The sequence below is a fragment of the Equus caballus genome, chromosome X (genome assembly GCF_041296265.1).
Source record: "Equus caballus isolate H_3958 breed thoroughbred chromosome X, TB-T2T, whole genome shotgun sequence".
Classification (NCBI taxonomy): domain Eukaryota; kingdom Metazoa; phylum Chordata; class Mammalia; order Perissodactyla; family Equidae; genus Equus; species Equus caballus.
In genome coordinates, this window is record NC_091715.1 from 128833365 (window position 1) to 128905453 (window position 72089).

General features: G+C 38.9%; 1 protein-coding gene and 1 pseudogene across 1 annotated transcript; one reads left to right on the plus strand and one right to left on the minus strand.

Annotated features, from left to right (window-relative positions):
- Positions 1-2731: 2731 nt before the first annotated feature.
- LOC111771453 (intraflagellar transport protein 20 homolog pseudogene) lies at positions 2732-3438 on the minus strand (annotated as a pseudogene).
- An 11041-nt stretch (positions 3439-14479) lies between these two features.
- CT55 (cancer/testis antigen 55) lies at positions 14480-40685 on the plus strand. The gene is made up of 5 exons (XM_023633688.2): positions 14480-14788; positions 17213-17397; positions 30228-30372; positions 39394-39506; positions 40282-40685. The coding sequence occupies exons 1-5, from the start codon at positions 14698-14700 to the stop codon at positions 40471-40473; spliced, it is 726 nt and encodes a 241-aa protein (XP_023489456.2). The 5' UTR covers positions 14480-14697; the 3' UTR covers positions 40474-40685.
- Positions 40686-72089: the final 31404 nt, after the last annotated feature.

The following is a 72089-nucleotide window of genomic DNA, read 5'->3' on the forward strand; positions in this document are numbered from 1 at the left end:
AAATTCATCCTTTTAAAATGTGAAATTCAATAATGTGTGGTATATTCACAAAGTTGTGCAACCATTACCCCTGTCTAATTGTAGAACATTTTCCTCATCCCAGAAAGAAAACCCATACCTCTTAGTAGTCAAACTCCATTCCTCTCTTCTCTCAGTCCCAGGCAACCACTAATGTACTTTCCATCTCTGTGGATTTGCTTATGTTGGACATTTCATGTAAACAGAACATAAATTATGTGGTTGTTTGTAACTGGCTTCTTTCACTTAGCATAAAGTTTTCAAGATTCATCATGTTGTAGCCTATATCAATATTTCATTTTTTATGGCAGAATAATATTCCATTGTATGAATAAAACAAATTTTGTTTATCTACTCATCCATTGATGGACATTTGAGTTGTTTCCTCTTTTTGGCTATTATGAGTAGTACTGGTATTCATGTACAAATTTTTGTGGTGGACATACATTTTTATTTCTCTAGGGTATATACCTAGCTGTGGAATTGTCAGGCCATATGGTAACTCTATGTTTAACTTTCTGAGGAACAGCCAGAGGGTTTGTCAAAGTGGCTGCACCATTTAACAATCCCACCAGCAATGTATGAGGGTTATAATTTCCCCACGTCCTAGCCAACACTTGCTATTGCCTGTATTTTTTATTATAAATATTCCAGTGGGTGTGAAGTGGCATCTCATTGTAGTATTGATTTTTATTTTTCTAATGACTAATGATGTTGAGCATGTTGTCATGTGCTTATTGGCCATCTTTGGAGAAATATCTATTCATATCCTTTGCTGACTTTTTAAAAATTATAGTAAAATAGATGTAACAGATGTGACATAATAAGAAATGTATATTTGGTCTTTGACTCTGGTTCCTGACATAGAGCTCCTAAAACCCTTGTAATGTCCTGGATGATAGGGGTGCCAAAATTATCTTATACAGAGCTCCTAAATCCCTTTCTGGGGGTGATCTGAGTGTCTTTTGTTCTAATGCAGTGACTCTTGATGAGTTCCTGTATAGCTTCAGGATGGGGGCTGGTCACCAGAAAGATCAAGTGATGATTACAGGCTTGGTGCTTTCAGCCACACTCCCCATCCCCCAGGGAGAAGAGAGGTGCTAGACATTGAGTTAATAGTTAGTCATGCCTAAGTAATAAAGCCTCCATAAAAATCCTTAAACTAAGGGGTGTGTAGAGCTCCCAGTTTGGTGAATGCATCCATGTGCTGAGAGGATGGTATACCCTAAATTCCATGGGGACAGAAACTCCTGTGCTCAGGACCCTTCCAGAGCTCTCCCTAAGTACCTCTTCATCTGGCCATTCATTTGTATCCTTTATAATTTCCTTTATCATAAACTGGTAAATGTAAGTAAGATGTTTCCCTGAGTTCTCTGAGCCCTTATAGCAAAGTACTGAATCTGAGAAGGGGGTCATGGGAACCCCTGATTTGTAGCCAAGCTGAAAAGAAGTGTGGGTAACCTAGGAATTCACTACTTGTGATTGGCATCTGAAGCGGGGGGCAGACTTGTGGGACTGATCCCTTAATCTGTGGGGTTTGTGCTAATTCTGGGTAGTGTCAGCATTGAATTAAATTGTAGGACACCAAGTTGGTATTCACAGAGAATTGGAGAATTGCTTGGTGTATAAAACTCACACATTTGGTGTCAGGATTGTTGAGAACGGGGAATGTTTTCCTTTACATAAAATTTGCCATTTTAAAGTGTACAATTCAATGGCCTTAGGTACATACACAAACTTGGGCAACCATCACCACTATCTAGTTCCAGAACTTTTTCTCACCCTAAATAAACACCCCATACCCATTAAGCAGTCACAACTCATCCCCACTCCCCCCTGACATTCCATGGCAACTGCTAATCTGCTTTCTGTCTCTATGGATTTGCCTATTCTGGACATTTCATATAAATGGAGTCATACAGTATGTGGCCTTTGTGACTGGCTTCTTTCACTTAGCATAATGTTTTCAAAATTCATCCATGTTGTAGAAGTATGAGTGCTTCATTTCTCTTTTTTATTGTGGTAAAATTGGTATACAACATTATATGTATATTTCAGGTGTATTTTATAATTCGATATTTGTATACACTACATAGTGTTCACTGCTGTAAGTCTAGTTAACATCCATCCCCATACAATTGATCCCCTTCACTCATTTCACCCTCCCCACATCTCTTTCCCCTCTGGTAACTGCTGATCTGTTCTCTGGGTCTATGAGTTTGTTTTTGTTATGTTTGTTCATTTGTTTTGTTTTTTAGTTTCCGCATATGAGTGAAATCATACATTATTTGTCTTTCTCTGTCTGACTTATTTCACTTAGCAGAATACCCTCAAGGTCCATCCATGTTGTCTCAAATGGCAAGATTTCCTTCTTTTTATGGCTGAGTAGTATTCCTTTGTGTATATATGTCACATTTTCTTTTTTTTCTTTTTTTCTTTTTTTTTTTGAAAACAATAATTTATTGCTTTTCCTTCCAAAGCTTTGTGAATTTACCAAAAAAGGATCAAAGTATACAGACTGCTCAGTTCAGACTGAGAATGCAAGAGGTGAGAACCCGGGCCACCATGGCCACTGGGTGTTCACCAGCAGGTACGCACTAATATCTGAAACACGCCCCCCCAGGTTGGTTTTGTTGCCTTCAGAGATGCTGCATTCCTTACACACCATCTCACACGACAACTTGGGTCATTAGTCAACTCACTGGAATGGTACAGAGGTTTTGTGGTGTTTTGGGGTTGTTTTTTTTTTTTTTGCCCTTCTGCTATAAAATGAAATTTTCATTTCTGAAAAATAAATTGGTCAATAAATTCATTTTGTTCTGCTTCTACTTTACACAAAGCTTCATATTCAACCCGATACCTTTCGAGCTGCATTTTCTTTTCTGCTATTAGTGCTTGGAGTTGCTGCTGTTGGGCTTCTCTCTGCTTTGCTATAGATTTGAGCAAGTTCCGAGCACCAATGGCCTTCATCTTGTCATTTTCTGCTTCTTTTGCAAGTTGGTCAACAAGCTCAATTAAACCACCAACTATTTTCTGAAACTGGCCAATTTTGTCCACAAAGTCCTTGCACTCTTCTTTGAGCTCTACGGTCTGTTGGGTAACCTCTGGGTCCAACACCCTCAGCTTGTTCGGCTCATCAAAGTGCAGCCCTGCTTCGCCCAGGATGTCCTTGGCCATAGCTGTTTCCCTTCTGGCTTCTCTAGGGAAGTTCTGCTCTGAAGGGTGATAGTGGCAGCCAGGAGGAGATGTGTCATAGGAGCAAGGGTCAGGAAAGAATAAAGTCCGGTTGCTTGTCACAGGCATTGCTCATTCAACACACATTTCTTGAGTGCCTATGACATGCCAACACCACTAGATGCTGGGGGTACAAAGATGAGTGCAACATGGTGCCTGCCCTGGAGGACCACACAGTGTAGCTGCCCCCCCCCCCCCCCCGGTATGGCAGCATGCTGCAGCCCAGGCTGACGGCGGCGGGCAGCTCCCCTCTCCGGTCAGCGGCAGCCAGTCCCTCGCCCACCCGCCTCAGCTGCTCCACATTTTCTTTATCCTTTAATCCATCCATGGACACTTAGGTTGTTTCCATATCTCGGCTATTGTAAATAATGCTGCAATGAACATAGGGGTACCTATATCAAATGTTCCAAGTGCCCTTAAGAAGAATGTGTATTCTGCTGCTTTTGGATGAAATATTCTCTACATATTATTAAGTCCATGTGGTCTAATGTGTTATTTAAGGCTGATCTTCCCTTATTGATTTTCTGTCTAGATGATCTATCCATTGATATAAATTGAGTATTAAACTCTCCTATTATTATTGTATTGTTGTTGATTTCCCCCTTTAGGTCTGTCAATATTTGCTTTATATATTTAAGTGCGCCTATGTTGGGTGCAAATATATTTTTTAAAGTTATTTCTTCTTGTTGGATTGACTCCTTTATCTATGTAATGTCTATCTTTGTCTTTTATTATATTCTTTGTTTTAAAGTCTACTTTGTCTGATATAATAGCTCCAGATTTCTTTTGGTTTCCATTTGCACAAAACATCTTTTTCCATCCCTTCACTTTCAGTCTGTGTGTGTCCTTACATCTGAAGTAAGTCTCTTGTAGCTGGCATATTAAGGTCTTGTTTTTCTATCCATTCAGCCGCTCTATGTCTTTAGATTGAAGAATTTAGTCCATTACATTAAAGTAATTATAGATAGATATGTACTTATTGCCATTTTCTAGCTGTTTCGTAGTTCCTGTCTGTTCCTTTCTTCTTCTCTTGTTCTCTTTCCTTGTGATTTGATCACTTTCATTAGTGTTATGTTTAGATTCCACTCTCATTTTTTGTGTCTCTACTGTAGGTTTTTGCTTTGTTGTTACCATGAGCTCGCATGTCAGTCTGTATATATTCCAGGCAATTTTAAGTTGATAGCAAGTTAAGTTTGAATGCATTCTAGGACTCTACATTTTTACTCCCCCTTTCCCACACTTTATATTTTTTGATGTCATATTTTATATCTTTGTATTTCATGTGTCCCTTTATTAATTGATGTGGTTATAGTTATTTTTACTACTTTTATCTTTTAACATTCATATTGGCTTTAAAATTAATTAGTCTGCTACCTTTACTGTATATTTACCTTTACCAGTGAGATTTTTACTTCCTAATGTTTTCTTGTTACTAATTAATACCCTTTCTTTTCAACTTAAAGAAGTCCCTTTAACATTTCTTGTAAGGCCAGTTTAGTGGTGGTGAACTCCCTGAGTTTTTGCTTATCTGGAAAAGTCTTTATCTCTCCTTTGATTCTTACTGACAACCTTGCCAGGTAGAGTAGAATATTCTTGGTTGGAAACTTTTTGCTTTCAGCTCTTTTTTTTTTTTTCTAGAGGAAGATTAGCCCTGAGCTTACATCTGTGGCAATTTTCCTCCACATTATATGTGAGTCACCACCACAGCATGGCTGATGAGTGGTGTAGGACCACACCCAGGATCTGACCCCACAAACCCAGGCCACTGAAGTGGAGCACACTGAACTTAACCACTACACCATGGGGCTGGCCCTACTTCCAGCTCTTTGAATATATCATGCCACTCCCTTCTGGCCCACAAGGTTTCTGCTGAAAAATCTTCTGGTAGTCTTATGGGGGTTCTCTTGTAAGTAAAATGGGTTTTTTTCCTCTTGCTGATTTTAAGATTCTTTCATTATCTTTAACTTTTGACATTTTTCTTTTTTAGGAAGATTAGCCCTAAGCTAACATCTGCTGCCAGTGCTCCTTTTTTTGCTCAGGAATACTGGCCCTGAGCTAACATCTGAGCCCATTTTCCTCTACTTTATATGTGGGATGCCTGCCACAGCATGGCTTGCCAAGTGGTGCCATCTGCACCCTGGATCCGAACTGGCAAACCCAGGCCACTGAAGCAGAACATGCGAACTTAACTGCTGCGCCACCGGGCCGGCCCCTTGACATTTTGTTTATAATGTACCTTGGTGTGGATCTCTTTGGGTTCATCTTATTTGGAACTCTAGAGTCTCCCTTGATCTGGATGTCTGTTTCCTATCCCAGATTACTGAAATTTTCAGCCACTATTTCTTCAAATAAGTTTTCTGTTCCTTTCTCTCTCTCTTCTCCTTCTGGGACCCCCATAATGTGAATGTTGTTCTGCTTGATGTTGTCCCCATAGGTCTCTTAAGCTATCTTCACTTTTTAAAATTCTTTTTTCTCTTTGCTGCTCTATTTGGGCGAGTTTCATTGCCCTGTCTTCCAGATCACTGATTCTTTCTTCTGCTTTATCTAGTCTGCTGTTGAACCCCTCTAGTGTATTTTTCAATTCAGTTATTGTATTCTTCAGCTTTGTGACTTCTTTTTGGTACTTTTAATATTTTTTTACCTCTTTATTGAAGTTCTCTATGTGTTCATTCATTCTTCTCTTGAGGTTGCTGAGCATCTTTATGACCATTATTTTGAACTCTTTATCAGGTATATTACTTGTCTCCATTTCATTAGGGTTTTTTCTAGTGTTTTATCTTGAACTTTCTTTGGGAACATCTCCCTTTGTTTCCTCATTTTGCTTGACTTTTTGTGTTTGTTTCTATGTATTAGGTGAAGCAGCTGTCTCTCCTAGTCTTGAAGGAGTGGTCTCTGGAAGACTGGGAATGTGTTTCAATCTGTTGTCTGTGCAGTGTCCTGGGGGTTATAGCCTGCCAAGAACTCTCCAATTGTTTCAGTCCTGTAGGGCCCAGAAATGCAAGGCCCCCTGGCCACTAGCACCAACTATTCAAGGAGTGTATCCTGTGTGGAGTGTGTGCACTCTCTGGTTCTGGTGAGGTGAGAGCCACTTTGGAGGGGCACTGGGCTTGGCAGAGCCCACTCATGAGGTCTGCCATTGAGAGAGCTGCTTTGGAGGGGCACCAAACCAAGCAGAGCCTGCTTTCTGGGTGTGGTGTGGCAGGAGTCATTTTGGAGGAGTGCTGGACCAGTTGCCATGGTGGAGGAGCACCAGGCTGGGGTGGATGGGGCCCCACTGGAACACAGGGATGGGGTGCCAGTGCTAGCAAGTTAGATAGAGAGTGTCAAAAATGGTAACTTCCAGTGCTGGGCTAGCCAAGTAGAAGGAGATTTTTAAAAATGGCGCCCAACAGTGCTTCTGTTCCCTGGGAAAGTTCCAATAGATCACTGCCTCTTCAGCACACACTCTAAGATTAGTCAATGAATCTCCTTCACTTATGGCCCAGGAACTTTTCAAACTGCTGCCTCTGTGCTAGATCTTGGAGTGAGTGAGTCTGTGTGCAAGCCCTTTAAGAGCAAAGTCTCAGTTTCCTACAACCATTTGGTTTATGGTTACCATTTGGTAATGCTTACCATTTGGTAAGCCCCACTGGTTTTCAAAGCCAGACATTATGGTGGCTCATTTTCCTGGTGCAGGCCTCAAGTGCTGGGGTGCCTGATGTGGGGCTCAAACTCCTCACTCCTCAGGGAGGGGCTCTGCATTTGTGATATCCCTCCTGCTTTTGGGTTGCTATGTCAGGGATGTGGATCCTGACAAGACCACATTTCTGCCCCTCCTACCTGTCTCAATGTGTATTTTTCTTTTTATTCTTAGTTGTGGAAAAGCTGTTCTGTTAGTCTTTAGGTCATTTTCAGAGAGAGTTGTTCTATACATAGTTGTAGTTTTGATGTGTTCATGGGAGAAGGTGAGCACCAGCTCTTCCTACACTGCCATCTTGAAGCCTCTGAAAATCACTACTTTATTTCTTTTTATGGCTGAATAATATTCCGCTGTATGGATAGATCACATTTTGTTTATCCATTCATCTGTTGCAGGACATTTGAATTGTTTCAACCATTTGTGTGTTGTGAATAGTGCAGCTATGAACATTGTGTACATGTATTTGTTTGAACATCTGTTTTCAATACTTTTGGGTATATACCGTGGAGAGGAATATGGTAATTCTAGGTTTAACTTTTTGAGGGACTGCCAAATTCTTGTCCACCATGACTGCACCTTATCTTCCCCCCGCCCCCTCCTTCACACCTTAGCCTCTGGAAGGTCTCATGCAACAAGGGACTTTCTCTTACATGCAAACCTGTCACAGCATTGCCCAAATGAAACTTGTTGTGTACTACTTCCTCGTAGTCATATTTTCCTCTTGATCAGCCCTATAATCCCTCAAACTCACTACATTGTCCCAGTCCAGATTTGTTTTAGGGAAACTTTAGTGAAATGGGATCCCTGGCTGGAGTAAATGCACCCCAACATGGCCCTGCCCCCAAAAAGTGCAACCCAGTCCTCCTAGTCTCTTGCCTCCTTTACAGCACTGAATGGCCTCTAGCAACGGAGCATTGCAGCTGGAGGAAGGAAAATGCCGTCGCTTCAGAAGCAACTGAGTATCAACTCTTCATAAATCAGCCTGGACTCCCAGCAACTGTGCTGGGGGCACTCAGCACTCAGGCTCTGCCTGCTTGGAACCCCCTCCTATCCCCTGTATGAGGGGTACTCTGTACCCTGGACAGGGTGATGTTTTGTTGGTGCCTTTTGGAATGCAACAGCTAGTGCAGTTTCTTCTGTGCAGCCACAGGCAAATGGAGCCTTGTAACTTTCTGGTGACAGCTGAGATTTAGAGGAAGCATCACCTCCTGCCTCCCCTCCTCACTTTCCTTTCCCTCTATTTACAGTATCCATTCTCAAATGCCAGAATTCTAGCAGAATCTGTTGAACATTCATTTCCATCCCAGAACTAATGGCTTTTGTTTTTCCATCCCAAGAGAACTTTGGCCTCAGGAAGGTGGTTCTGCAATCCATTGAGAGGATTATGTAAGTCATCTTATGTGTCTTTTTCAATTATTTTGTTTCAGATAAGAGAAGTGCCCTCCTCTTTTATGAGTTTTTAAAAATATTTTTGTAAGTGTATTAAAAAATTGTTGCCTACCAGCTGTTGAAACTCCAAATCCTGCAGGGTTTTCACACACCCAATTCCCATTGTCTGTAACCAACTCTATGAGCAACTTGGCTGTGGGAATAATTTAGAATTGGGTCCAAAGAAATTGTGTTAGCTTCATTTGTCTTCTCCAGGTACCGTGCTGGCTGGCACACAAGGGGAGGCATGGTGGTAGCATCAGGTTTCTACAAAGTCATAAAATATTTCCATTTAAAGAATCTGATCATCGTATTCATGCCTAGTAGTATATTAGTATACTAGTAGTACTAGTCTTGTAGTATATTTTAAATTTTCAGCAGCCATTATGAAGGGTAATCATCATCTAAAATCCAGTAGTTTGGAAGGGAGGGAACTAAGGAGTTGTGACTGGTCCATGTTGCCTGGACTTGCAGTAGAGGGAGCTTAAAAGGAGGTGGAAAGTGGGGCTCTGGAGCAGGATAGGTGGGGGTCTGTGAACCCAATTAATCCAAATTCACAATCAGCATTATTATTTAATGGATAACTGCAATTCACATATGGGACCCTTAGCCAAAGAAAAAGATGTTTGAATAAAGGATTATTAACCATTATGATTGCATAAAAATGAGAAATATTCTACTGTCAGAAAACAGCCAAAGTCAAAGGGCATACATCATACTGGTGAAAATACTCACAGCGAATACAACAGACAGAAGGCTGACATCTTTCTTGTATAAGGAACTCCTAGGAACTGATTGGATAAACAAAGGAAAGAAACACACAATTTACAACATGAGAACTACAACTAGTTTACAGATGTGGAAAAATGTTCAGTCTCTCTGGTACAAAAGAAATGCAAATTCAAACGATAATGAGATACTCTCTTTATCTATTATGTTAACATGATTAAAAAATATATACTGCCATCACCAAACAAAAAAGGATAGTACCCAGTGCTGGTAAGAATGTGGTAAATACCATAATTCTCATACATTGTTGGTGGGAATGATCTTTTTGGGAATAAACTGGGTAATATAAAGAGAACCTTAAAAATATTTATATTAATTTATTATATTTATATCTAGCAACCTCTCTTCATTTCTCCATATTTCTTAGCATAGTGCCTTGGACTCTGGTGTAAGACCTTACCAATTTTTATTGACTGACTGACAAACTGACTGATGGACCCTTTAACTGCCTATTCCCTTGGCTATATCCCCCTTTTTAGAAGATCAGTGAAGGCAGGACCTTGCATCTGCCTTGCTCCCTGGATTAGTCAAGAACAGTCAGTTAAAGAGAAAACACTACAGACATTTCAAAAAGAAAGGAATCTAATGCTGGAGTTAGATATTGACTAATCTGTTTAATGTCTAGAGGAGCAAAGGCCAAGGGCCATGGGTACCACCAAGGAATCAAGACAGTGCAGGAAGCTGTGCCAAAGCCAGAGCTTCCCTGATGCCTCAGAGCTGGAGACTGAAAGGAAAATGTGGAGTCCAAGAAAGCTGCAGGAACCCTCACCCCTTAAGCCTGCACTAGCCTGCCAGCACCAGTGCCAGAGAAAGAATGCATCCCTTCTGGCCTCCACATATTGCAGGTGTGCCTTTCAGAGTAGTCTCTGACTAGAACTCTGCCTGCAAGGGGTTATGGACATGAGATTGGGACCAAATGAAAACAAAACCCAGAAGTAATTACTTGTTGCTTGGGTGAAGTGTGTGTGTGGTCATGTGGGCATGCAACATCTTAGGGATGGCCAATACCTGTCTTTTATACTCTGAATCCCTTTATGGGGCCCAATGGTAATTTATCATGGAATTCTTTCTTAATCACTACTACCATTTATTGAGTGCTTACCTCATTACCAGCCAGTTACTTTTCCAAATACTTTCCATTTATTCACTCATTTAATTAATATTTGTTGAGTGCTGACTATAAGCCAGATACTCTTCTGAGCACTTGGAATAAATCGGTGAACAAAGAGACAAAAACCTTGGTCCTTGTATAACTAATAGTCTCATGGGTTGAGGGAAGGATAGATGATAAAAACAGTGAATAAGTAAAACATATGGTATGTTGGAAAGTAATAAGTGCTACGTAAAAAATATAGCAGAGCAAGGAAGTTCTGGAGTGCTGGGGAGGGGTGGCGAGTTGTATTTTAGAGTAAGGTGGTGAAGGTAAACTTCATTAAAAAAAATAATAGTTGAGCAAGGACTTGAAGGAGTTAGAGAGTTAATGAGGTAGATACCTGGAGTAAGAACTATCCAGTGTGAAACTTTGAAAGCATCCCCTTTAAGATCACGATAAAGACAAAGGAAGCTCCTGAGACTGAAGGTCTCAACCAGGCTTGTAATGCAGCAAAAATCAATATTAGGGTAGGAAAGGAAGATACGAAGCTGTTGTTCTTTACAGATGATAGGATTTTCTACTGAGAAAGCACAAAGAATCAGATATTAATCATTGGAATGAATAACAGAGAGACATCAAACAAATGAGGAATGAATAAACAATTCAAGGCAATGTGTGTTTATAGGAGACTTTCAGAGTGCTGGTGTCTCTGAGCTCCTAAAGTATGCCTGGGCACCTTGGCAGCTGACCCAGTGTAAAGGGCCCAAAATGAAGGCCACCAACCCCAGGGCCCACCGGGGTCCTGAGCCTTATTATGAGAGCAACTAAGAGTATTAGGGGAGAATCACTTCAGAAATTGCAGAGTAAGAACAAAGAAAGATATCAGATCAATAACTTAACCTTCCACCATAAGAAACTAGAAAAAGAAGAGTGACCTGAATTCAAGGCAAACAGAAGGAAAGAAATTATAAAGATCAAAGCAGAAATAAATGAAATAGAGAATAGAAAAACAATGGAGAAAATCAATAAAACCAAAAGTTGGTTCTTTGAAATGATCAAGAAAATTGATAAACGTTTAGGTAGACTGACCAAGGAAAAAGAGAGACGACACAAATTACTAAAACCAGGAATGAAAGTGAGGACATGCCTATCTATAAAAAGACTGTAAGAGAATTCTATGAACAATTGTATGCCAAAAGTTAGATGACTGAGATAAAATGAATAAACTCCTAGAATGACACAAATTATCAAACTAACTGAATAAGAAATAGACATTGAATTGTGGGTACTATGGTATATGAATTATATCTCAATGAAGTTGTTATAAAAAATTAAAAATAAAACCCAAAATCCTTATAAAAAAGAAATAGAAAATCTGAATAGACCTATAACAAGTAAAGAGATTGACTTAGTAAGTAAAACACTTCTAACACTCACACACACAAAATAAGCCCAGGTCTAGATTGATTTACTGGTGAATTCTACTAATCACTTCAAGAATGAATACCAATACTTCTCAAACTCTTCCAAAGAAACAGAAGACGAGGGAACACTTCCCAACTCATTCTATGGGAGTAGCATTACCCTGATACAAAAACTAAACAGAAACATCACAAGAAAAAAAAATAATTACAGACCAATGTCCCTTATGAAAATAGAAGCAAAATTCCTCAAACGATCCAGGAACATATAAAAGGATTGTACACAATGACTGTACTACTTGGCCAGGACTGCCATAACAAAGTATCACAGGCTTGGTGGCTTAAGCAAGAGAAATTTATTTTCTCACAGTTCTAAAGGCTAGAAGTCCAAGATCAAGCTGTCAGTGAGGCTGATTTTTTCTGAGGCCTCTCTCCTTGGCCTATAGATGGTGATTTTCTCTCTGTGTCTTCACATGGTCTTCCCTCTATCTATATCTGTGTCAAAATTTCACCTTATAAGGACACTGGGATCAGGGCCCATCCTAATCACCTCATTTTAACTTAATTACCTGTTTACAGACCCTATCTCCAAATATAGTCACATTCTGAGGTACTGGGGGTTAGGACTTCAGCATATGAATTTAGAGGGACACAATTCAGCTCATAAAAATAGCCAAGTGGAATTTATCCCAGGAACATAAGGTTGGTTAAACATGAAAATCAGTCAATATTCTATACCATATTAATAGGATAAAGGCCAAAAACAGATGATCATCTCAACAGAAAAAGCATTTGACATAATCCAACATCCTTTCATGACAAAGTCACTCAAAAAACTGAGAGTAGAAGGGAAAATCCTTAACCTGATAAATGGAGAGGGAACAGCTAGGCCCACTAGATGCCCTAGATGTTAAGCTGCCCAGTGTCCAGGGCCAGTGGAATATGGAGATAGTGTGTACTGCCCCATGCTCAGGAATCTGGGGCTATTTCTGGGGCCTGTCAGAACCAGGTGGAGACAGGTCCAGCCTGCAGCAGCTTTAACAATATTGGCAAAAATAGCAGATGTGATTTTTTCTGAGCTGAAGAGGGTGGGCTATTAAGGGATTTAGTGGTGGAGGAGGCATTAGACGGTCCCCAGAGAGCAGGCTGATGAGGATTCTGAGTGATGTATCTGAGAAGCACAAGGGGCAGTGGGCAGTGAGAGTGGTCCAGAGGAGGGTACTGGAGGTGAGGAACTCTGGCAACCTATGGCCCAGGAGAACTGAGAAGTTGGCATCTCCTGAGGTTGAGAAGACATCTATGACAGGAGGGTTGGTGAGGTGGGGAGTGAGGCTGTAGGGCCTGGGTTTCAGAAAGCGCCATCACAGATGGGTAAATGCTTCTACTCTCCTTCCACCACAGGATACTTCCTAGGGTCCAGAGCACTTGGCTGGCCAGGGCTTCCTGGAGAGAGGGTGGGTATGTGGGGGCAATGCAGGGTACTGAGGGTAGGGGCTCGAGGTGCAGAAGGCAAGCCCTGGTCCTAGGAAGTAGCCTGGAATGCAGGATGGATACTGGTAAGAAAATGGGACAGGGAGGCTGATTCAGGTCTCTGTCTTAGATCCCAAGACCCTGAGGAGCCCTTGACTGGCCATGATGTTGAAAGAATAGTACCCACCAAATTATATGCTGGTGGGCTTTGGGAAGTAGATACTCTGCCTCTACAAGTTTTTCACAGTTTTGAGGGCACATTGGAGACATCTGAGTCTTGTTCCAGACATTCTCATGTAAATGGCCTCCACTATGACCTAGAAATGGGAATTCTTAAAGCTACACAAATGGTTTAGAAACAGATTTTTGGTAAGTGGTACATTGAAGACAACCCAAATCCTCATTTAATTTTTTTTTTTTTCTGATGAAGATTCTCCCTGAGGTAATATATGCCGCCAATCTTCCTCTTTTTGCTTGAGGAAGATTCGCCCTGAGCTAAGTGTTGCCAATCTTCCTCTATTTTGTATGTGGGTCACCTCCACAGCACCGCCGTGGACCAGTGATGTAGGTCCGTGCCTGGGAACCGAACCTGGGCTGCCAAAGGGGAGCATGTGGAACTTAACCACTAGGCCACAGGCTGGCCCCCTCATTTAATATTCTTAATGTGACCATGTCTGCATGGTTCCCAAGAGAAAATAGTAGTGATATAATCCAAACTCCCCGCATGGCGCTACATCACCTGACCCTCCTCACCTAGCCATCCTCATCTCCAGATCACACTTAAATGTGTCTCTCAGGACCATAATGAGTGCTTTGCTATAAAGCCGCAGTTGGCCCCAGCTTCCAAGCAGAGCGGGTCACAGCCTATGTTTTGAGGCCTAAGTAGATGTGAAAGTTTGGCTTTTTCACAACATTATTATATCACTTAACATTGAACAGAAAGCCATTGCTTAGAGCTGACCAGTGAACTCTCTGTGGAGTGGATGTAGGGGTGAGGAGGTAGGGCTGTTGTGGGCAGGGTGAGTAGAGGGCGCCAAGAAGCAAAGGAAGAGAAAAGAACTAAGGTAGTGAGGAGTCGGGGCTCGACACCTGGGAGCCAGAACCTGGAGCCTGCCTCCATCCTCGGAGTGAGCTGCTGTAGCACCTTCCAAGACAGGCATCAGGCCCTCTCTGCAGAAGCCGGCAGACAAGACCCTCTACCCTGAGACATGCAAAAAGGGGTCGGACTGGAAGAGCTTTCCGGTGGGCCACCATATTTCCACCCTCACCAGTGGTGGGAGGAGCTACGAAGTCCCGCCCACCAGCCCCCTGCATCTCAGTGGCCTCCACCAAGCGCACTACGCCCCCATTGGCTGGATGGTGGGCGCTGGAAAACTAAAGTACCTCAAGTGGCAGCTGCAGTCAAGGCTTGTGTGAGCCCCTCTGGCTAGAGGTTGGGCGGTACGAGGAGCTGGCACGACCTCTGAGCAACTGCCGTGACCAGAGTGAAGCTGCGGGGCAGAGACTTAGAAGCAAACCTCGCGCCCATTGTCACACGGGGCCCAAGCTGCCCTGTCGACGGGACCATGTTCCGGTTTATTTCCAGGGCTCTTGCCTTCTGGAGGAGAATGCACTCGTCGGAGTCACAGAGAGCTCAGTATCTGAGGCTCTTGGAAGGTACTGAACTCACCCCCTCCCTCTCCAGGGACCTGCACTTAGGCGTGCGCCCGACTCCTAGTTCTGGGCCTCAAGGGCTCAGGAGGGCGCTGCATGCCTGAGGCGGCGCCACCTTGTGGGTAGGGCGTCCCTGGTCCCTGAGCACACCCCGCACTCTCCTGTCTGAAGCGGCGATGGTGTAGACAGAGAAGGCCCCTGGGGAGATGTGCCCCATCCTTGCATTTCCCCAGATACTTTTGGAACTTACATTGTGCATATGTTATGCAAATATGCAACAGATTCCTCCTCATATTTCCAGTAGAGTGCATCTCCGTGATTTGAGGGTACATTTGATTTTGTTTCCCAAATGGGCATAGGTTTTGAAGCCAAGTGGACAGTCATATAGCTCGTCGGTAAGAGTGCAGAGATGTGTTTAACTTGCTCACCTGTGTATCCTAAAAACCTGCCCCAGAATTGGCACTGAGTGGATGACTGGGGACACTTTGAAGGCGTCGTTTTGTGGGTGGGGATCCGTTAAAGCTGAGGTTTGCTGGGGTGATGGCATCCCTGCTCTGAATCGCATCAGTTCCAATGTGTGTCGAGTCCTTGTCTGCGCCAAGCACTGGGCCCGAGGCCTCAAGGGCATTCGTGTCATTTAATCCTCAAAACACTCCCAGGAGAGCAGCCAGAGTCTTGTCAAGTCCGTTTCACAGCCGAGTCAGGGAGTCACAAGCAGGAAGGAGAGGACACGGGGCCAGTCTCCCCCAGACCCTGAGGCCCAGCAGCCGTTTCCTGCCCTGGGCAATCCCCGCCCCAGAGGCCCTTCCTCCTGCAGGAGTCACTGCCCAGTGTGCTCAGGATGGGCCTCTGGAAGAGACGCCTCTTTGGTGAGCATTATTCTCTCAGCAGAAACCCGGCATTCCTGCTGCCAGACTCTCCCTAAATAAATCAAGATAAAGCACAGATGCTGACAGACACAGTGCAAAGCTATGGCAGCTTGGTGCTGAGATACTGAGTATAGTTCCCCAGGGAGGAGTTTGGCGGCGCCCCTCTTGCTGCCCGGGATGTGCGCTGGCTCTATAATGGCTCACTGCAAAACAAACGCAAAACACTATTTTCCATTTTTGCCTTTTTTCATAAAAGGTAAAATCCTCTTCGGTTTGCCTTCAGTTAGCGAAAGCAGGTACTCCTGCAGGTCTTTCGTAAAAGCAATGTGGCGTAAAGCGAACTTTCAGATAAGACGGGGGTGCAGGGGCAGGGGACGGGGGCAGGTACCTGTACAGTATTTTCATGTGCCTAAGTGACAGTTGTCACCGTTGTTCCTTCCACTTTTTTGCATTTTATGATTTCACCTGACAAATTTGATCTATTTTTTCCAAATTTTCAGGATTTTCTTGGCGTCTGATTCCATAATCTATTATAATCAAGATTTTCCCCAGCCATCCTGTCAATTCCCCCAAGTCTTTGGGGAAGTACCTAAGGCATTGTGGTTCATAGTGTGGGCTCTGCAGGCTGACTCTCTAGGTTCAGATCCCAAGTTATGGCTTACTAGCTGAGTTTGTTCAGAAAAAACTAAACCCAAGTGATTCAGATGCTTATTTGGGCTAGATTTAAATCTCCAGATTTCTTTGTATGCTTTGTCTGGTGAGATGTTTAAGAATCTCCAGATACTGCTGCTGATGCCATTGTTGATAATGGTGAAATTATATAACAACCATGCATGCTTAAAGACTGTCTAGATGCAGATACCATGACAACAACTAACATATAAGCGCTACCCTGTGGGAGACATTCACAATTCCAAGCAGTTGATGTGTATGTGTCAGTTAATATTTATAGCAACCCTTTTTTCCCCAGCTTTATTGAGATATAATTGACATATAGCATTGTGTAAGCTTAAGGTGTACAATGTGATGATTTGATATTTGTCTATATTGTGAAATGATTACACCATAAGGCTAGTTAATACTTCCATCACCTCACATAATTATCTTATTTTCTGTGGTGAGAACATTTAAGATCTACTCTCTTAGGCAGATATTGTTGTTGTCCTGGTGTTACAGATAAAGACAGGCTCAGAGAGGTTAAGAAATGTGCCCAGGGTTACAGAGATGGTAAGTGGAAGAGCTGTGGTTCCGAACCAGGCAGTCTGGCTCCAGACTTAGTGCTCTTAACAATGACACTGCACCGCCTTGGACATGGAGCCGCTCTGCTATCCAGAGAAATGGTGGAATCAGAATTTAAATCTGAACATTCTGCCTCTAGAATCCTGCACACTTACCCACTATGCTCTACTGTCAGTGTCACCTGTGTCTCACGTCCAGCCCAGTTTATTTCTAGATTTAGATCATTGTCTACCATATCTTTTTCTGGTAGGACTTATTTGTAATGTGTATTTGCTTTTGAGATTAATTAATGAAAAACTTTTGTTTACTCATCTTTTAGATGACACCAGGTTTAAAACTGTGCAGGGAGTTGTGACAAAGTTATGTGATGATTATGGCTTGATTGATGAGTTGATCTACTTCAGCAGTGATGTTGTAACTGGCAGTGTGCCTCTGAAGGTTGGACAAAAAGTTACTGCAGTTGTGGAAGAAGATGAAACATCTCATGGATTGAAAGCGATCAAAGTAAGATTAGTATGAGTTTGGGGACTGTCTTTATTCCTGGGGAGTTTTCAACCTTGCTACTATTTATTCAGCCTATCTGAAGTACCCTGGTATAGTGGAGCCAGAGTGGAATTTGAAGTCCCATTTACCGTATTGTGTGGGAATTTGTTCTTATCTTTGTAGTGGTTTCTGTTTGTAAAAGTATAAATTGTACATCTACTCTTCAGCATTTACAAATGTGCTTACCAATGATAATTATTAGAGTCTATACTATCCTGAAACTTACTTTTTTCACCCAAGTAAAGGAATTTTTCATTTGTTGAAATGTAATTGCTAGGTGAACAGACATATCTTTTAATCTCTTTTTAAAAACAGCTTTAGTGAGGTACAATTTATATACCATAAGATTCTCTGGTTTTAAGGGTGTAATTCAATAACAGTTTTAGTAAATTTACAGAGTCATGCAACCATTACCTCAGTGCAGATATTTACCATTTTAATAGGTGTAGTCAGATTATGCTTCAGCTTTATTGTACTAATTGACAGTTTGCAGCAGGATGTGAAGCTGCCTGTTTGCCAGTATTGACAAGAATGAAAATATTATCAATCTTCGAAATCTTTGCCAATCTGAAAAGTGAAAAGCAGTCTCATAATTTTGTTTTGCATTTCTTTAAGTGTTGGTGAGAGTAGAGAAACTTTCCTTTTCTTAGAGCTATTTATGTATTAGGAACATCAGAGCTATTTATTAGAGCTTTGTTAGGAAATTTTTCATGTAAACGTTTTGTAAAATACTTCCACCAAGACTGTCTTTTAACTTTTGTGGAGTTTAATTTTTATATACTATAAATGTGTCCATCTTGTCCACGTGGCTTTTCTGTTCCAAAAATATCCTTACGAAGGCTTATTCCACTTCATAATTTACACAAATATTCACTTACGTTTTCTTCTGAAAGTTATTTATTTATTTACATCCAGATATTCAGTCTGATTGGAGTTAATTTGGGTATAGTGATTAAGAGAAGGATCCAGATTTTATTTTGTTATTGGCTACCCTGTTGTCCCTGTACCTTTAATGGAATAATCCACTTTTTCCCTACTGAGTTAAAGTGCCACTTCTATCATGCGCTGCATTCTTATAGACGTTTGCATCTGTGGGGACATCCTATTGTGTTTATTTGATTGTATTATGCACTGCATTCTTATAGACGTTTGCATCTGTGGGGACATCCTATTGTGTTTATTTGATTGTATTATCTTGCCCTGGAGGTATGATCAAACGGTTTGAATTACTGAAGCATTATAACATATTTCAATGTTTGGGAGCCTGGTTTCCCTGTCAAAACTTTTGCTTAAGTTTTTGGAATTTTCCTGACCATTCTTGTATGTTAGTTTTTCTGTATCAGTTCAGAAACATTGTGTTTAGTTACCCTACTCCTAACCACAACAACCACAACAACACCTGTGGGAGTTTTAAATTGGGATGACTGAGTTTATAGATTTAATTGAGGGAGCGCTGACATAACAATAATAGTCTTTTCCTCCAAAAAGCATGTCTCTCCTTTTATATGCTTCTGAATTGTTTTATACTTTTCTTCAAATGGGTTCTATATATTTCCTGCCAATTTTGTTTCTCAAATTTTTAATATTTTTGTTCCATTATCAATATACATTTCAATTTAAATCATTTATGTAACGTTTAAGAATAAAATTTTAACTTAAGAATAATTTAAATCACTATTAGTATATTTATGTATTATATGTTCAAACCAATTTTGTCTACTATTATATAGTATTGATTTTTGTTATACAATTTGGTAGATGGCAAACTTACTGAACTCTTCTTTGTGTCTTTCTTCAATGGTTGAGATGTACTTTATCATTATTATTGCTATTATATAGCAACTGTCAGCTGAATGCTTAATATAAACTTTCTCTACATTTGAAAAGTTTTATATATATGTAAAAATCATACATAAATAATTCAAACCCTAGAAGGATATAAAATGAAAAGTAAAAATCACCCTTCACATCCTCCTGGGCAACTTTTATTCCTCAGACATGGTGCTTTTTGTGGTTTTCACTTTTAGAAATAGAAGCCCTCTTGTCATGGGCACCTGGATAACACGCATAATATTCTTACACCTTTTCTTGATTTAGCAAGATTAGCCAATATTTGCTGACTTTGCATCATGAAAGATGTGGAATTTGGCTAAATTGCATTGTCCATTTTTCTGTTCCTTTTATCAGTATTAATTTATACAAACACACGTGTGCACATTCTTTTTAGTTTTTTTGTAGATTACGATTGTTAACTTCAAAATCAACAAAGAGTTTTTTGACATGTATAATGCAAAATAGTATGGTTCAGGATCTTAAAAGGGGATCTTAACATCTAGAAAGTACAGTATTTATGCTTATTCAACACTGATTGGCCTTTTCAAACAGAATCTCATTAGTTTTTAAGACCTCTGTGAATTTTAGGGCACACCAATAATTTAATAATGGAAATTTAGAGTATACATTAATTGTGGTTGCTCTCTTGGTTTCAGAAATGTTAAAATGTGAAAAAAGGATCCTCTTGAAATACAAGAAAGACTAGTTATAGCCTTATCTGGTTTCCATTTTATTGGAATGCATGATACTAACAGATGTTTTGAAATATCTTAGGTATGTTAAAGAAGTGTCCTCTGTATTACATTTGTAGATCTTTTTGAAAATTAAGGATGATGAATTTTCCAAATGTTTTTCAGTACCCTGAAGATCTTCATCTAGTTTTTCTTTCCTTTGAGCTATTGATATGGAGGAAAATATGAATCATTGTCCTAATATTGAGCCATTCTTATTTTATGTGAATGATCCTCATTTGGTTATGATGTATAATTCTTATAATGTCCTGCTAGATTTGCTTGCTTATTCTATTTAGATGTTTGGATTTCCATATTGATCTAAAGCTGTCTCTTTTATACTATGGTTATCAGTTTTTGCAGTCACTGTTATATTAGATTTATAAAAGGAATTGTGAACTTTCCTTCATTTTTTATATTTCTGCACAATTTAATATCAAAATTTTATATTCCATGAAGATTACAAGGAAGTCATCTGTCAAGCCACCTTAGGACTGGCAGTCCACGGGGTATAGGGTTGGGTAGCTTTTCATTTCCTTCCAAAGCTGGTCTGTCTTTGTTGTTTGTTTTAACAAACAACATAAATCTACCCATGTCTTCACTTATCCCTTCCTCCTCCTTCTGTCCTGCTAAAACAGAAAAGGTGTCTTTCCTTCTGAGCCAACTCTCCATACCTGTATTTTGGATCCCATTCTCTTTGCTTTCGTGGAACCCTTTCTCGCATATTGAGTATCTCTTCACTTCCTGTCTTTTTACGTTCTCCCTCTTTTAAAGACCAGTATCCATCAGCATTTAAACACGCTCAAATCTTAGCTCACAAAATACAAGTCCTGGCCCCTCAGATTGCTTTTTCTTTTAGCTTTCTCTCTTCCCTTTGCAGGCAAGGCAACTCGACAGAATTATCTGTCTCTGTTGCCATCTCTTCCTGTCATGTGTCAATCCACTTAAATCTGACTTCCTCTTCCACCTACCCGCCATGAACCCAAAACTATCCTTGCTCAGGTATACAGAAATCACTTAGCAGAAAATGTGGGAGAGATGGGCGGAGCAAAATGGCAGGGTGAGCTGACCCGGGATTCTCTCCCCTCCAAAATACAGCAAAAGATTGGAAGAACTGAATTTCAGAGAATAAACATAATGCCAGCTCATTAGAGACCTACAATACCAAGAAGGCGGAGATCATAAACCTAGCTTTACCCCTTCGGAGGCGCTGGAACGGTAGGAGAGAACATCGCTCCCTCCCCTAGAGTCTGCGATCGCTGCCTCGGGGGTCGGGAAGGAGTGAGGGAGGGGCCGCGTGACCAGGGGGTCATCCAGGACTCCTGCCGCTGATTCAGTGGAGACCCGCTGATGGGGGAAAGCTTCCGTCCGTGGGGACCCTATAAATCAAGGGCCTTGGGAGACCAGAGAACAGAACTGATCTGAACCCAGACCGGCGCGTGTGAGTAACAGCCCCTCCCCCCCAGCAAAGCCAGGGGGCGCAGCCATCTTGCTCCAAGGCGGAGAGCTAACACGCCACTCTCGACCCCCACCTAGTGGCGACAGGCTGTAACTGCAACTGAATTCTACCACCATGAGAAGAAACCGCTCCTCTACCATCCAGCAATTTATAAAAGCCCCAGACCAGAAGGAAAACAATAAAAACACAGAATTAAGTCCTGAGGACTTGGAATTAGGTAAACTAAGTGATAATGAATTCAGAGCAGCTATAATCAAAAAACTCAATGAGGTAGAGAGAAAGATAGAGAAACAAACTGAGTTCTGGAGTTACTTCACAAAAGACATTGAAATCATAAAGAAGAATCAAACAGAATTACTTGAGATGAAAAACACAATGGACCAGATAAAACAGAATACGGATTCCCTGAATGCCCGTGTAGACAACCTAGAGGAGCAAATCAGCATAATCGAGGACAGACAGGCTGAATGGCGCCAGACAGAGGAAGAAAGAGAACTAAGAATTAAAAAAAAATGAGGAAAATCTCCGAGAGATAATGGATTCAATGAGGAGTAAGAACATAAGGATCATAGGAATTCCCAAGAATATGGAAAAGGAAAATGGAGCAGAAAGTGTGCTTAACGAAATTATTGAAGAGAACTTCCCAAATCTAGGGATCAACGGAGAAATGTGTGTAGAGGAGGGTTTTAGATCTCCTAGATTTGTCAATGTAAAAAGACCCACCACAAGGCACATAATAGTAAAGTTGGCAAATAGGAATGATAAGGAAAGAATACTCAGGGAAGTAAGAAAAAAAAAGAGAATAACCTATAAAGGAGCCCCTATCAGACTGTCAGCGGATTTCTCTACAGAAACCCTACAAGCTAGGAGAGAATGGAGTGATATATTCAAAGCTTTAAAGGATAAAAACCTTCAGCCAAGAATACTCTATCCAGCAAGAATTTCCTTCAGATATGAGGGAGAAATTAAATCTTTTCCAGACAAACAAAAGTTAAGGGAATTTGTAACTAAAAGCCCTCCATTACAAAAAATCCTCAAGAAGGCTCTCATACTTGAAAAAAGAAAAAAGGGAGAAAGGGGACACAATCCACAGACTAGGGAGACCAATGGATAGAACCAGAACAGGATAGCAAATATTCAACTATAGCATTAGGGTAAAAATAAGGAAACTACCAAAACAAGGACGATCTTAGCACTCTAACTACAAACTAATAAGATGAGTTGGAATAAAAAATGAAAATAGCTATTTAGGAGGGGAAGAGCAAAGGGTCTAAATCAGTATTGGTCAAGTAAGTAAGAGACCACCAGAGAATAGACTATATTATACAGGAGATTCTAAATACAAACTTCAAGGTAGACACTAAAATAAAGTACAGAACAGAGTCACAAATCATAGATAAGGAAAAATCTAAGAAACCCAGCATAAGAAATTGCAGTATTAAATGGATAGTCTAAAGCACACAGGAAAAGAAACACGGGAAAACAAGATAATGAGCGACAGATTGACAGCATTAAGTCCACATGCATCAGTAATCACTCTCAATGTGAATGGGTTGAACTCTCCAATAAAAAGACACAGAGTGGCAAAATGGATTAAAGAACAAGATCCAACAATTTGTCACCTCCAGGAAACACACCTCAGCCCCAAGGACAAACAGAGACTCAGGGTGAAGGGGTGGAGGACAATACTTCAAGCAAATAGCAAGGAAAAAAAGGCAGGTGTTGCAATTCTCATATCAGACCAAGTGGATTTCAAAATAAGACAGGTAAAGAGAGACACAGAGGGACAATATATAATGATCAAAGGGATACTTCATCAAGAAGAAATAATGCTTATAAATATCTATGCACCCAACACAGGAGCACCAAGATTCATAAAGCAACTATTAACAGACCTAAAGGAAGATGTTAAAAACAGCACAATAATAGTAGGGGACCTCAACACCCCACTCACATCAATGGACAGATCATCCAGACAGAAAATCAACAAGGAAATAGTGGAGCTGAATGAAAAACTAAAACAATTGGACTTAATAGACATATATAGATCACTCCACCCTGAAGGAGCTGAATACACATTCTTCTCATGTGCACATGGAACATTCTCTAGGATAGACCATATGTTGGGAAACAAGGCAAGCCTCTACAAATTTAAAAAAATTGAAATAATAACAAGCATCTTCTCAGATCATAGTGCTATAAGGCTAGAAATTAATTACAAGAAAAAAGCTGAGAAAGGCACAAAGATGTGGAGACTAAACAACACACTCCTGAACAAGCAATGGATCATTGAAGAAATTAAAGAAGAAATAAAAAAATACCTGGAAACAAATGAAAATGATAGCATGCCATACCAACTCATATGGGATACAGCAAAAGCTGTATTAAGAGGAAAATTCATTGCAATACAGGCACATCTTAACAAACAAGAAAAATCCCAAATAAGCAACCTTAAAGCACACCTAACTGAACTAGAGAAAAAAGAACAAATGAAGCCCAAAGTCAGCAGAAGGAGAGAAATAATAAAAATCAGAGCAGAAATAAATACTATTGAAACGAAAAAAGGCAGTAGAAAGGATCAATGAGACAAAGAGCTGGTTTTTTGAGAAGATAAATAAAATTGACAAACCACTAGCCAGACTTACAAAGAAAAAAAGGGAGAAAGCTCAAATAAACAAAATCAGAAATGAGCGAGGAGAAATAACAACAGACTCTGCAGAAATACAACAGATTATAAGAGAATACTACAAAAAACTATATGCCAACAGAATGGATAACCTAGAGGAAATGGATAAATTCTTGGACTCCTACAATCTCCCAAAGCTCACTCAAGAAGAGGCAGACAATTTGAACAGACCAATCACAAGGAAAGAGATTGAAACAGCAATGAAAAACATCCCAAAGAATAAAACCCCAGGACCAGATGGCTTTCCTAGGGAATTCTACCAAACTTTCAGAGAGGATTTAATACCTATCCTTTTCAAGCTATTCCAAAAAATTAGGGAAGATGGAACACTTCCTAACACATTCTATGAGGCCAACATCACGCTGATAGCAAAACCTGACAAGAACTACAGGCCAATATCACTGATGAACATAGATGTAAAAATTCTAAACAAAATTTTGGCAACCAGAATTCAGCAATTCATCAAAAGAATCATACATCAGGATCAGGTGGGATTCATACCAGGGACACAGGGATGGTTCAACATCCGCAAATCAATCAACGTGATACACCACATCAACAAACTGAGGAATAAAAACCACATGATCATCTCAATAGATGCAGAGAAGGCATTTGACAAGATCCAACAGCCATTTATGATAAAAACTCTGAACAAAATGGGCATAGAAGGAAACTACCTCAACATAATAAAGGCCATATACGACAAACCCATAGCCAACATCATACTCAATGGGCAAAAACTGAACCCCATCCCCCTGAAAACAGGAACGAGACAAGGATGCCCTCTGTCACCACTCTTATTTAACATAGTACTGGAGGTCCTGGCCAGAGCAATCAGGCAAGAAAAAGGAATAAAAGGAATCCAAATAGGGAGGGAAGAAGTGAAACTCTCACTGTTTGCAGACGACATGATCTTATATAGAGAAAACCCCAAAGAATCCATTGGAAAACTGTTAGAAGTAATCAACAACTACAGCAAAGTTGCAGGGTATAAAATCAATTTGCATAAATCAGTAGCATTTCTATACTCCAGTAACGAACCAACAGAAAAAGAACTCAAGAATACAATACCATTCACAATCGCAACAAAAAGAATAAAATACCTTGGGGTAAATTTAACTAAGGAAGTGAAGGACCTATATAATGAAAATTACAAGGCCTTTCTGAGAGAATTGGATGACGACATAAGGAGATGGAAAGACATTCCATGTACATGGATTGGAAGAATAAACATAGTTAAAATGTCCATTCTACCTAAAGCAATCTACAGATTCAACACCATCCCAATCCAAATCTCAATGACATTCTTTACAGAATTAGAACAAAGAATCCTAAAATTCATATGGGGCAACAAAAGACCCTGAATTGCTAAAGCAATCCTGAGAAAAAAGAACAAAACGGGAGGCATCACAATCCCTGACTTCAAAACATACTACAAAGCTACAGTAATCAAAACAGCATGGTACTGGTACAAAAACAGGTGCACAGATCAATGGAACAGAATTGAAAGCCCAGAAATAAAACCACACATCTATGGACAGCTTATCTTTGACAAAGGAGCTGAGGGCATACAATGGAGAAAAGAAAGTCTTTTCAAGAAATGGTGCTGGGAAAACTGGAAAGCCACATGTAAAAGAATGAAAATTGACCATTCTTTTTCACCATTCACCAAAATAAACTCAAAATGGATTAAAGACCTAAAGGTGAGACCTGAAACCATAAGGCTTCTGGAAGAAAACGTAGGCAGTACACTCTTTGACATCAGTATTAAAAGGATCTTTTCGGACACCATGCCTTCTCAGAGAAGGGAAACAATAGAAAGAATAAACAAATGGGACTTCATCAGATTAAAGAGCTTCTTCAAGGCAAATGAAAACAGGATTGAAACAAAAAAACAACCCACTAACTGGGAAAAAATATTTGCAAGTCATATATCTGACAAAGGCTTAATATCCTTACTATATAAAGAACTCTCGCAACTCAACCACAAAACATCAAACAACCCAATCAAAAAATGGGCTGGAGACATGAACAGACATTTCTCCAAAGAAGATATACTGATGGCCAATAGGCACATGAAAAGATGCTCATCATCGCTGATCATCAGGGAAATGCAAATCAAAACTACACTAAGATATCACCTTACACCCGTTAGAATGACAAAAATATCTAAAACTAATAGCAACAAATGTTGGAGAGGTTGCGGAGAAAAAGGAGCCCTCATACACTGCTGGTGGGAATGCAAACTGGTGCAGCCACTATGGAAAACAGTATGGAGATTCCTCAAAAAACTAAAAATAGAACTACCATACGATCCAGCCATCCCACTACTGGGTATTTATCCAAAGAGCCTGAAGTCAGCAATCCCAAAAGTCCTATGCACCCCAATGTTTATTGCAGCACTGTTTACAATAGCCAAGACGTGGAAGCAACCTAAGTGCCCATCAACAGATGAATGGATAAAGAAGTTGTGGTATATATATACAATGGAATAGTACTCAGCTGCAAAACAGAACAAAATCATTCCATTTGCAATAACATGGATAGACCTTGAGAGAATTATGTTAAGTGAAATAAGCCAGTGAGAGAAAGATAATCTGTGTATGAGTCACTCATATGAGGAATTTAAAACTATGGACCAAGAACAGTTTAGTGGATACCAGGGGAAAGGTGGGGTGGGGGGTGGGCACAAAGGGTGAAGTGGTGCACCTACAACATGACTGACAAACATTAATGTACAATTGAAATTTCGCAAGATTGTAACCTATCAATAACTCAATAAAAAAATAATAATAAAAAAAGAAAAGAAAATGTGAAAGTTGAGCTCAAGGTGGTGCCTATTTTTATCCCACTGCCGCTCCCTCCCCAAAAGAGTGCTCCATCTACTGCTCCTCAGTCCACTTGGATGACTTGCTCTCTTATGTCTGAGTGTGTCAATTCAAGCCTCTTGTTCACTAATGATGTGATTTTTAAAAAATTTGATTTAGATTTTAGGCAGTCCAAAAGGGGATGTGTGTTTGAGAAACAGAAAGATGGTCCAAGATGCTGGAGCCTGGTGAGGGACAGTGAGAGTAGTAGATGATGAGAGCGAAGAGGAAGAGATCCCGTAGGATCTTCTAGATTGGGGTAAGCAGTTTGGACTTTACCTGAAGTGTAGCAGAAATCCATTAGAAGATTAAAACAGAGAAAAGACAGATTTCATGCTTCATTAAAAATAAACATTGGCTGCTGTGTGGAGAATGGATGGTAGTGAGTGAATAGGGAAGCAGAGGGGTGAGGTCGAAAGCTTTTGCAATGTTGTAGGTGTAAAATGCTAGTGGCACGGACTGGAGTGGTAGGAACAGAGTAGTGGGAAGTGATCGGACCACAGATATATTTTGAAAGTATTGATAGGATTTGCTAATGGATTGAATGGGGGTGTGAAAGAAAGTGAAGGAGTTAAAGGTTACACCAGGGGTTTTGTGTTAAGCCTATATGAGCTGAATTGTCATTTCCTGAGATGGAGAAGATGGAGGGAGTACAGTTTTTTTGTGTGTGGGAAGTTTCTGACATGTTAAATTTGTATGTGCTAAGCTTGAGATACCTATGGGACATCCATGTCTGTAATTTAGCCTTCTAAGTCAGGGATAGGAAACAGGAGAAAGATCTAACAAAGGAGGCTGAACTGGACCCTCTCCAGGAGAGGGTGGTCACACAAAAGCCAGGCAAAATATTTCAAGAAGTAGGGAGTGATCAACTGGATCAAATGCTAAGAGGTTTAGTGATGAGAGCACAGAAAATTGACCATCGAATTTGGCAACCTGCAGGTTGCTGGTGAACTTAAGAGCAGTTTCAGAAGCATATTGGGGATAAAAGCCTGACTGAAGAGGAATGAGGAGGGAATGGGAGATGAAGAAGTGAGTACAGATGATTCTTTAAATACCTTTTGCTTGGAGGAGGAGCAAAGAAATGAGACTGAAGGGGAAATAAAGCCAAAGGAGGTTTATTTATCTCTTTTTTTTTTTGAGATAGGAGAGTCTAGAGTATGTTTGTATGTTGATTCATTAGAAAAAGAAAAATTGTTGATGTAGGAGGAAGAGAAACAATAACTGTAGGAGCAAAGTCCTCATGGAGGCAAGAGGGAATGGTACCATGTGCAAAGTGGAGGAGTCAGCCTTAGGTAAGGGCTTGGACATCCCTCCAGTGTTATAGGAGGGAAGGCAGAGAAAGCCAGGACAGGTGCCAGGAGGTTGATACAGGAGCTCCTATCCAATGGCCTTTATTTTCTCAGAGAAAATATCTGTATTTACTAATTTTACATCAACGAACATAAAATATTTGTGTAGTTAAAAAAAATAAAATAGTGATGTTACAGTTTTGAGGTGTAGATAGTTTTAGATTGTGGGCAGGCATATTTTACCAGGTATGACAGAGTTAGTGTGGAGTCAGGGAACAGAGAAGTCAGGGAATCTCGTGGATCATCTACTGGGATATTGACAGAAGTGTTGGTGGGTAAACAGTTGGAAGCCTGGTGCTTCATTCCTCAACGAAAGTGAATGAGGGGGAAATAACCATGAGATTGGCATTGGCAGCTGGAAAGACATGGATAGAGAATTGGGAATAGACCGTGAATTAGGCTATTCAAAAAATAAGTGTGAAAACAAATTTATACCTCCATGGATCAAATTTCCATTAGTAATTTTTGAAAAAGAAATTCCACTCCTAGGAGTTCATTCTACAGAAAAAATCAGGCAAGTAGGCAGTGTGTTTGGATATAAGCCAAATGTTCAACTATGGAATTGAGTCAACAAATTATGGCACTTCAGTGGGATGCCATATTATCTTTTAAAGTAATGTTTCAACAATCTGTTGCCATATTTGTGATCATTTGGTGATACATTATAATCATATAATGTTAAATTTTCCCTTAAAATAGTGCATAGATATATATGCATAGTAAAAGCATGTGGAGCAGGGTAAGTACCAGAATGTGGTCAGTGGTTCTCTTTAGATAGGTAGTAGATTTATAGATTATGTGTAATTGTTTTTTGCTTTTTTCTTTTCTGTGTCTTTTATATTTTTTGTATAATGAAACATGTTCTATTTGTATAATTAGAAAAGCAAAATATAAAATAAAGGCTATTACACTTCCAATAATAAAAGTTTTGAATGCCTCCCTATTGTACATAAATTAAGCCCTAATTTGACTTGTCTTTTTTAAAGCCTCCCCCTGCCCAGTTATTCTCCCAATTTTGTCTCATGCTCTGTCCCCACAGGTGCCCTGATCTGGAATCTTATGTTTTTCTTTCTTGTTCCTCTAGCTTGACATGTGTTTTCTCTCCTCCTTGCTGTCACCCTACCCCTGTCCTCAACCCTACCCCCATTTGCCAGGTAAAAATCATTCTCTTCTTGCACAGACCAGGTCAAATCCCACTTTCTCCAAGAAATTTTCCTATATTCTCTCACTTTGAAATTCTTTCCCTACTGGGAATTTCCAGAAGCCAATTTTTGCACTTGTTTTCACAGTTTGTCACAACTTACTTTGAATTAGTTACTTTTGTCTTTTATTCCCCTTTGATTGTGAATTCCTGGAAGGCAGAAACAGTATACGTCTTATCTTTGAATCTAACACTATCAGTGCATTAAACCTGGCTGGTGCACAAATAATGTTTTTAGGCATGCTTTCAAAATATGTATGACAGTACAATACAGAGAGTGAACCCTCATTTAAACTATGGACTTTAGTTAAATATAATGTATCAATATTGGCTCATCAATTGAACAAATGTACCATTTGGACAAATTTATCAATTGAACAAATGCAAGATACTAGTAGTAGGGGAAACTGAGGGTGGAGAGGACTATATGGGAAGTTTCTGTTCAATTTTCCTAAACCACTCTAACAAATAAAGTAAAAAAGATATGAAGCTCGGGTATTATGTTATCCTCATCTCATCTCTGTGATATGTTTGTCAGGTGAAATGTACTCACCACTGTTTATTATAGTTGTTTAAACCATTTCTTGAACAACAGTGATTTAAGCATATGTTTCTGATTTTTAAACTTTTGTTGTGTTTGGAGTAACTGTTTCTTTATCTCACAGGTGGATGCTTTCTATGATGATTGCCATGGTGATGGGCTGTCAGACTCCTATTCTAGAGTTTCATTTGCCTGTATTACCTCTCCAATGGAAAGTGCTGACTACCTTAATCATACAACTTACTTTTCTCTAGACGTTGTTTGTAAAGGTACAATTTGCATTTTTTAAAAGTTAAAATTAGTTTTTATCTATGTTTTAGTTTTATAGATTGGATTTGGAGATGATTACAGGGATCATTTCCAGGGTCAAATTTGGAACGTGCTTATTTAAAGAGGATTTTAGTATTAGAAGTACTTCTCCAGAGTCTTTGGCTCCAGTCGGAGGCTCTTTCATACTTAAGGCGGATCTTTGGAGTTTAAAATAATACATAGCAAGGGATGGATATATAATGTTTTTGAAAACTCATGCCATCATTTATTGCATTTTCATTTATTGGTGTAGTTATTAGTATTTGTGTAATTTTTCCATTCATATAGGCGTTGAATCTAACTGAAAAATATTACAAGTATACAGGGATACTATTTTTTTTAAATACTTCCAAGCTTTAAAATAAGGTTTAGAAATAGCCTTGTACCTTTCACAAGCTGGTTGACAAACTGGCCCCCATACACCGAGGGCAAGGAGAGACTGAAGAAAGAGGCAGAACCCTCCAGACTGATAGGTCGCAAGTTTGATAAGCAAGGAAACTTACATACGAGGCTTGTTTGGGCAGCCGCAAGATGAGTAGATCTTCACACCTGCCCACCAGAATCTTAAAAGTTTATATAGAGGCCTTAACTGGGTTCAGTCACATATACAGTCCAGATGGTCTCAGCAATACCTTACTCTCTCAAGGCTGCGTCACTGAAACAGCTCCGGCTATGGGAACAGTGGGCAGAACGTACATTCCAAGGATAGGAGACGGGGTGAGGACCCTTCAATTGTCCAGGTCTAGCTTGTGGGTCAGCCAGCGGTCGTGTCCTCTTGATGACCTCCTCAAACACTTTCTGTGTGTGTGTGTGTGTGTGTGTGTGTGTGTGTGTGTGTGTGTGTATCTATTGTTGAATTCTATTTGTAATTATCGGGTGTAACATTTTGTTGTTTTATGCCTAAAGCAATAATTTGTTAATTTGTTTATGCTATTTGAGTTTAATTCAGCTCAAGATAGAGTGCTAAATATTGGCAAGACCAAGATAAATAAGACTTTCTTAAACCCTGCCGCCCACAAAGAGCTCATAGTCTAATTGAGAGAGACAAACATGTGAATACACTAAAAGAACGTGATGAATGCAACATTACTGAGCAGAGGAGAGAGAATGATTGACTGTTATGGGGAGAACTGAGGAAGGCTACCTGGTGAGGTGCTCTGTGAATTGGACTCCATACTCCTGCAACCTTTTGCCAGGCTGGATTTTGAAAGATGAATAGACGTAAAACTTTTGTACCTGTTTAAGCCTAATCAGTTGCCATTTAGCTTGGGAAAAAAGGGGACGATAGTTCAGCCACACCAGGCAGCTTTCCATTTGACTTTTCGTGGATGTAAAGGCCAGGACCTGACCTTAGTTGTTAATTCTGGAAGTCTCCAAAGATGATTGTCTGGTGGCAGCTACTATTTTAAGACCTGTTTAGTCAGAAATACCCAATTTTAGGAGAAAAGGCCCCTGTGATTGCTTAGCTCCAAAGGCAATTTCTTGGTCCCTATAACCACACCAACAGGAATTGTAGCCCTTGCTATGAGAATTCTTTTCAAGATAAAAACACTTGAACATGTTTGTATCGCCAAAGGGATTGATTGAAGGTGCAGAAGAGATCAGGAAGGACTGATGGAAGAAGGTCCCTGGGAGTAAAGAGAGGGTGGGACCCAAAGCATAGGTGGAGGGATTTACTGCTACAAAATAAATTGAGTGAATCAGAGTAATAGACCTCTCTAGGATGAAAGAGAAAGTAGGTGAAAAAGATCTGAGCACCTAATCAGTCATACTTAGAATTGGCAGAATCCCTACTATTAATCTTATTATGAAACCCAATGAAAATGGCACACAAAATATTCCAATTTATAACATAATGGGAATCTGAAAGAAGGAAAAATTGTGTTAAACTTTTTGACCTACATAATGGGGAGTCAGTACATGTTCTTTTCTTGTTGATGATCATTCAACAGGTATTTGAGTGCCTTACTCTGTTCCAGGTATTATTTTCATATTTGCATTCTAATGAGGTAGACCTCAGACAATCAGCAAGTAAGCCAAAAAAAAAAAAAAAAAACCCAAGAAACCAGAGAGAGTTATAGATTGTTTTCTTCTCTCCAGGATTTGAACAAGATACTGTGATAGTAAAACTTCGAGTAGGGTGGGTTGGGGTTTACTGTAGATAGCAGATTAGGGAAGGCCTCTCTGAAGAGGTGACACTTGAACTGAGACCTGATGGATAAGAAGGAGCCAGCTGGGGAAAATATTCCAAACCAGGGAAGACTCATTGTAAAAGTCCTGAAGTGGAAACATTTCGGCGTGTCCTAGGAACTGAAGGGAGGACAGGAGAGCTGGAATGTGTTGAGTATGTGGTATGACTTGAATGAGGAATGGTATGAAATGAGATTGTAAATGCCAGTAGGATCCAGGTGGTGTAGAATCTGGTACTGTGTTAGGTACACAATTTATACTATCAGATTTAATCCTATCAGGAACCTTCTGAGGCAACCTTGGTGTGGTCAGTTCTAATAGGATGGTGTAGATGAAAAAACAATTGTTTAAGTAGGTTGAGGAATGAATGAGAGGTGAATATACGTAGACCGAGTGTGGTGAGTGTGTGAGAGGGAGGAATTGAGTGTGTGTGTTCTTCTCTGCACACCATGAATGTTTTTATATGTCAGTGGGAGGTGGTCTAATTGGTGCTTTAGGGCCCAAGATCCCATTTGCTTTTATCTGTCTCATAGGATGGTAGTGATCAGCCCTGTTTTGCAGACAGGATTTGACCGTTTAGGCCCATGAATGTTGCTCATGGAAATGGTTAACATCAGTAATGGGTCTCAGGTTATTTTTTTTTTATGTGCGTAGACAATAAATGTGAATAACCATTTTGGTGAAGAATACTAAAATGGAAGTGAGTATTCAGCCTCAGGGTGGGGGGTGAGGTGGTCTACCAAGAGCACAAGTTGCTATTTCTTTCCCCCTTATTTTTCGAACTGTGCACTAATACCGTCCCCTAATGTCCTACATGTCCTCATGTAACCGGTGAAACTTGAATTAGAGGCCTGGGGTCACAAGTAAGGTTATTTCTTCATTTTTCAGAATATAGCAGCTTGAGTACCCACTTAAAAGATTAAAAAGAAGTTCCATGTAGCCTTCTTCTATTTTTTGGACTTTCCCTTACGCCTTGAACTGCCCAATAGTCCAGTGTCTTGCTCAGTCCAGAGATAACTTCCCTGTTTCAATATGCCTCTGTAGTGACCAAAGAAGTCACTAAAGGACCCTGTTCTTTACCTGATGACATTTTTATGATTGGATTTAGCCAATGGGAAGCACAAGAGGAGACTGGAGTAAGCACAGAGATGTTGGACTATTTATTCCCCTAGCTACCTCATTGCTAGGCTGCACATTGGCAATGATTTTATCCTTCTATCAAAGGTCATAACTTCTGTAGGGCAACCCTGTCTTACAGCTATAGCTGTCAGGGGTGACCATATCTTCTATTGTCCAAGCTGAGTCATTTTTGAGACTAAAATGGTGTGACAATTGATTAAAATTAAATTGGCTATTTTTAAAAAAGATTTTATTTTTCCTTTTTCTCCCCAAAGCCCCCCAGTACATAGTTGTATATTTTAGTTGTGGGTCCTTCTAGTTGTGGCCTGTGGGACGCTGCCTCAGCTTGGCCTGACGAGCGGTGCCATGTCCACGCCCAGGATCCGAACCAGCAAAACCCTGGGCCGCCGAAGCAGAGTGCACGAACTTAACCACTCGACCAAGGGGCCGGCCCCCTAAATTGGCTTTTGAAGTATTTATATATGACTAAGAGATTGGTTTTATGTTTCAATCTTTAAAATAGTATTATTCATAAATTTTTCAAATGTAAAATTATTTCTAAAAAAAGAATATCTGTGTACATTAATGGAAACTTTGTTTCATCAAATTGCAATCTAGTGGCAAATTTGTAAGTTTTCTTAATTTCCTTCCATTCTATTATAGAATATAAATGTCTGCAATACAAAATAAGAGCTATATTCAAACATTCTTACCACACACTGAAATATTCCCAAGTACAATCATGTGATTTCAAATTTGTACACCACGTGAGCTCCGATGGTTCAACTTGTTCCCTTCCTCAATTTTTTAGGGAAAAATTTCAATGTCTCTCTCTTTGCAAACTTCATATCAATAATGTAATTCGCCAAAAGTTTCAAAACGTGAATTTTGGTACTATGTTTGTTGAATGTTTTGATTAAAGATTTCCAACTGATTTTTAAAAGACTGTAACCAAAATTGAAAAGACTCATTTCCAAAAAAAATTCCTACTGGGATAAAACACTTGGGCTGATTCATACAGTCCTTCAAAGGCTCAAGCATGCCTGAAATCCGATTGATGAGTGCAGCAAAAAGAGAAAACAAGTGAGAAAAAAAGAGAAAGATAACCATGCTGAGTCATTATCCTTTTGTATTCAGTATTAACTTTGTCCCAGAAGCTTTATAGTTCAGTTATTTTGAATATATAAATACACAACATACACACACACATAGACACACACACACTTAACTTCTAAATTTTGGTTACTATGACTTCGGTTTCAGCTGGTTGAATATCATACTATGTATGAACTATGAGTGGTTATGAATTACACTTGCACCACAACCAATTACATTTCTGTTACATCAGTTTTTTTTAATTTCTAGGAATCTTATGTTTACTATGATGCTTTGTTCCAAATTTGTATTTGTATTAGCACTGCAAAAACAAATAATTTTATCCCCTGTGTAGGACTTTTAAACTGAATTTATAATAGCATTTATGCTAATATTAGATCTTTCACGTTTGCCAGAGAGAACGTTCATAACTTTGTCAGTGCTTTTCAGCCAAAGGCCAAGTTAGGTTTATTACTTGTTTCAGAAAGGGACAGCAGACACCATGGTGGAACCATGGCATCTCTCAGTAAGAGAGTATAGAAAGAACCTATTAAAGGATTTGAGATTTAGTTGGGTGACTTGGGGAGGGTCTAAGGAAGCAAGGGTTAGTCCTGGATTGGATGCTGTCAGAAAGCAGGGGTGATTCTATGATTGGGTATTTTGTGGATGGCACAGTGGCCTTGTTTTTTTCTGTGCTTGGATAAAATTATGAACTGGCCTTATTTAGTTTCATTTTGTTGTGGTCTCAGGGTGACTTTATCTGAGGTTGTATATTATGAGATTGTTTATGTCTAACAGGAAAACAAAATGGCCTGGCTGTGAGTGTCAAACCAGCTAGTTATAATATCGAGGTCTAGCTGTGAGCAGTTTTAGATATCAGGGGCTAGTGTTTTTCTTTCTCACTTTGATTCCGTGATTTGGATGGAAGGAATCAAACCATTATGGGAATTCCGTCAACTCTTTTCTTCTTTAAAGCATCTGGCATCATTTATCTGTTTGTGAAGTTCTTTTCGGAATGGAGCTAGCATAGTAACAGCTGTTATTTCACTTTTCCAATGTACCTGAGAAATATTGGAATAAAACATTGTTGAAATTATGTTAGAACAGTTATTTGATAAAAGAAAAGTCATGCATCATAGAATTATATGTATATGTACTGTTTGTAGCTTCCCCTGTTTACTTGGGATCTTTGGGCATTGTTTCTTAAAATATCTAGTAATTTATAAAGTAAATGCTTTAGTAGATTTGGGTCTTCTATTTTCCTTGTGGTTACTCATATCACTATGGCCCCCATGGTGGAGAGTAAATATTTGACAGACTAAGTGTTGTTTTAGTCTACTCGGGCTGCCCATAATGAAATAGCATAGACTGGGTGTCTTAAACAACAGAAATTTATTTTCTCACAGTTCTGAATGCTAGGTGTCCAAGATTGAGGTTTCAGCCAACTTGGTTTCGTTTTTTTCCCCCCTTTTTCTCCCCAAAGCACCCCCGGTACATAATAGTTGTATATTTTAGTTGTGGATCCTTCTAGTTGTGGCATGTAGGACATCACCTCAGTATGGCTTGACAAGTGGTGCCATGTCCGCGCCCAGGATCCGAACTGGCGAAAATGCAAACATTTACATAGCATCTCCTGAATACTTCAACGTGGATAATCAGCAACTCAGGTTCAATATTTGTTTATAGTTGTTTTCTGAGTTTCTTTGGTTTTAACAAATGGGTGTACCTAAACGTTACCCTCATCAATCCCTGTCCCCATCCCCCAGGCAACCACTTTTCTGGGTTTTTTTTCCCCCACCATAGATTTAATTTGCCTTTCTAGAATTTTATATAATGGAGTCAGACATACATACTCTTTTTTTACTCAGAAGAATATTTTTATATTCATCTCTGTTGTTGCATGTGTCTGTAGTTCATTCCGTTATATTGAATATATCACAGTTTCTCCATTTTCCCATTGAAGTTCATGTTGGCTGTTATCAGCTTTTGGCTATTACGAATAAAACTGCTAAAAAATATTTTCGTACAAGTCTTTTTGTCAACCTATGATTTTCCTTGTCAAAGCTAAGTGCATGGGACTAGGACTGAAACTACTTAGTCACAGTTTAAGGGGAAAAAATCTAGGGAGCCATGGGTTGAAATTTTAGAGTGTTCAGGGAAGGTTTTAAAGAAAAAGTAAAGTTTCAGTAAAGACATGAATGGGGAGAGTAAGAAGGTGAGCCATACAGGGATTTAGAGGTCATTGTAAGGATTTGGCTTTGGGCGGGGGGAGGTTAAGCAATAATGTGATATGAAGTGAATAATATTTTTTTTAAGATTGGCACCTGAGCTAACATCTGTTGCCAATATTTTTTTTTCCTTCTTCTCCTCAAAGCCCCCCAGTACATAGTTGTATATTGTAGTTGTATGTCCTTCTAGTTGTGGCATGTGGGACGCCACCTCAGCATGGCCTGATGAGCGGTGCCATGTCCACGCCCAGGATCTGAACCAGTGAAACCCTGGGCTGCAGAAGTAGAGTGCTCAAACTTAACCACTCGGCCACAGGGCCAGCCCCTTGAGTTATGTTTTACGATGTTCACTCTGCTGTCATGTTGAGAACAGGCTATATGGGACAAGAATGGAATTGGGAAGACAAGTTAAAAATCTGTTGTAATAGTCCTGGTGAGCAATGATGGAGACTTGGCTAAGGCTAGTAGAAGTGGAGGATATAAGGATTGATTTGTTTCTAGAATATTTTGAAGGTAGAAGGGAAAGTATTGGCTGATGGATTGGACATTTGATGTGAAGGAAGCGGGAGTCAAGGATTACCCCTAAGTTTTTGTTTGAGCAATGGTAAGGGTAGAGTTTCCATTTTTGAAATGTGGAAAGACCAAGGAGCAAAATTGAGTGCATGAGAAGAATAGTAAGAGCTCAGCTTTAGACATAATAATTTGAATAAGCGCTTGGATATGTGAGTCCGAAGTTGATTAGAGCTGCAGTCATATACATTTTGGAGTTATCAGCCTATGGATTATTAAATAAAGCCATACAAAAGAAATGTGTATAGAAAAGAGAGAGAGGAGCAAGGAAAGAACTATGAAGGAACTAGGAAATGCTGAGTCATTGGATACAGAAATGTTTAACTTTAGTAGGTATTACCAGCTTTCTGAAGTGGTTGTACCAGTTTTCACTTCCAGTAGGAGTATTTGAGAATTCCATTTGCTTCAAATCCTCCTTGGTACCTTTGTATCCTGTGACTTGCTTTTAACTTATTGTGAAAATGTGTAAATATTTGTTTGTGACTGTAAAATAAAGACGTATAGAGTTCATCATCTATCCAAACACCTGAGAAAATTGTTTCTTCCTGTAACAATATGTCCCGCTGCTGCTGCTACCACTAATAGTGTTACTGGACCAAACGTGGGCCCCTTTTGGCGAGTTAAATCAAATTGCACCAGAAGTAGTCGTCTGACAAAGCAAAAGTTTTATTTGCAGCATACAGCAAAGAAAATGGAGACCATAGGGAATAATTTCACAAAGCTATTACTCCCTGAGCACAGGGAGGTGGGTACCTTTATTTGGGATAGGAAATGAATATTCAAAGGGGAAGTTTCATCATCATATGTAGAGGTGGGCATAAGCTTGCACATGCGTAGTTTGAAATCATGCTTTGACATATATCACTTGACCTAAAAACGGCTTCTTTGCCCCTCCCAGAGGAGGAGAATTTACGATGTTAATGGAGGACAGATTACTTTAGCACAACTTTCTACCTATCTGTGCAGGTGTCCATCTTGCGGTTGTGGTCTGGGCCGGTTCAGTGTTCCTTGGTCCAGGGTGGTTGATGCTTAGAGCTTCTTCCTGGAGCATAGCTGAAACCGCATAAGCTCAAGACTCCAAATTCATTAGTGAAAGGAACATCTGCACCTTTCCAGAAGACAAGAGAATTAGGTCAAACACAAAAAGGTTGGAGTTTAGGTAAGACAAGAGAAGTGGCTTAGAGTCCATGGCTGGTGACAATAGCAATTAATATTTATTTGGTGCTGATTATGTGCCAGACACTATTCTATGAGTTCTATATTTATTGATTAATTGTCCCTCCAACTCTATGTGGTAAGTACTGCTATTATGCTTCTCATTTCATAGATGAAGAAATCAAGGCACAGAGACCTAGATTGCAAACTGAGCAAGTGAAAGTATAAAGATTTGAACACAGGCAGCCAGATTCATACTTGTGCTCTTACTTACCTATTTTCCTGCCTCTCCAAAAGGAATTGTGAATGTGACCAATGGTTTAATAAATCCCATGCTACTCTCAAAAAGATTCTCTTGTGATGTACAGTTGATGCTTTTCCCTAACTGACTTTGTTAGATCAGTAGAGAGAATCTAAAGGATTATAGAGAGAGAGACTAAAGGATTATAAACTCCTTTTCTGACAGGAAGACTTACAGATTACCTGTTTTAAAATGTTAATAATGTACCGTTGATGTAATAGAGACTATTTTAGGGTAGTACAATGTCAGAGTAACTTGTAAAATTTAATATTACCAAAAATAAGTGATATGTCCAACTCGATTTCTCTCCATGGCTGTTTCAGGTTTTGAGCCTTATCAGGGTGACCGAGTAGAAGTTGACTTTTCCATCCAGCCAGACACGCAGAGCAGAAAGGCCCTCTCAGTGAAGCCTCGACGACATAAGCATGTGCATGAGGTAGTTCATTTGCATGTTGCTCTTGTTGTTTGTTTCTGCTTATCCTTCCTATAGTGATAATTTTTGCTGCTCAGGATTCTATTGAGCGTGTTAGGAAACTTAAAAGAAATGCATTTTTTGCCAAATAGGAGTCTATTTTCTCTTTGAAAAAGCTGTGCTTCTAAAAGGAAATAATTAGAGAATGATATAGAGCACACATATAATTAAGATCTAAATTATGTAGTTTATGTAGAAATATTAAAATGTTCTGAGAGCAGTAAGAACAGAAAACAAATTGTGTTCACGCAATTGTTGGGAAGAATGAATGGAGTGGGTGGCAGGACTAGAACTTACAGTAAATGCTGGGTATGATTGGGTGGTGGAGACCGAAAGTGAGTGGGAAATTCAGTTTGCATAAAGATACAGCTGAAGCTTGGAATGTGACAGAGGAAGTAGGGAAAATGATGTTCTGTTTGCCACCACACTCCTTTCTCACTCAATCTCTTTCACTCTTTCAACTGTAACTATGGAGGTTGGTGGACATTGTGTGTTATCTTTAGAGCAGAGTTTCTAGTCCTTGACCTGGGCCTCGTCAGCAGAGATTCTGACTTAATTGGTGTGAGGTGCGTCTGGGCATAGGTAGTTTTACAAAGTGCTGCTGGTGTTTCAAATGTGCCAGACAGTTGGGAATGACTGATTTGGGGTGGCCTACAGCTTAGAGGCGGAGCGAGGAAGGGCGGACTTGTTACAGTGTATGATGCTTTTACATCAACATTTCCATTATTTGTAATTACAGGTCTGTATTACTAGCCTACATGGAAGAAATGGGGTAATAGATGAGTGCATCTTTTTCACCTTGGATTCTCTGAAACTCCCTGATGGATACATACCTCGAGTATCTGACATTGTTAATGCGGTTGTGGTGGAGAGCATTCAGTCCTGCTATAATTGGAGAGCAATTTCTATGACTCTAGTGAAAAGGTGGTAATAAGAAAACAATATTTTTACTCCCTATGCAGCTTTTCTTCTCTTGGCAATGAAGGGCCTGGTTTAAATGTGTTTTGAAAAAACTAGCTTAGTAAACCTCAACAATTAATTCAAATTCAACCTGTCAAATCCTGTGTGGGTTGGCTAAATAGAGTGTATCTTCTGGAGAGTGTTCAGCAATTTTATTATTGATTAAAGACATTTTCAGCTTAATCCATTGTAATAATGTTATGTTCATGATTTTCTCTTTTTAGTGGATTTATTTATTTTTTAAAATTATTCTACATTCTCTGTTTTCTTTCACCTTTAGGACAGAGTTTCTAATCCAAGAACCTTTTTTGTTAGGACACATTGTGCATCAACTATTTTTTTTTTATATTCTGAGTTTACCTTACAGGTCCAGTGGGACCACCCAACCATCTAGTGGTTAGTTTCTCACTTTATGAGTCAGGTTTCAATATCTTCTAGATTTTAGGTATTCACTCGTTGGTTCACTTAAAAAGTAGTGATTGCCTTCTATGTGCCAGGTGCTGGGGTTATAGCCTTGAACACAGAGTCCAAAATTCTGTGCCCTAATAGAACATGTTCTATTAATGCCCACGTTGGCTTTCTGACTCATGGAGTAGTAGCTCCTAAAAAGAAAGGAGCAAGTGGGAGGTGCTGGGGCTCCAGGTCCCCGTGAAAGTTGTCATCCCAAAGCAGCACCACACCCTGTGGGAACTGCGGAGAAGTCCACCATTGCACTTGAGGGATGCACGGGCCATGCCCCATTGAATCCTCCTGTTGGTTGAGGTGGCAGAGCGTTCTCTGAGAGCCACAGTGGGTTGTCCGAAGCCTTAGGGGGTGTAAGTCATCCCAGCTGCTGCTTCACACACATCCTCACTGGAGGGAGTGAATCTGCACCTGGTGTGCAGAGCTCAGGCAATTGAATGGTTTCCTTTCATGCTTTTCAATGGCAAACTCCAGAAGCCAATTGCTTTCACAGGTCAGGCCCAGCAGCAGGATACTTTGAACATTTGTCTCAGGGATGGGTCAACTCTGAGGCTCTTTGCCATAATTTCCAATGCAAGTCCTTGGTCAGCTCACCCTCATCAGGACATTACTCTGGTCTCCCTAGATGGGTGACATCATGGCTCTAGGACAGGGGAGCAGGAGGTATCAGTCTGGGCTGCATTATAAACGGGGTCTTAATAAATGGCATGAAAGCACAGGGACCTGCCACCAGCAGTTTCCGGGGCTCCGGTGTCCTGCGGTAGAGCTCCCCAACTGCTGCGCTGGGAACGGGCAGCAGATGTCCTGATGTGGAGAGTCCCCTCAGCTCGTTTAGGGAGAAATACAGTGAAGGGAGTAAGACAGTCATGTTGAGCAACATCAGCCAATTGTAGACCTTGGGCCAAATCTAACCTGCACCTTTTTTATTTTAAACAGCTTCACTGAGACGTAATTCACATAACATACAATTCACCCATTTAAAGTGTACAGTTCAATGGTTTTTAGTATATTTGCAGTGGTATGCAACCATCACCACAATCTTAATTTTAGAACATTTCACCCCGGCTTGAAAACACCCCATATCAGGAATAAAAATCAGGTTGTACGTTTCCCCTTTTTGATAGAGTCTCAGACACATTCACTCCTTTTCCTCATTTTAAAGTCAGGCTTTCAGGTAGTTCTGAAGCCTTATAACCATTGAGACTCAACTGTGTTCAACTGGTCACAGACATGGCATCAGACACCACTTGTGATCTGAATTTCAAATCTCCATTCCCACTCAGGTGTGGTGCCTCAGTTTCTTAAATGTGCAATCAATTGCCTACTGTAATCTATCTCGAGCTCAAACTCAAGTGTTAGAAAACAATTTTTCAGCTCCTATCTCTGGAACAACACCTTGGACTCACTATATTCAATGTCCCAGTGACTAGAACCAGTGAACTCCTCATCCAAAGGTGACATGAACTGCTCTTGCAACATGCGTCGTGCTTTCCTTGTGCTTTACTTTTGTTAATGCTGTTCACTTTTTCCTAAAATTTCATCTCTATAGTCTTTACAATTCCATCGTTGCCTGTAAAAATCCCATCTAGTTCAGGCTAAAGGCAAATATAAATGTGAAATAGAGACTTAAACAGAATTTCAGTTAGGAAAGTGTTCATTAGTTCCAAGTTCCACACATATTAACTTCCTATAGTATCAAAGAACACTGTTTGCATTGTATTAACCAGAAAGTATGACAAGGACTCTAAAATGGTGGCTAGTTGGTATGAGAATGGGACTAGGGCTCTGCTGTCGTGGGGCATAAAGAGAGCAAAATGGTCATGAATTTTGACTGCCTAATATATTCACAGCATTGGGCTAGGAACTTACATTCACTATCTCATTTAATCCTCAAAAACACAATCAGAGTTAAGGAGTACAGAGTTAGTGTTAAACACAGGCACAGAGAAGTCAAGTGACTTTGTAAAGGACAGAGATTGTTTAACCAATAGAGTTGGGAATCAAATTCATCTGTCTGTCTGTCTGTCTCCAAACTTGTAAACTCAGTACATTTGAAAAGAGGAAATTCTCCCTACAGAGTTCTAATGGTCCTCACTCATTCATGCAAGAGCTATTTCTTTGGATTCCAGGATGAATGTCTGTTCCTAACTCAAAGGTGAAAAAAAGAGGCCATGGCTTAGACATCAATGACACTTTGGTTTAATTGGAAAGGTGGATGTGATCACATAAGTAACCATGAAAGTAAAAATTATGATGATCTAGGAAGGAAGAAATAGGCTTCTCTGAATGTGAGATAATAGTTGTGGTGGTCTGGGACTATGTTAAATTAAGTGTTCAGAGAAGACCACTTGAGGAAGCCATATTTAAGTTGAGAAAGGAAAGATAAGTAGACATTTACTGAGCAAGGGATTATGAGTAGAGAGGACAGTATGTGCAAAGGCCCTGAGGCAGAAAAGAGCTTGCTGCATTTAAGAGAATGGAAAGACTTTGGGGTTGGCCAAGTGACTTGATTCAGTCGGTGGGTTGTGATAGTATGCGATATGAGTAAATGCCCTTGATGTTCTGGTGATCCACCATGAGAAGCACATGCCCCTTTCATCCTAGGCTCATAATGATAACACATGGAGCTGATCCAGCCTGGAGGTGAAGTCAAACCCAGCCAAATTACATCTGAAGCAGGACTGCCCAGCCAAGAACTGAAAACCCTAGTTCATGAGCAATGTACAGAACTATGAATGTAAAACTAAATGCTTATTATTATAGGTCACTGAGTTTGGGCATTACTGCAATAATAACTAATACAGACTTTTAACATAAAAAATGACCCTCACTAACACACACACACACACACACACATACACACAATCTGCTGTTTGCTCTGCACTGGCTCATCATCAGGCTTGACTAAAGCAATAACAGGAAAACAATGACTAGGGGTCTATGCAGGGTGTGAAGCATGATTATTAACTGTAACAATGCTAGATGATGGGCAGCTAGGTCATAATTTTGTCATTGAATTTAAACCAGGCTGCCACTGTCGAATGCACTGCTCCAGGCTTTTTAATAAGCCCATTATACAACATAGTTCAGATATTCTGCAAAATGATTTCACTTGAAAAAAGGTAGGATAATAGCACAGTGCCATGGTAAAAAGAACTGCATTGACAAGCTACCACATACATGATCTTAATTTCTGGTTTAGAGAAGCCTCGGTCTTTTCTAGCACATTTTTTTCTTCACAGTCAACAAGATGCTGCCACTTAAAGGTATTATTTTTCTTCTTTCTATATAGCCAATGGATTTTATGTTACTTTAATGCTTCCCACTTCTTAAGGGCTTTTGGGGAACAAATCTTTTTCTTTTTTTGTATTATTTGGTTGTATCTAATTTTTTAAATTCTTTCTTTATTATTAATTTTTTTGGTGAGGAAGATTGGCCCTGAGCTAACATATGTTGCCAATCTTCTTCTTTTTGCTTGAGGAAGATTGTTGCTGAGCTAACATCTGTGCCAATCTTCTTCTATCTTATATGTGGGATGCCGCCACAGCACGGCTTGATGAGTGGTGTGTAGGTCCACACCCAGGATCCAAACCCATGAACCCCAGGCTGACGAAGCAGAGATTGCAAAACCAAGCACTATGCCACCAGGCTGGCCCCATTGGGAAACAGATCTTTTAACAGTGAAATTTTACTGCATGGACTCTAGGATGATATTGAAGAGCATCTAAGAGAAAATTACACTGATATATTTTGCCATTTGTTAATGATTGAACTGGTCTAACATCTAGATGTGATTTTATTAAAATGTATCTGATGGCACTTAAGCATTATCATAAGATAAGAATATAAATACATTCAAAATGAATTGTTCATGAAATCTGGAGTCCTTGCCACAGTGCAGGGAGTTCTTACTATAGGAAATTATATTTCTTGTTCTTAGGTATATAGGTTTGTAGAGGAGGAAAAACTTTTCCTCTACCCTCTTATGTTCTTTCCCTGAGTCCTGAATATTAAACAGACAAAAGCAAGATAAACAGGATAAAATGCATACAGGACAAATTTAATTTTAATTTTATGTACACAGAAGTTTCACAGAATAGAAGTGAAAACTCAAAGAAGCTGTTAGACTCAGAACCTTGTATACCATTTTAACAAAGGGTGATAAATTATGGAGAAGTGACTAGACAAAGGAAAGGGTGTGAGTAGGGGTTTCTAAGGGCAGTAAATTGTGGGAAGGTAAAATATGGGAAATTATGGAAGATAAAGGGTAATTTTAATAAGTTTGTACAGACTCATCTTGATGCTATCTTTCCATGTCTAATGATAAGGGTTGTTTTCTTCATCCTGGTACAAGAGAGGGGAGGATACACCTTCACAAAAGGAAATTTATGTCCTGCTTCTGGCAGATAGGGGAGAGGCAAAGAGCTCTTCTTGTGTTTGCTTTTTTCAAAATAATCTTTATGCCAAAGTGGCATATTTTGGGGTGGCATATTCTGATCCCCTACAGATTTGTAGAATTTTAGAACTAGAAGAGGCTTTAGAAATCCTCTAATCTAGTGTATCTTAAACTTTTGTGAGTCATTAATGACTTTCAGAATCTAGTGAAACCTATGAACTACCTCCCCACAAACAATTTCAAATAAAAATTTGGTATATACTTACCAGAAGTTCGAACCCCTCCTAAAATGTATCAATGGATGCCTTTTGAGCACATGAACTCCATAATACGAGCCCCAATTGTGTCACATGATAAATGAGAATAATTTTTCCTGTCCTTGTCCAGCTAATTCTCCAGTGCCCTACAAGCTTAGTGGCAGCCAAAAATACAATGAGAGGCTGGATGATTGCATGATTACTGTTTAAGTCATTAGCTTGCTTTTGATTAATTTCTTAATTTTTATTATGAAAAATTTAAACGGTCATAATTTTTAAAAGACAAGTTTAATGAGTTTCCTGTATCTGTCCCCAAGCTTCATTAATTGTCAACATTTGGCCACCTTGTTTCATTTATCCTTCCCCTGATATTTTTGACTGAAGTTCTTTAAAACAAATCCAAGGTATTATTTCGCCCAGGATTACTGCATTATGCATTACTAAATCATAAGGCTATGCCAGATCCCAATTAATAGTAATTCTTGGGCCAATTAATAGAAATCACCTAATTCCAAATTCACATTCAAATTTCTCTTAATTGTTTTGTTTAACACGAGAATCCAAATAACATCCACATATTTAATTTGCTTTTTATATCTAAGTATCTTTTGCTCAATAGTCCCCTCCTGACATCCCTTTTTATTGATTTGTTTTAAGAAAGAGGGTTTTTTTTCTTGAACAATCTCCCACATTCTGGCATTGGTCGATTACTTCCTTGTGCCATTGTTTTATTTGTTCCTCTATTCCATGTATATCATAAAACCTAGGAGTTATAGATAGATGATGCTTTTTTTTTTTGCTGTATTTTGTTTAATAGAAAAGGGGAGCAAGAGTCTATGAGAATCCTCTCACCTTATAGAGAGTGAGAAAGACATATTATATCTTTTGATCCAAACTTTCCTTATCTCTTCTATAATATGGATTGTCTCATTACTTTGCTAGTTTATTTCTCTACTAAGGAAGAGAGGCCTTCCCTGATAAAGGGACCCGCAATTTCCTACACGGGTCCCTATTCTGAAGAGCATGTAGGCTGTATTAAAATGTATTCCAAATCCTGCACTGAAACAATGGGTATGGAAGCATGTGGCACAATACCCAAGACATGGCAAGCTCATAAATGTTATTTGGTGCTGAAGCAAAATAAATTTCTTCCTCACTCAAAATAATTGTATGTATAGTTATTAAAATAAATAATCATAATCCTGATTGAGGTAAACAAAATCCTCTAGAACACATCACAATATAAACTAAGATATAAGATATTCTCTGCCTTGGGTATGGAATAAGAATACCAATTCCTATTCATTGACACAGACAATTTCAACTTCTAGAGAATTTTGTGATTGTCTGATACCCAAAAATTGATCATGAAAAACCAACCAACAAATAAATGACAACAAAGAATGTTAAAAGGCTGAAGGCTCAGCACACAACTTAGGAGGGTGGAGTCAGCATCTCAGTTGGTTCACGTATACTAGTTGTAGGAAAAATGATTATCACGTTTGTCAGCTTATTTACTTCAATGGCAATATATTCTAAAATGCGTATTGAACACCCTGCTGTGAAGTATACAATGTTAAATGCGTCTCAGAGTAGATTACAATCTTAACCTGAAGAACATAAATAGAATTGATTTTTTAGTACTTTCTTGGGTAGAGTCAAAATTTGCTACTCAGAGAAAACTAAAGATTATTATTATTATTACTATATAGACAAAACCCAATGAACCCTGGTGTAAGGAATGCATTTGGCAGCCCATAAGCACTTCAGTCATCAGCATCTCTAATTTTGCAATTAATTGACCTTGTGATATCTATTTTATTGTATTTTTTGTTTGTGCTTCTCAAGCATGTTTCAAAGCTCCTTAAAAACAGAATGAATTGAGTGAATTAAGGAAGATAGGGGCTGTCTGATGATTCATTTGTTAACTTTTTAAAGCAATATTCTTAACATGCTCTGATAATCCCAGTGAAAAAAAAGTGAAAAGGCACAGTTTTCGTCCTTATCAGGCTTACTTCTTCGAATTCCTCATCAACTCATTCCTGGGGGCTGAGGGGAAGCCCCAGAGCTTCATGTGCTCTGAGCATAAAGCAGGAACCCCCAAGACTGACTTGGAGCCTCAAGACAGTGAGGACGACACCTAAGAACTCTGTATGTTTCTGGAATGTACTCCCACCTTTGTCTTCCACACCAGCACTCCCTGCCTCACCACCACGATCTATCTTGAGACCCTCACGTCAATCCCACAAAAAGCCCAGGAATCCTGGGACTGCATCAGCCACTAAACCATCATCCTCATAGTGCTTTGTATATCCTCTTTTCTAAGTCCATCTTCTAAGCCTCCCATCTCCTGCAAACCCTCCCACTGTGTTCTCTTCTCCTGTCTTTACAGAAAGATTGAGAAAGAAGCTCTTAATTCAAAAGATTATTCTTAAGGAAAACATGAAAGAGAGGACCTTGAAATACAGGTAGAAATTTTGTGGTCAGAAGTGGATGCAAAGTGTATTCCACACAAAGGGAATACAATGACTAGAGTATTGGGAAAGTGAATGCATACATTAAAGAGTGTGATTTGTATTTTAATGTTAAATATGAACTCAAATAACAGTTTTGATAATATTTATAGTGTATGAAAATTTAATGGACATGTGGATTATTATACCCACCACAGAATTAGTATCAGTGTATGAAACTGTATAAAGCAAGATAAAGAAGCCTGCAAATCATAGCAAGAGAGCATTTATGACTTCACAGGGTCCAGTAAGAAGTTCTCAGTGCAGCTTTCATGCGTCCCTTCAGCAGTCACTCAAAGACAGCCTGCAAATGCTATGCATGCAGGGAGAGCACTGCTTGTCATTTCTCCATCATATCAATTGTATGAACAAGGTAAGGGTATATTTATATGTTTAATCCAAGTTGTAAGTCTGTTTCTTGGCATATTCTGCTCTGAGAAAACCAAATTATGACTATAAACTCTTTATTTCTCCTAGGATATTATATTTAATTTGTGAATAGTGTCCTCAATTGAAAGATCAATTGTGTATGTATCGGGGAGGGGAAAATTTCCCCCCATCCTTCCTGGTTCTTTTGGCTAGTCTAATAATTAAATTGACACAAGACAGATTAACAGGAGAAAAAACAAATTTTAATTTCATATGTACAGGAACCCGAAAGATATGAGGCTCAGAGAAGTGATCAGAGCAGGCAACTTTTGTACCTTTTAGACAAATATACAATAAATTTGTGAAGAACTGACAAGACAAAGGAACTTAGGCTTGGGTACTAATTAGTGAAGAAACTAAGCAGAGTTTGTTTACATAGCCTTCTCAGCCCTCAATTCTCCATCTCTGGTGATAAGGATGTCTCTCCAGCTCCTGGTACAGGGAGTGTACTTTTCACATGGAAGATTTATTTCCCACTTCCAGGGGGACAAAGAAGAGGGTCAGAGTGTTCTCGCACTGGCTATTCCTCAAGTAACTTTAATTCAATATAGTCAACACGCCACTTTGGCATATTTTGGGGTAGCTTACCCTGAGCCCCATCATATGTGTCCCTAAATATCACAGGTGACTTTTTTTTGTTTTTGAGTGGCTTTATTTTATTAACTGCAACAGCATACACATAATGTAAGAAAAGGTCCATATATATGCATGTCACATTAATTTTTCAGTCTACCTACAATACTTGGTGTATGTGTAGATTCGCCTGCACAGATGAATTTTTTGAGGTTTTCATACATTGCTTTACACTTTTGCGTTTAGTTTTTATTTTGGACAAATTTTATTACCTGTTGTCCGCAGTCACAAAAGGCAAGGAACGACAGGTACCGCCAAGGCTACTTGGTTGTTTAAACAATCAAAGTTTATTGATAAAGGGAAACAGAATGAGGAGCAGGGATAAAGGGGAACAATAAATTGGTACTTACAACGTCCACACCACAGTCAGCTGGGGAAGTCCCAATAGTTTGTACGGCGGGTGGGAGTGCCGATTGTCCGGGTCTGAGGCAAAGCATCCTTTCCTCAGTGAGACTTCCAATTGTTCTATGTCTGTGACTCCCTTTTATCCTAAAGTTTCTCTAGGTTTCAACTCAGTGTTTCAGACATTTGGATACTTTGAGTTATTTCTTCTTGTTCCCATGGATGGGGTGCTTCTATCTTTTTTGCTCCCACCAATGGGATGTTTCTGAAGTCCAGTCAGGTGCCCGTCAGGGTGGCCAGCCCAGACAAGGAACATGACGCAGGACATGTTCTTTGGAACTTGTGCTGTGGAGTCAGGGCGGAAGTGGCCATCTTTGGCCCCCAGCCCAGGCACATTCCTTCAAGTAGGGCCCAGGCCCAGTGTCCTTGGAAGGCGGGGAGGTCAATGAATGTACACCTGTCAACCAAATGGTAATAAACTTTCAAAACACAATAATAAAGGCATCTTTGCTAGGGATTCAAATGGCACAGAGAGGTGCTTTATGATATTATTTTTATTCAAAAGCAACAATGCTGTGCAGCTTTAACCTCACACAAAGACAGATTTCATCATGAGAGTGTGAACACAATGAGCATTCACCTAAACTTTAGGCAAAGCAGAGGAAGTTGCAGAGCTCAACATACTCTGCAATTAGATTGGGCACTATTTGTCTTTCTGTTTATACTTACCTATACCCTCCATGAGACTTGTGCATGCCTTGTGATGATTATTTATGGAACGAAGAAGGATATTATAATGAATAGGAGATAGAAAAAATCTAAAACAAAATAAAACCTCTCTTTCCAATCCCTGATATTGGGAGAGGAAGCTGTTCAGAGAGTAGTGCAATATGGAAATCTCCAAGAAAAACCCTGCAAGTTACATCAAATTAGTATTTACATTTAAATGATTATACTGTTACGTCATCCTGAAAGATGGTTATCATAGTACAAAAGATATAAATAAGAGAGAAAAAGTATCATTCCATTTATAATCAATGGTCCCTGGAAGCTAAAATACACTTTTGGTCATGATTTGTAACTTGCATGAGAATAAGATAATTATATAGGGTACAAGCAGACTGCTTGATTCTCCCCCACTGCACGCCCCTTCTAAATTTATTTGAACCCTCTCTGTGGGTACAAACTGTCTCCACTCTTTGTGTAAAATCATAGCCAGGTCCTATACCATTATTATTATGATGATTATTATGATTATTATTATTATTATCATTATGATTATTATTTTGATTACTTTTAGATAGTAATAAGTTCTATGGTCACTATTAATCATAAAAATAAGATAATTTCAGTAATTAAAGTGTCCAGTCTCTTTTAACAGTCAAAATGCCAAACTATACGTAAAATTTAATCATGTTACTGTCTCAGATAAGACCTGCTTAAGTTGGAAAGCTTCTGGCAGCAAAGTGGAGCTGTGGTTGCCTTCTAAGCTATTTCCCTGCCTTGAGAATCTTTTTCTTCACACCCATGCTTGCTCATGGGGCTTTACACATCTCTAGGGCAAACGTGGGATGGAGAAGTGTGACTGTTGAGGATGTGAGAGTCTTACTTGAAGGGCAGTGTTATGACTTGGCCTTGATGCTATCTGGTCTGAGTGGCTATTGAGAGTTGACTCTTTCCTTCATGGGATGCATTTCATGTGTTTCCTTGAGATTCCTCCACAAAGAACATCTGACAACCACTCCTTCAACAATGGGACCTGGACAACCCCTCTCCTCTGTTGCTCCCATAAGACACACTCCCACTCCCTGCATCTGACAGTGCACCTCCAGCCTTTTTTGCTAAGGTTTCCCTGCTCCTGGCAGTTCTCTTGGACAGGATTGATTAATAAATAAAAAGCAATAGGATATATTGGAGTACATGAGGAAGCCATTTAGTTTAAAACTAATTTGGCTTGACCTTGTTTTTCCAAAAAGGCCTGACGTGGCCTGTTGAGCATGCATTATACATCTGCTTTAAACACTTACAGTGTCCCAAATAGAAAAATGATGCCTTAAAGATAGTGATGTATCTTCCTCCCATATCAGCATTTCTTTAAGGATGAGCATCTCTTCCTAGAAACTAAGGATTTATTACCGACCTCCTATGCTCACCTTGTGCCATTGACCTACTGACCACTGACCTACTGTGCTTACCTCATGACTACTGACCTGCTGTGCCAGCTAAGCATCTCATGACAGTAGTAAAAGAGATATTCCTGTCATATGTAATACATGCTCTTTGTTCCAAGATGGTATATAACCACTCTATACACCCCACTTCTTTGGGGTGCCTCCTTCCTTGAAGAAGGAAGCCCCGGGCTATAGACCTCAGACCTGGCTTATAATAAACTCACCCCAATTTTGATTTATAGATTGATTATAGATTATTTGCGTTGATAGGGTCCTTTTCCAAATGACCCAGTAAGGCTCCCACTCATAGAGTCTGCATCTGGCCCAGGCAGGGAAGCATCCCTCTTTTCACCCTGCAGTCCCAAGGCGGGGACAATTTTCTCTTCCCATGCTCCTGCACTCTGCTACCATGGGCCCCTTTCCCCAGTTTCTTGCCTGGAGGCCTTGTGTAAGCTTGAATCAGAGTACAAGCTAGTGAAATATTTATGTGAAAAGAGAATTGATCCTTTTATAAAAACTAGATTGAATGCTTTGGAAAGGCATTATCAAAAATTGTTGAATTATGTGTAAGAAAAAAATGGCAAAAGATTAAAAGAATCCCCCCAAAATCAAGAAGTTCTCTGTATTCTGAGTTGCTTCACAGTGACTCTAAGATCTCTTTCTCTTTAAAGAAATCCAGACTAGAAGTGGTGGAGATTATATTATGAATGCAGTTTATACAGGACAGACAATGAGGAAATGCAACTAGCAGGCCTGCATGTAAAGAAAAAGCCTTGACTCCTCAGCAAAAAGTTGGTAAATAAATGAATAGTTACATGTTTCATATTAAAATAAAATGCTTAATGTATGCAGATATCATTATTTATATGATTTTCTGTTTGAATCAGCTTTTTCCATCGATGGATCATCTACTTACCAATTCTGAATTTGTAAGAACAGAGTGCTTTGACTATACAGATAATATCCTTCCCTCAGGCTGTAGAATTAGGAAGAAAACCTGTGAGACAGAAAGCAAAAGACAAAACTCTCTCTTCAACTTGGCTTCTCCCTTGAGCCATCCTCTCATATCTGTCTTCCTTTTTATGCTCAAAATTCTAAGTATAGTAGTTTACATATATCTTCATATTTGCACTTCACATTCTCTCAAAAAGTCATGACAAGCCAGTTTCTATGAAGATAATTAATTACACCAAAATTTATAAAACTCAACACGTCCTCTCAATATTCTTTCACTTAATTATTTTCTGGAATACTTGACAGAGTTGACCACTCTCTTTCTTTAGTTCACCTGCCACCTGGATCGAGTTTTCTTCCAATTTCTCTGGATATTTATTTTCCCTATTCTTGAGTGTTGCTTATTCATGAACCCAACCCAAAATTCTTCACTTTAGCCTCTTTTCCTGTTGCTCACACTCATTGATTCACTCCATTATTTTTTTTTAATTTTTATTATTTTTTTTGAAGATTAGCCCTGAACTAACATCTGCTGCCAATCCTCGTCTTTTTGCTAAGGAAGACTGGCCCTGAGCTAACATCCGTGCCCATATTCCTCTATTTTATGTGGGACTCCTGCCACAGCATGGCTTGACAAGCAGTGCATAGGTCTGCACCCGGGATCCGAACCAGTGAACCCCAGGCTGCTGAAGTGGAACTTGTGAAGTTAACCTCTGCGCCACTGGGCTGGCCCAGTCCATTGTTTTAATTCCCACTTCTAGAGTCATGCCAATGGCGTTTGTGTGATTACAACTCAGAGCACTGTGCTTGGACATTGGCAGGAGTTCAATAAAAGCTTGTAGAATAAACTTCCAAATATAGTTAGCTCTGATTTTTCTCCTAATCTCCAAAACAACCTATTAGGGAGCTAATATAGGGCAGTGGCCAATAGGGTGGGCCGTAGGGTAAGACTGCTTAGGTTTAACCTTGGCTCAGGTATTAGCAAGTTGTGTGGCTTAGAGAAAGTTACTGAATTTTTCTAAAGCTCTTTTTCTTGATCTATAATAGAGAGATGATAACAAAACCTGCTTCATAAAGCCAGTTTTGGGCAATGTAATGCATGTCAAGGGCTTAGCAAAGTGCCTGACACATAGTAAGCTCTCTATAAACAATAGCTTTAACTGCTTGGTAGATATTGCCTCACTGATGTCTCCTGAACACCTTAAATCTACCCAAAAGTTAATCCATTACCTTAAACTGAAAAAGTGTTTCTCCTTCTTTGTGGCCTACTTCAGTTAACAAAATTACCACTGTTTCAGCCACTGAGGCCAGTAATTGATTTCTGAGTAGATTTCTACTTCCTTCTCAATTCTCACATCTAGTGAGTTGCTTAGCCTTGTCCAGAAGAATGTTTTGTTAAATTGTTGACCTAAAACAAATAAATAGCCAGTTATTTTACCAGAAAAGTGGGTTTATTCAGAAACAGCAAAGAATTGCAATTTGGGACTTGCAGCGTATGGCCAACCACGCTGCAAGTCAGGAGAAACAAAGGAAAGGAACTTTCTTGTATGAAGCTGGGAGAGGCTCTTGTAAACGAAGAGTACATTAGAAAAGATTGGGAGTTCCAGGTATTGTGGTTTTCCATTGGCTGAGTTGTGGCCATTGCTGAGCTGTTGCTGGACAAGAAGGAATTTCTTTCTTCCTTCTGCTGAGGTAGTACAGTAGTATCACTTCCTGTCGGAGATGCAAGGTGCATCTCTTCCTGTTGGGATCAGTAGTGTGCCTTGAGTGACGTGCATGAAAGTTCTCTTTTCTGGCCTCCCAGCTCCATTTTAAATGAGGTTTCTGTTTAAGTTTCACAAAATTAGATCTTAAAACTGAGCTGTGTCCTTCTTTCTTTTCATACAGTCATCAGTTTGGGCCCTCATCATCTTTCATCTGGACCACTCTGATAGGCCTCTATTGGGATATTGTACTTGGATTGCCTTGTAGTGTGCTAGTCCATAATAATTTTGCTTTGTCTCTAACATATCCTTCAAACTGTTACTGATAATGTTTCTGCACAGTATTTTTAAATGAGTCAGAAACTTTCAATGGCCATTCACTGCCTAAAGAATCAAGTCCAGATTTCTAAACACTCAATGATCTGACCACAACCCACCTTTCCAGTCTCTTCTCTCACTGTGCAGGCTTCTCAGGTGCAGGCAGACAACCGATTCCCTGTACATTGCACACTTTCTCACATTTCCAGTCCTCTAGGCATTGTATCCTCTTAGTGTGGAACATACTTTGCTTCCATTTCTGACTATAGATTTCCTACCTATATTTCAAAGCCCATCACTTTCCTGGCCTTCTCCATAACAACCTTTTGTTTGGAATTAAGAGCTTCCTTCTCCAGCTTTCCATGATATTTCCTTAAAACACTTATTTTTCCATGTTTAATAATAATTTGTGGGGCTGGCCCCGTCGCTGAGTGGTTAAGTTTGTGTGGTCCGCTGTGGCAGCCCAAGGTTTCGCTGGTTTGGATCCTGGGCACGGACATGGCACCACTCGTCAGGCCACGTTGAGGCAGCGTCCCACATGCCACAACTAGAAGGACCTGCAACTAAGATATACAACTGTGTGCCAGGGGTATTTGGGGAGATAAAGCAGAGAAAAAAAAAAAAGATTGGCAACAGTTGTTAGCTCAGGTGCCAATCTTTAAAAAAAAGGAAATAATGAGTTAAAAAAATAATTTGTGTATATAGCTATCTCATCTAATAGATTGTATCTTTATTGAAAATTTTACTTATCTTGATATCAACCACAGGGCTTAACACAGTGGTGGATGGGTTAAAAAATGAATGAGTAAGTGTATGAATGTATTCTAGTATATAAATTAAATTACGAATAATGGTATTTTGAAATGCATTGTAAAATATGTGGCAGGAAAGACACAGTTTTCAAAATCATATAAAATGAAACCCAAAAGTTGCTAGTTAACATTGACCTATTTATAATCTACATAAATTTATTGGTTGAAAAAATCAAGACCAGAGTTCAAATGAGTTCAAATTAGGCTCATTTTGTGTGGGAGGATTCATATATTGCTGTTATAGTGGTAGAAATCACGTAGAACATCCTAGTGACTATAAGAGAATTATTCCAGGTTCCCTCCATCTCTCCATTTTCAGCATTCACTGCCTTCTGACCCCTCCTCTTTCAGGCCTATCCCATTTCTGGCAGTTTCTTCCTCTCTGTATAAGCCCTACAGGTTCGCAACTCAGGGGATGGTCCACCTGACACTTTGATTTGGTTTTTCCTTTAGATATATCCCCTTGCCTCCACACAATACAACCTTGGGACAAGCAAATTGTGTTCAACTCAAACTTCCAGAAACAAACTCTTCTCCAGAAACTTGGTACCCTGTCTTCCCAAAGACAGGTAAACTAGAAAAAGAGGTCGAACACTACAGACCGGAAGTATTCCATTCACAACACTTCAATCACTTGTTTCTTTTTAATTGTGGTAAAAAACAAATAACATAAAATTTACCAGTTCAGTAGTGTTGAGTATATTCACATTGCTGTGAAATAGATCTCCAGATTTTTCATCTTGCAAAACTGAAGCTCATTACACCCATTAAACATACCCATTAAACAAGTCTCTATTTCCCCTGCCCACTGCCTGTGGTAACTACCATTCTACTTTCTGTTTCTATGAATTTGGCTACTTTAGATACCTCATATAAGTGGAATCATACAGTATTTGTCTTTTTGTGACTGGCTTACGTCACTTAACATAATGTCCTTAAGGTTCACCCATGCTGTAGCATGTGATAGGATTTCCTTCCTTTTATTGTTTTTTTTGACTGAGGGAGGTTCACCCTGAAGTAACATCTGTTGCCAATCTTCCTCTTTTTGCTTGAGGAAGATTCACCCTCAACTAACATCTGTGCCAGTCTTCCCTTATTTTGTATGTGGATCGCCACCACAGCATGGCTGCCAACAAGTGGTATATGTCCACACCCAGGAACCAAACCCGGGCCGACAAAGCAGAGTGCACCAAACTCAACCACTAGGCTGTGGGGCAGGCCCTGAATCCTTTCCTTTTTAAGGCTGTATAAGATTCCATTGTATGTATATACCACATTTTGTTTATCCATTTATCTAGCAAAGGACATTTGGGTTGTTTCCACCTCTTGGCTATTGAAAATAATACTTCTATGAGTTTGGTATGCAAATATCTCCCTGAGACCCTGCTTTCAATTCATTTGGATATATACCCAAAAATGGGATTGCTGGATCATTTGGTAGTTCTAATATTCATTTTTTTTTGGAGGAAGATCAGCCCTGAGCTAACATCTGCTGCCAATCCTCCTCTTTTTGCTGAGGAAGACTGGCCCTGAGCTAACATTCGTGCCCATCTTCCTCTACTTTATATGTGAGATGCCTATCACAGCATGGCGTGCCAAGTGGTGCCATGTCCACACCCGGGATCCAAACCTGCAAACCCCTGGCTGCCGAAGTGGAACATGCGAACTTAACCACTGCGCCACCATGCTGGCCCCTAGTTCTAATATTAATTTTTTAAAGATTCAATCACTTAAGCTTTTAAAAAGAAAGATGGTGCATTTAAATATTTTTATAACCATTTAGGTTTACTTTTTGAATTGTTGTAAGAAAACATTATTCTCAATTTAAAGAGCAGAGTGTACTTAAAAATAATTATTTAGGCTTTTGAAAAAATATTTTTCCCCATTTCATCTGCAGTCATCCTTCTGTGTGAGATAAACAATCCTTAAATGCTCAAAAGAAGAAAATTCTTTTCTGTTCCTTGTCCTGTAAATCAGCAATAGGTCAGAGTTGTTGATTAATAAACCCAGATTATCTCCTAACAATAAAAATATACACACCTATATATAGACCACAATCACTCTGTACCTGATTCTCTCGCGGAAGTCAATGTTTGTGTCTTCAACATACTCTGGAAAGTAAGATAGTGGGTCTGATAGTGTGCTGGAGCTGATTGGCACCGGTTCCTGAAAGGACAACTGCCAAGAGCTGACTGGATGTTTAGTGACACAATGTTGGTGGCTTGGAACTGACTGTGATAAAAGTGTTTACACAATAGAAATTGGTAAACACTTCAAATCAGGATTTTTTATTTATTTACATACTTTTTAGAGAGCCAGTTGTTAACTATTTACCAGCATACCACTAAGTACTAAGGAACTTTCAGTTCACTGTCTTGGAGATTAGTAAAATGTGTCCTTATGTAAAATAGATGAGAGTAAGAAAGGAACCTTGATTAAAATTGAATTAAATGAATTAAATGTCCTGGAGGAGGATGAGCTTCCTTGCCATAAATAGAAGTTTCAGTTTGGTTGTTTTTTTAAAAATTAAAATAGAAAATATTTAAAGTACTTATGAAATATACTACTAAATTTTAAGAGGCATTTTTTCATAAATGTTCATCTGATATTATATACCAATACATCCGAAAATTGACATAAACATCTAAAAATTAACTATTACCCAACAAAATTAAATTTTCTGCAGCAAAAACAAATTTATAGACAAATTTATCTTCTTAAGTTTGCTAAGTTGTATTATTTTACCATAGAAGATATATATATATATATATATATATATTTTTTTTTTTTTTCAGAAAGATTATCCCTGAGCTAACATCCACCACCGATCCCCCTCTTTTTGCTGAGGAAGACTGACCCTGAGCTAACATCTGTGCCCATCTTCCTCTACTCTATATGTGGGATGCCTGCCACAGCGTGGCGTGCCAAGCGGTGCCGTGTCCGCACCCGGGATCTGAACCGGTGAACTCCGGGCTGCCAAAGCGGAGCATGCAAACTTAACTGCTACACCACTGGCTGGCCCCTAGAAGATATATTTTTGATAATTTTTCTACTTGAAAACAAAAATTAAAGCTCTGGTACTCCATGTGTCATTAGAGGAGTGACTATTGAGCCAGTGTTTGCAGTAACAATCATAGTTTACATCAAAATCCTTTCCTTAACCGATGCCTGGAGTCTATTAACCTGCTATAAGAATCTGTTGTGAGACTCAACAATCTGGCGTTTGATAGTGATCTCCCTTTCACAATACAACGATGCACAGTCTGATTAGAAAGTCACTCTTTGGGACAATAAAAGCAATGTTCAGATTATTTGTTTAATCAAAGCCATGTGGAAAAGAGCTGTAAAAAAATCTCACTGAAAAGAACCTTGCATAAAGATGGTCTAATTATGATTTGTGTCTATACTTCAGTAAACATTCAATGGATATATTTAATTTTAGTTTATCTACATCCACTCATTCTCTTTAGGCTATACCAATGTACGATGAAGTTAGTATGATGCTGACTGCAGAATATTTATCTTCCAACCCTCACTTCAGACAGCACTCTTCAGAAGACCATCTCTGACCCACCCTGGTGCACCTCTAACAATGCTTTACTTCATAACTTCATTTTAATATTTATCACCCAATTGTGCATTACACGCTTGACTGTCTCCTTCTCTAGGAGATTTTGAGTCCTTAGAGGAAAGAAAGAAATTTTATTTTCATATATATATATCTCCTAATGCTATTAAAATTCCCAGTACAGAGTCACTGTCACTTAAATGTTTGTGGAATGACTGCCTGAAAGAATGAAGGGTTCCATACCATCTAAATGACTAAACCTCAGATTGGAAAATAACTGCTCATTCTTTATCCTGAAAATTTTTCCCAGAATTCTGAAATGGCTAATTCATTTTGGGGGAACAAGTCAGATACCTTTTGGAGCGTGCAATCATTTTCCTGGCATGGTTAATATCCTGAGATAATTATGACTTTATGGTTCCATCATGAATAGGGGTCCTTTTCGGGACAGGATCTTGGAATTTTTGAAGCTGAAATGATGCAATTATAAGTATTGCAGTTCCTGCACTTTACACTGACAAATGGAATTTGACTTTGCGGAAGGCTTCTTTTTAGGGTGGGATCACTCTGGGGAGCCTGATCAGTCATTCAGATGCTAGGCAAGTGTGAATCCAGAGCTACTGCAGACCAGAATTCTAAGTGTTGTTTAGTAATATAAATTGGGTATCTTTTTAACCAGATTATGCCTATGCAGAGTCACATTCTGGACTAAAAGTGTCCTATGCCTGAGATCATTGTCAAGTTTGAGAGATGCCCATAAATACTCCAAAAAGTTCTCAGGAAATCAGGGGGCATATGGTGGTCTTATCTTCTCTTGGCTTACCACTAAAGGAAAACCTGTGACTAGAAATTAGACTGAGTTTGATCCCACACAACCTGGATTGAACTATAAGAGGTCTATATGGTGTAATTTAAGTTGGGAATAGGCCAAATGTTGGCCAAATGCTGTATATTGTGATGGTCTTGTTCAGGCCACAGGGTCCAGAGTTCCTTCTATAGAGATGGGTGAGGGATTCCCTCTGACAAATTGAATATCCCATCTCCATCATCCAGAGGCAGAAAATGAGTTGTGCGTTTGGGGAAAGAATTTCCTCCTTTCTCTGTGGCAGGAGTCATTCCATATGGGTTTTGGGGTGTGGCGAGGAGGCATGCCAGGGCTCCCCACCAGGAAGATGCTGAGATGCTTAGAATGGGTTCATGACCAGTAAGCAGTCTTGTCTGGGAGTAGGTATAAGCTGTTTTCTATGTAGGGTCTTCCCTAAGCTTCCAGCAAGGTCTTTACAAGGCTCACCTTCATGTGATCTGTGCTCTGAGAAACTCAATGGAGCAGGGTCCTGTCCTACAACCTGGAGTTGGAGGAAGAGTGACCATCCACAGTGGAGGAACAACAGCTGTGACAACACACCCCTCAGTGTTATCAGCAGCAACAGAGGCCTGAGGACAACAGATGTCAAAGGGCAAGCAATGAAGCAACATGTTCCAGAGCACAGGTGAGCAGGTCCCATGTGCAATGCTCAGGAATACTTAATGATGACTCTTTGAGTGGGCTGAACTCCAGCAAATAAGGATGGGTAAGTAATTACGCCATGATGATTTGAGCATGAAAAGAAGTGTAATTTTATGTTTTGGCATTGGCTCTTGAGAAAGGTGACACACAGTTACATTACTTGTTATATAGTAGTCCCCTCTTATCTGCAGGGGATGCGTTCCAAGACCCGCAGTGGTTGCCTGAAACTGCAGATAGTACCGAACCCTATACACACTGTGTTTCATCCTATACATACATACCTATGAGAAAGGTTAATTTATAAATTAGGCTCAGTAAGAGATTAACAAAAATAATAATAAAAAAGAACAATTATAACAATATATTTTAATAAAAGTTATATGAATGTGGTATCTCTCTCTCCCAGTCCAAACCTATTTCTGAATCTGTAACAATCCCTTATTTGCAGTGACTTGGTGTCCTGAACGGAACCGAGTGGGACAGTGCCATATTTTATCACACTACTCAGAACGGTGACAATTTAAAACTTATGAATTGTTTCTTTCTGGAATTTTCTATTTAATATTTTTGAACTGTGGTTGACCTCAGGTAACTGAAACTGCAAAAGGCGAAGCTGTGGATGGGGAGAGATTACTGTATTACTTTGTCTTAAGGTCCTCAATTTTATCTTATGGCTATTGGGATTTAGTATTACTTTAAGTATATGAAATACTATTTTCTTTGGGGAGTTATTTTCAAGGAATAATTCAGCTACCAAAAAATTCTGGCTTCGTCCTCTGACCAACAGAAATTTGCTTATAAACATTTCCTTTGTTATAGACAAAACCAAGAATTTGCTTTGGTGTTAAAAGTTCTCTCTTTCACACATGTATTTGAGTACAAGGGTTTAGGCTGCTCTGGGACCTGACTTCCTTGCACTTATGTTGATCTGCTAAGCAATTACCATGTCCATGAGGCTTCCGGTAGAAACAATAGATGTAGAGCTAGAGAGGAAAAGTGTTTCTTCTGCTTCTGACATGACGGTGCAGAAGAGAAAATTGGTTTTCTTTAATGTAGCCCCAAGCATCATATAACAAAACATTATCAAATTAAATACTGACACTAGTTGGATGATTTCTTTCTGAGTTATAAGTTGCTATTTAACCATGGATAATCATAACTTTCATAAAATCTAAAGTATGTATTTATAACACACCACTTTTTACTAAAAACACTTATTAAAATGCTACAATGGTTCTTTGATAAAACTGCCACATGGAAAATGGCACGTTAATTCTTAAAACTGCTTTTTGTTTAATTTGGTTGTTTGGCTTTTACTATATCAATATTTAAGTCACTGAATAAAGTAAACTGACAACTGTGGGGCCAGAAATAAATTATTACTGTGTTTTCTACACAAAAACTCAACTTGAATTGTTAAAATTTTAGCTAAAATCATCATAAAACCAACATTAAGAATGAAAGCATTTAAAAAATAAATACGTTGTTTGCACTTTTTGTTTTTACCTTTGCTGTGTTGTCTGCAAAGAAATGGTTTTTAAATACTTCAAAACTATAGTCTGGGCAAACAAAGCCAAAAGGTCAATTTTCTCTCATTCCCCAGGCAACAGTGCAGGCTGTTTCAGGCATTCTGCTTGTCTGCTCTTTCCTCCCAGCACCATGGCTAAAATGAACCATAGATTTAAAAATCACAAATGTAGTAGAGGAATAGCTGCTAAAAGTCAGGACACTGAGTTGACATTGTTTAATTTCTACTTCCATTCTCAGTTTCAGAGAAAGCAAAGGAAGATGCATCAGAGATACCACAAACCAAGTGGTTGCCATTTTAAAAAAGAGAAGAATAGATTTCAGCCAGGCACAAAGGTCTCCATAAGAACAGTGAATTTAGATCCAAATCAACATCATTTATGCAACATTTTATTGCAAAAGATCCATTCCACTAGTCTGCCTAGCAAATTCTAATTTTCTAATTTTCCATTTCTTTGTCCTGAATTTGTACCTGGATACTCAGTTATCTGTAGCTCATTATTAAAAATCCTGGAAAATTGTAAAATAATTTAAAAACTGAATTTAAGACTTTGATTCCTTGATATTCAAAGGGAAGAGAGATTCAAGATTGTTTAGAGTTCATATTTAAAGCCAGTTTAGTTTCAAAGATGGACAGTTGTTTAACAAACATGAGTTTATTCAAATTATTTCATTTTTTGAAAGGAGATTGCAATTCAACAGAAGTAAAAAACGTGCTTGGTTGGTCAAATGTAACCAAGCAAAGGCTCACAGAAAAGAGAATTTGTTTGGATGCTGATTTAAAGCTAAATTTTATATACTCATGTCCGCCCGTCCACCCATACCTAGCATTATTATACTACCTCAAAGAACTCCTTTGAGTGTTCTTTTTAGCCAAGACTTGCACAATCATAAATTCAGCAAAATATTTTAAACATGTCTTACTGAACTGTATACTAAATGGATTACAGGTTCATATTTTATAGCTAGATAATCTGATGCAAGATATTTAAAACAGAGGTAACGTACATGCACCAATGTAATTAGGCTGCTGTGAGGATTAAGACGATACTGTAAAATTGTTTTTTAATTCTATAGCAATATATGAATATAAATTGTTAAGATGATATTTGATGTTGTTCAAAGAAAACAGTGCTCATTTGAAAAGACTTGTAAAGACTTGTATTTAGTAGTATTAGCTTAAATAAGAACTAAACAAAGTGACTTTTAAAAATTAGGTTTTGATTATAAAATAAGACAATCTTGCTATAAAAGTATTTGAATAGTATACTTTTATAAAGTAAAGGGTAGTTCTTATTCCACACACTTCCAACCACAATCCCACTGTCCCTTAATATGTTTGTTCATCCAGTCCTAAATCATTTTGCTTGATTTAGGTAGTGATTGACTTTCGTTTGCCTTTAGGACAATTTTGCAAGACAGCTTCATGGGTGCCTATATTTCCTGTGTTAGTGCATATTTGAGAAAATTTCCTATTGCCTGCAATAGAGGCAAATGCCTCTGTTATGTAACCCCAGGGGGCATTTTTCACCTAGAATGGGATGTGCATGGTGCCTCCAGAAGAACAACTTGCCTTGCATTCTCTGAGAACACCATGTGAAGATGAAGGCAGAGATCAGGGTGATGCAACAGAAGCTAAGTGTGGTGGTTAATTTTATATGTCAACTTGACTGGGCCACAGGGTACCCAGATATTTGGTTAAACATTATTCAGGGTGTCGCCATGAGGGTGTTTTTGAATGAGATTACCACTTGAATAGGTGGATTAAGTAAAGCAGATTACCCTCCCTAATGTGGGTGGATCTCATCCAATCAGTTGAAAACCTGAATAAAACAAAAGGGCTGAGCTTCCCTGAATAAGAGAGAACTCCTTCTGCTTGACTGTTAGGACATTGATCTTTTCTGGCCTTGGACTTGGACTGAAGTATCAGTTCTTCTTGGATCTAGCCTGCTGGCTTATGGACTAGAACTTACACAGTCAGCTATCTTGCTTTCTCAGGCCTTTGGACTCAGACTGAAACTACACCATTGGCTCTCCTGGGTCTCCAGCTTGCCAACTCACCCTGCAGATCTTCGGAATTCTCAGCCTCCATAATCACATGAGCCAATTCTTTATAATAAATCTGTCTGTCTGTCTGTCTGTCTGTCTCTCTCTCTATCCATCCTGTTGGTTCTGTTTCTATGGAGTACCCTAACTAATACACTAAGAAATACCAAATATTGCCAGCAAACCACCAGAAGCTAGGGGAGATGCCTGGAACAGATTATCTCTCCCAGCCCTCAGAAGGAACCAACCTTGCTGACACTTTGATCTCAGACTTCTACTTTCCAGAACTGTAAGAAAATACATTTCTCTTGTTTAAGCCACTAAGTTTTTGGTAAACAAATATACCTTCTGAGATTAAAAACAGTAGAAGAGAATTTAAAAACTAGCCTGATATTTTCCCCCTTGTAAAAAAAAATGACTTTTCCAGTGGAGAATTGTTGTAGGAATAACAACCACCCATAGGTTAATGCCTTGTTCTCTCACTTCCATTTCTATTGCTTTCTTTTAGTGGCTTTTATTTCTTTGGGTTTTTTTCCTTGTCTATTCTGTTTCCTCATACCAGTCCTCTTTTTTTCCAGCACTATCCATTCTGATTCTTGATGCTTCTAATGTGGTTTCATTTCAGCAATGACTTTATTTTTTCCTATTTTTACATGAGCTTTGCCAGCTCATTATCTCTTTAATTCCTTCTTTATCTTATGATTTCTTCTTTAATTTCATTTTTTTTCATGATTGGAAATTCCTCAGTGCTATTAAAGAATATGCCTAACTTTTTCTTACACATGTGGGAGTAATTCTTATTTCTAGAATTGTACTTTCTCTGCTTTTTGTATATTATTGTTATATTACTTTGTTCTCTTTCTTATTTCTTTAATTTTTACTTTTTTTCAAGTGTCAACCTGTTATCACACAAAAATGGAGTTATTCTACCTAATGCACATAAACAAGTCAATTAAATATGGCATCAGCTTTTGGGAAAAGAGATCAGCTTTATTTTGTGAGATCAACCTGCAGAGAGACAGGGGGCATGTGCCCTCGGATCTGTCTCCCTGATTCAGGATTTGGGGCAAAATTTAAAAGGTTAAAGAGAACAGGCTGGCATGCAGAAATGCTGGCACGACAGGTTTTGATTGACGGGCTTCAAGCATTTGTGGTAAGGTTCTCAACATTTATGATGAAGTGGGGAAGGAATTTTAACACTGGATCTTCCTGAATGATGGACGCCTTTTTCCTAGACATAACACAGTTGTAGAAACCTTTTTAAAATTTGTCTCTCTTCCCTGAAATAATTCAATCATGATTCATGAAATCACATTTACTGTCATAACATTTTAGAACTGTTGAAAGCTTAGAACGTGCAGCCTCTCCCCTCAACTCCCCAACTGAACTGGGAGGGAAAGTTTCCATTATTTATCTCAGTATCCCTAGTGCTTTGTGCAGTATTCAACATACAGTAATAGCTTAATAAAGAATAAGTGAATATTGAAAGAATGAATGAAACATGAGCAATGCATTTTTAGAAGATGAAAAAAAAGTCAATACCATAGTGAATTGTGTGTACTATATAAGGTTTTCAAAATAGTGATGGAAAATAAGTATTTATCTTCCACTGACACCATATTGGAATTTTCCGTAATTTCAGCCATAAGGTTCAAAAGATGCAAGACTGCTTTTCTAAACTTCCTCGGTTCATAATTTTAATTCTTGCATGTGTTATTTTCATCTTTCTCAACAATATCAAAATCTGTGCTTTCCGGATTTAAGTATCTCCAATTTTCAAATAAGGAAGCTGAGGCCAAGAAAATCAAAGTAATTGTGGCAGACTCAGTGCTAGAATTCAGGACCTCTCTCTCTCCAATGAGAAGGCCCTGCTGCTTGTATGGAATAGCACTGCTTCTTATAGCACAGAGGGCATGATAGAGCATCCATATTGGAATGGCTGCTGCTTAATGAGCTGGTGTAAGGCAGGAGAAACTGTAACAACAGACAGATAATGAAACAATACTTGGGGTCACGGGGAAGAACATAAGCAGAAAATAACTCTTTTATATTCAGTAATCGTAGATGGAGTTGCCCTCTTGATAAAGGAGACAGTGAGAGACAACAAAATAAAAGTCGCTGTCAACAGCTGTCAAGGTGACTTGGAATGGACAGTATTTACAACAAAGTTCTTACTGATGGTGTCTGTTTTCCATATACTAATGTCGAAATTAATAAAAGACATCTGAACTAAATTAGAACGAGAAGGCCTGTAGGGGGAGCTCTCACTCCCATCATCCATCAATTACACCAAACGCGAAGAGAGCAAGAAGCTTGGACCTCGGTAGGGAAGTAAAACTACTTTACTACTGAAGGAAGATGCCTCTCCCCACCTGGCAACAGCCCAGCCAATGAGAAACACCACAACTCAGCCAATGAGAAGCCGTTGCCGCCCTGAACTGTTACTTTCCCCCAATGGCCTTTCATTTAGAACAGCCCTCTCTACTCCTCCTTTTTCTCTATAAAAGCAGCTCTTCTCCTTTGTTTTCTGGATTTGCCTATGGTTTGTCATAATATGCACATCTCAAATTGCAATTCTTTTGGTTACTCCCGAATAAACTCATTTTGAGGATAAAAATAACAGGCAAATTTGCTTTTTAAGTTGACGCTAGATATTTTATTTTTGCTAATTTCTAATTCTTGAGTAGCAGCACTATCTGTAACACATAATGTATAGCAACTGTCACATCAATCAAAAACAACAAAACAATAAAAAACAACTACTTGGATCCAGAAATGTCTTTTCATTTACTACATACGAGACCTTGGATATTCTTTTTCTTTATTTAATCCTGGATTTTCTATCTGTAAAATAATGACAATATCTTTTTTACAGATTTGTTACAAGATGAATAATGTGGTAGAATATTAAAAATTATTCTACAAAGGTAAGATATTATTAAAGTCTCTCTTTTACTCTTTCTTTCCACATATATATGTGGTTTAAATATGTTGCCTTAAAATCTTTGAGATATTTTACTAAGTTTTGTTAATTACAAAATATGTTAAAGAATTTTTCTAGTATTCAAATAATAACCAGTACCTAAAAGCAGAATCACACTCTACACTCTTTCATATCTTAATACCACTTTTAAATCAATCAATCAATCAAGTTTTGAATACCATAGAAGAGAATATTGAAATTTACATATTTTTCACACATACTGTGGATAATTCATATGCCACAGTTTTATGTAGCTAATAATCACTGTGTTACAGAAATAGATGTTTCATTCAGCAACACCACCTCTATATTTATTAAGGAGATATTGTGGCATTTGATAAAAAGCTATATGAGTCTGTCATCAAAAAGAAATAAGAGATCAGTTACATCAAATTACCTTGAAACCTGAAGTAATGAAATTTATTTCCTCCAATTTCATATGAGGATGCTGATCCTCTTGTCTGTTTTCAATAGTGTATAATGTCCTGCAATGGGAATTATTTTGCTACAACAGTGTTAAAATCTGGAGCCTTGAGTCTAGGACAGTAAATGCACACACGGTTGAATCGCCATTCTTCTTCCTTCCTTCACAACAATGTGAAGAATATTTAGCATTAGTCAAATATCAAGAGAAATCTGTCTTGTTATCTTAAAATTAATAACCTAGATATAAATTGTAAAGGATTATCATTCTAAATTTGCAGATTTTCAAATTGCTGCAGTTGAAGATTGACTTAAGCGAAAAGTGACAAAGACAAGGAGAAAAGTGTCGGAGACTAAGATGTGCATCGATGGGGTAGACGAAATTGATGCCAGGAATGGTCTGGAAGAGAAGGCAATCTAATATTTCAGCCCGCTGGCACACGAATACAAAATCAGGAAACTGTTGACGAGTATTGAGCAGCAACCCAGCAACTTAAATGTATAACTGAAAAGAAAAGGCAAAGACATCTGGAGAGTAGATTGAAACTGCATTGTCAAACGAATAAGAAAGCATGTTTACTGAAAGTGACATGGACCTCCAACGCTACTTCATTTCTGTGGTAACACAGAGACTTCCAACAAAGTGAAACAGCACCCGTGACTCCACAGCCTCTTGTACTTATCCAAGCAAACAATAAAAAAAGCTTTTCCACAAAGTCTGATTATTTACAATTACGATATAAAGCATCACTGTATACACTATGGGTTTAATATGAAATAAGTAATCCCATTCGGAAGAATTGTATCGTATAAACATGAAAATATGTTGAAAGAAAAAAATTAAAAATTTAATTAACAAAATGTAATGATGTTGGCCATCATGACGGCTGCATTGTTTTGATTTTTATCCATCAGACAGTGAATCTCCATTAGACAAAATCAGAGGACTGTGAATAAAGCAAATATCTTGAAAGAAATTATGTCGAGGTACTTTATCATAAAGTGTGGAATTTTTTGTGAATTTTGAGGATTATATGTTCCCCAAGCATACAAGTACACAACAGAAACTTCAATGTTTTGAAAGGTGATTTTCATTTTAAAGGTACATATTTCGGAGAAAAAGAAGAAATAGTTTGGTCCTTAATTATGTAACCATACTCTTTTAAATGTGTTCAATGCCCTTTCCGTACTCTGTTAATATATTCATTTAATTAGTTCTTTAAAATCTAAAGCTTACGTAGTTACTAATTAAATTGCAAAATATAAAAGTATATGGTTGAAACTTCGTTTAAAAATGATTAGTTAAGGGCCGGCCCAGTGGTGCAGTGGTTAAGTGCACACATTCCGCTTCTCGGTGGCCCGGGATTCGCTGGTTCGGATCCCGGGTGCAGACATGGCACTGTTTGGCAAAAGCCATGCTGTGGTAGGCGTCCCACATATAAAGCAGAGGAAGATGGGCACGGATGTTAGCTCAGGGCCAGTCTTCCTCAGCAAAAAGAGGAGGATTGGCAGATGTTAGCTCAGGGCTAATCTTCCTTGAAAAAAAAAGATTGGTTACTTTACATAATATGTCAAAAACACCATATAGGTTAGAGCACATAATAGGAGCTCCATAAATATATTTTTATGAATGAATGACTATTATGCAGTCACTAAAACACTATGTCCTCTGACAAGTATTTAATCATATAGAAACATGGTTGCAATGTATTTCTGAATTTTAATTCTAGTTAATTCTGAGCATACAATTATAGAAAATTTTAATTTTTTTCTTTTACATTTTCTTGTTCTAAAACGTCCACCAAAAACCAAATTATTTTTAAAATATGGGAATATGATTTTTAAGCTATTATAAAATATAAAATATAAGATCCAAACTGCAAAAATATTTGTAAAGTGTAATGTGTTTAACTGAAACTAGCCAGAGGCACAATGAGACTGGCTGTCAAGCGTATCTGCTTTGCTGAAATCTCATTGCTAGCGTTTGACTTATTAGGTAGGCTGGCAAACCAAATTTTGACAAGAGGCTATAAAAGACTGAGAAAAGTCATAAAGACTTAGGGTAGCTCAGGAGGAGGTTAGAGGCATGTGTGAGAGAGAAGACGCTGATGCTGAAATGATAAATGCCATTATCAGGTGAAATTTGGGAAACTAGAGAGATTTTTAGAAAGTTTAACTGCGTGACGTGATATAATCTCTTCCTATCTCCCCAAAACTTTAGTAAATATCTCCATTCTTCTTCAAAGGTTAATTGAGGAGGCGGCCCCGTGGCCGAGTGGTTAAGTTCGCGTGCTCCGCTGTGGCAGCCCAGGGTTTCGCCGGTTCGGATCCTGGGCGTGGACATGGCACGGCTCATCAGGCCATGCTGAGGCAGCATCCCACATGCCACAACTAGAAGGACCCACAACTAAAAGTACACAACTATGTACCTGGGGCCTTTGGGAGAAAAAAGGAAAAATAAAATCTTTGAAAAAAAAAAAGGTTAATTGAAAAAAATGTCTGTATTGTCTTACATTATCATACATTTCATACTTTGCCAACATAAATTCACAAAGTGCAGAAAAGAATCTACCAAAGACAATACAAAATTAGTTCCACAATATAATATTCATCTGAGTGATCGGCTCTGAGGAATTGCTATTCTGTAGCAGTTATTAAATAAAACTTAAATACTCAGTAGTCATGTGCATTTTCTGTGACTATATATCCAGCTATAGTTTTAGGTAATTTAAAATTTATTGGTGACATAACACAATAGTATTTAAGAGCGCAGACTTTAAGCTCGACTTGGATTTGAAACCCATTTTTGCAAGATACTGTGTTTGATCTTAGGCAAATTATTGAAGTTATTTGAATCATTTCCTTATCTACAAGGTAGGGCTAAAAGTACCTACTTGATAGCATTATTGAAAGGATTACATAATATAAATGAGGTGTTTGACACAGACCCTGAGAAATCAATAAATCCTAATTATAATGTAAGCTCAATGAGGGCAGAAATGTTTATGTCTTTCAATCACTGTTGTATGCCTGGCACATAGAAATGCTCAAGAAATATTTGTTGAATGAATTGATGAGTAACTATTGCTATTATTAGTAATTATTTCAATGATTAGAGTGCCAACCTAAATACAATGTATCTGGAAATACATATGTATACAGGGAATATACGATGTTTATATAAGGACTGTACTTTCTAATTTTGTACATTTCCTCCCCCTCCCAGGCCCCGTTGAATAATATCTTGAACACTTCTCGGCAAACAGTAAACACCCAGTCAGTGCTCAGGGAATATTAGCTGAGGATTTTCAGTCCAATGGAGACGAAATACACAATGAGAGTAAGAATCCTACAAATTTGTTTACTTTGAATATCTGTGTTAGAATAGTTATCCAAAAATATTGTATACAGCACGTCAGTTTAAAAGATGTTACTTACAGAGGTATGGCTTTGAAGGAACGTTATTCGGTTGTGAAGGAGTTAGAAATATGATGGATGAGGTTGAGTAAAGATAGAAAACTACTAGCATCAGTCACAGATTATAAGAGGTTATGATTGTGAAAAGCTTAGATGAGGAAGAAACAGCATAGAAGAAGAGAGATAACACAATGGAGGAAGTTGGTTTATATAGTATGTTATTAAAATGCTCATTCTCTCGTATCCTGTCACATCCTTTATTGTTCAAGACAAGTATCTAGTAATTGACCTTAAAGGAAAATGATACCCTATCATAATCTATCAAATCCATTGTTCAGTGACATGCGTGGATCAGAAAATATTTTTTGTCTCAACAGCTTTGTGTCCTGTGCATAAGTTTAGGACTTTTCACTCCATTAAAACTCAGAGTAAGGGGCCAGCCTGGTGGCGCAGTGGTTAAGTTTGCACATTCCACTTCGGTGGCCTGGGGTTCTCAGGTTCAGATCCCAGGCACGGACCCACGCACCGCTTGTCAATCCACGCTGTGGCAGGCGTCCCACACATAAAATAGAGGAAGATGAGCATGAATGTTAGCTCAGGGCCAATCTTCCTCAGCAAAAAGAGGAGGCAGCAGATGTTAGCTTAGGACTAATCTTCCTCCAAAAAAAAAAAAAAAACTCAGAGTAAATTATTCTCTATACAATCATGAAGAACTAGGGACAGAGTGCCCCACCTCTTTTGTTTCCTTCTTTTGTAATGGAATGGATTACACAAACCGTTCAGAGCTGATTTCCTATTTATGTGTTATAACAGTGCTTTCCTAGTTCTTAAAGATAAATGAAATATTTTTATTCCATAATAATGACATATTCTTGTTTACTTGATGAATGAAGACTATGAAAACTTCCTTTTATTTACTGGTTTTTGCATAAGTTTGATGTTATACGTATTATTATGTATAGTCTTGTTCTGTTGAAACTGAGGCATGCTTATTAGGAACTGAGAATAAACACAGAAAAGTGAAACATTGCTCCTTCCAATCTCTTAATATGCTTCACTTCTCTGTCTTGTCACTCCTCTCTTTCTCTCCACCTCTTGTGTTTCTCTGTGTCTCTCAATGGTTTCT

Bases quoted from the DNA above. Each gene is read 5' to 3' on its own strand.
- CT55 (XM_023633688.2), top strand. From the start codon at position 14,698: ATGTTCCGGTTTATTTCCAGGGCTCTTGCCTTCTGGAGGAGAATGCAC. The intron at 17,398-30,227 runs GTAAGATTAGTA...TTTATCTCACAG, and splicing joins ATGGATTGAAAGCGATCAAA to GTGGATGCTTTCTATGATGA. The intron at 30,373-39,393 runs GTACAATTTGCA...TGGCTGTTTCAG, and splicing joins TCTAGACGTTGTTTGTAAAG to GTTTTGAGCCTTATCAGGGT.